This window comes from Bolinopsis microptera, chromosome 10 (genome assembly GCF_026151205.1).
Source record: "Bolinopsis microptera isolate Bmic1 chromosome 10, MBARI_Bmic_1.0, whole genome shotgun sequence".
Lineage (NCBI taxonomy): Eukaryota > Metazoa > Ctenophora > Tentaculata > Lobata > Bolinopsidae > Bolinopsis > Bolinopsis microptera.
In genome coordinates, this window is record NC_087081.1 from 4,285,987 (window position 1) to 4,358,075 (window position 72,089).

General features: G+C 39.6%; 5 protein-coding genes and 2 long non-coding RNA genes across 7 annotated transcripts in view; 3 read left to right on the top strand and 4 right to left on the bottom strand.

The window, feature by feature from the left end:
- The first annotated feature begins 8,383 nt into the window (after positions 1-8,383).
- Positions 8,384-8,857, top strand: LOC134822241 (uncharacterized). Its single transcript, XM_063833148.1, has one exon. It carries the CDS (start codon positions 8,384-8,386, stop codon positions 8,855-8,857), a length of 474 nt encoding a protein of 157 aa, XP_063689218.1.
- Positions 8,858-15,346: 6,489 nt separating this feature from the next.
- On the bottom strand, positions 15,347-16,072 carry LOC134822243 (uncharacterized). Its single transcript, XM_063833151.1, has one exon. It carries the CDS (start codon positions 16,070-16,072, stop codon positions 15,347-15,349), a length of 726 nt encoding a protein of 241 aa, XP_063689221.1.
- A 16,325-nt stretch (positions 16,073-32,397) lies between these two features.
- Positions 32,398-33,315, top strand: LOC134822244 (uncharacterized). Its single transcript, XM_063833152.1, has one exon. It carries the CDS (start codon positions 32,398-32,400, stop codon positions 33,313-33,315), a length of 918 nt encoding a protein of 305 aa, XP_063689222.1.
- A 1,927-nt stretch (positions 33,316-35,242) lies between these two features.
- On the bottom strand, positions 35,243-43,073 carry LOC134822245 (ZP domain-containing protein-like). The gene is made up of 15 exons (XM_063833153.1): positions 43,040-43,073; positions 42,701-42,824; positions 42,563-42,604; positions 40,160-40,229; positions 39,922-40,033; positions 39,681-39,792; positions 39,385-39,527; positions 38,798-38,920; positions 37,932-38,032; positions 37,324-37,420; positions 36,867-37,039; positions 36,340-36,452; positions 36,005-36,151; positions 35,730-35,857; positions 35,243-35,502 (listed from the first exon to the last, which is right to left on the bottom strand). The coding sequence occupies exons 1-15, from the start codon at positions 43,071-43,073 to the stop codon at positions 35,435-35,437; spliced, it is 1,587 nt and encodes a 528-aa protein (XP_063689223.1). The 3' UTR covers positions 35,243-35,434.
- A 1,511-nt stretch (positions 43,074-44,584) lies between these two features.
- On the bottom strand, positions 44,585-48,162 carry LOC134821808 (uncharacterized). The gene is made up of 3 exons (XM_063832590.1): positions 47,969-48,162; positions 47,414-47,646; positions 44,585-44,893 (listed from the first exon to the last, which is right to left on the bottom strand). Exons 1-3 carry the CDS (start codon positions 48,027-48,029, stop codon positions 44,768-44,770), a joined length of 420 nt encoding a protein of 139 aa, XP_063688660.1. The 5' UTR covers positions 48,030-48,162; the 3' UTR covers positions 44,585-44,767.
- A 19,012-nt stretch (positions 48,163-67,174) lies between these two features.
- Positions 67,175-67,998, top strand: LOC134822043 (uncharacterized). The gene is made up of 3 exons (XR_010161109.1): positions 67,175-67,206; positions 67,618-67,699; positions 67,908-67,998. It is a non-coding gene; the product is annotated as an uncharacterized LOC134822043 (long non-coding RNA).
- Positions 67,999-70,579: 2,581 nt separating this feature from the next.
- Positions 70,580-72,089, bottom strand: part of LOC134822159 (uncharacterized) — a 1,766-nt gene continuing 256 nt past the window's right edge. Inside the window, exons 2-4 of the long non-coding RNA XR_010161141.1 lie at positions 71,925-72,008; positions 71,576-71,689; positions 70,580-70,861 (exon numbers count right to left, since the gene is read on the bottom strand). This is a non-coding gene — a long non-coding RNA (uncharacterized LOC134822159). The remainder of the gene's footprint in view (positions 70,862-71,575; positions 71,690-71,924; positions 72,009-72,089) is intronic.

Genomic DNA, 72,089 nt, shown 5'->3' on the forward strand with positions numbered 1-72,089 from the left:
TTTCTTGTTTGTTGAATATCTTTAGTTGTGAACATCGTAAAAGGTTGCGGATCAATCGAGTGTGTTTATATTACCATGAAGAAAAACTTTTATTCTAACAATTTTTACGTCAGATAATCAGTTAATTGGATAATTATCAATTAGCTAATTAGCAAAATTCTAAAAAAATTTTATTGGCTCAAAATGATCGGAATAGCCTAAAACACGGAGAAAAGTAGTTTTTAGAAAAACTTTGAAAATTTTTCACTCACATTTTTTTTCGAGACTTGAAAAATTTCGAAAATTCAAAATATTTTTTTCCGCCAAAAGTGATCAAATTGCATGAAACGCGGAGAAAAATGCTTTTCGAAAAAACTTAGTGAATTTTTCGTTTCAAGAAAACTTAAATCACCAATATTTGTAGTTGGAGTTCAGTAAATCGCGGCAGATTTTAGTAATCAGGAATTACTAAGTGGAAAGGTCTGAAACTGAAAAACGTTAACCATACGGGATAAGAGTTTCATAACTAATTACAATACAGCCTTATCGATTTTCACAGAAACTGCACCAATGGCACAGTCAAGATCGAAAGACGAAACGATAGCCTGCTGTACTATCATTTTATTGATTTCAATGATGAATCAGTGGGGTTAAGATAATCACATTTGTAATAAATAAAACCTCTCTGTACCGTCAATTGTGCTAATCTAAACCGGCCTACCTGGATTACCAGACCTCTTCTTTTCCACAACAATCAAACCAAGTAGTTCATATCGCATTTGGTGGGCGATGTAAGTACATATCGAGCTGTATTCAATCACAATACGACACAATGCAATACGTGTATATTATATTATGGCACTTAATGAGGTATATGAAACGTTCTATACCGTACACTTCTCGTTTCTCCTGTGAGAGGCCCGGTATGGAGAGGTTTTACAGTTTATCACGAAAAAGTCTACTTGGCCTCATGACTCTTTGACAGCTCAAAGAAGGCAAAAAAATACCAGAAAGCTTAAAATGTCAGCTCGCTCTTTTCAATGCTCTTCGATCTGTCCCACATTAATCCCGAGCTGATCATAATGGGCCCCGAATATCCTGCGGGAAGAACCTGTATTTTTACTTCACAACGTCCGGATTTCAAATCAACATCCTCAATAAAATACACATAACCCCGGCATGCGCAGGGATTATATTTCAATTTTTCCCGCGACGCGCGGGAAAAATTTATAATAATTTCGAGTGCGAAGCACGAGGGATTATTATGAAAATAACCCCGACGTGCTTTAGCACGAGGGGTTATTTTAATATAACTTAAGCGTGCCGGTGTTATGTGTTATAAACCCCTCCGGGTTAGTGCTAGGACCAACAAATTTGACATTTTACTCTTAATTCTAGCTACATGAGATCATCTTAAATTTGATCCTTCGAACAGCTGTTGAGCAATGAAACGCAAACATAATCTTAGCAAAATGAATATATTTCTTTTATCTTCAGCATTTAATCAGTCGCATAATCTGAGAATATCAATGGTTAGTATGAAAATGTCAAAAATTCTCATCAAAAATGTAGTAAAGTCTCAAAAAATTAAATTAATATGAGATCATTATGGAAAATATGAAATGGAATTGGTGACTACCAAATAAATACAACTAAGGTACTATGACTTTTGAAATTGGCGTTATATCTAAACATTATTCCTCAGTCAGAACGTTGAATGAATATGAATATCGATAAGGGGCGTCGAGTTAAGCCTGGCAAGCGATAAAAGCTAATAATGATATCGTGTCATGAAGTTCATCAAAGTAGACGACTATAATACATGGCTTATATCAAACACGACAAAATTAATGAATATGAATATCGATAAGGGGCGTCGAGTTAAGCCTGGCAAGCGATAAAAGCTAATAATGATATCGTGTCATGAAGTTCATCAAAGTAGACGACTATAATACATGGCTTATATCAAACACGACAAAATTAACCGAACAGTGGCGTAACGTTACTTTTTGGCGCCCCCCCGCTCAACTCAAAAAGCGCCCCCCTTTCTGGAGCGCGCTCGCTTCGCTCGCTAGATTTGTCCGAGGGCCGTTGCCATCACAATTTTTTAATTTTAAAACGGAATATAAATGTGTGCCAATAAAATTTAAATTTGGAAAGTAAGAAGCCGCGCGCAAATAATTTTACATGTAAGCCGCGCGATTTAGTAATTAAATCGCCAGTAATTTGCGCATGATTGTTTTCGCGTTGGATAAAATATTATCTCGTGATACATGTTAACGGTTGTGATTGGACTATGCAGAGGGACGACGCGTTAGGGTAATAATAAATGTATCATGTACTGTAAACCGAACCGGACAAAATCAAATGTAACCGTCGAGACAAGTTTTGGAACTGGTCCAATTAATGTAAGAGTTTAAGTAATGTAAGCAGTGTGCTGGAGTTTTGCCAGCGCCTGCAATTAGACCGATACGTAGATCGAGTGTATTTATAGTTCTTACGTTAAGCCATAGGTCACGTGACATTTTTTACCAATGCGCGTCGTAGTAGTTAGTCACGTGATACACGTCATCAAAACACGTGACAGTACGCGGTTGAAATTCTCATGGAATATCAAAACAAAACAAATCTTGTTGAGCCAAATTAGCGGGGCGGGATTATAAAAGCTGTGCCGGGGTTATTTATTCAGCGGGAAAAAACTAACAGCGGGAGCCGGGATTATCAAAATCTATTTAGCGGGAGCCGGGATTATCAGAATCTTATTCTATCCCGGAGGGGTTTATAATTAACAATCCTTCCTGATCAGGATCTGTCTCTATTAGCAATTTCCAAAATATCCTGACTCTCGTGGAACATTTCACTGTATGAATTATTACCGGTTCTTTACCAGTACCACCCCTTGCCCGACGCTCGTATCTACATCTTATCCTTGCCCATAAGTTATCCTTGTTGAATTTACTTTTAGCCAACCCTGACATATGGGGGTGATTTTATCCCGCATAGCAAATGAAGCGGTCGCGGTATGCAGTACAATACAAAACAAGTCACAGTAGATGTTGGAAGGTGTATTTACACTTGCTTCCTGGACCTGGCTGTTCCTTAGTTTCCCTGGTCTGTTCTTGCCTTCTTCGAACTGTAAATGAGCCATGAGGCCAAGTATACGTTTTCGTGATAAACTGTAAAACGTCTCTATACCGGGTTTCTCACGGTATTAAGCGTTTCATAAACCTCATTAAGAGCCATATAATATACACGTATTGTGTCGTATTGTGATTGAATACAGCTCGATATGTACTTACATCGCCCACCAAATGCGATATGAACTACTTGGTTTGATTGTTGAGGAAAAGAAGAGGTCTGGTAATCTAGGTAGGCCGGTTTAGATTAGCACAATTGACGGTACAGAGAGGTTTTAATTCATGATCACTAAAATCTGCCGCGATTTACTGAACTCCAACTACAAATATTGGTGATTTAAGTTTTCTTGAAACGAAAAATTCACTAAGTTTTTTTGAAAAGCATTTTTCTCCGCGTTTCATGCAATTTGATCACTTTTGGCGGAAAAAAATATTTTGAATTTTCGAAATTTTTCCAAGTCTCGAAAAAAAATGTAAGTGAAAAATTTTCAAAGTTTTTCTAAAAACTACTTTTCTCCGTGTTTTAGGCTATTCCGATCATTTTGAGCCAATAAAATTTTTTTAGAATTTTGCTAATTAGTTAATTGATAATTATCCAATTAACTGATTATCTGACGTAAAAATTGTTAGAATAAAAGTTTTTTTTCATGGTAATATAAACACACTCGATTGATCCGCAACCTTTTACGATGTTCACAACTAAAGATATTCGACAAACAAGAAAGGTGGTAAAAAGTGGTAAAGTGGCAAAAAGTGGCCTTAAGACAAGTGGAAAAGTTTGGAAAAGTTGGTCAGCTATAAAGGGCACCTAATGGGACTCAAAAACGTCAAAAATCCTCTGAAAGCTTTGAGTGTCAGCAGATCGATTTTTTCAGACGGATCTGTCAGTGTGCAATCAATCTTTTCGCTTGTGAGTTGATATCAGTTGTCTCTTATCAGTAAATAGGTAATTGCACTGCCTTTTACTGTGCAGCTTTGCTATACACGAAGTATACACAATATGGAATTTTCGGTCAGTACACTTCACGAACTGGAGAAACAGATTGAGGACTTATCAGACTCGGTTTTAGCGAATCTTAATTGCAGGAAACTAGAGGACCTCACTCATGACTTGTTCAAGCCAAAAGGCGTTACAAAGGATGTAATAACCGAAATAGTTTTGAAGATGGGGTCTATGATATGCAAATCGAGAAATGTTTTGAGATCAGCAGCAGAGACGCTTGACCAACAGAAATCAGAACAGATAAAAACTCAGAACGAGCTCATCCAATGCAAATCTGGTAAACTAGCTTCAGTGAAGGAGACAGTGAAAACAGAAATGAAACTGTTTACAGATGTTGTGAAGAATAACAGCGTAGCTTCTGATATCTCTCCAGCTAAAATCAAAATGGCTGTGAAATCGGCGATTACAGAAGATGATCGGTCGAAAAACTTTATCATCTTCGGGGCCCCAGAACAGCTCGAATGTGAAGAGCAAGAAATGAACGAACGGGATCTCGTGGGTGATATTTGGGGTTTTATGAAGTTCATTGGAAGGCCGACTATAACAAACATTGAGAGAGTGGGAGTAAAGATGTCTGACAGCCCTCGATCACGGCCGATAAAAGTTACTTTGCGAGATCCTGAAATTGTACGTGAATTTCTGAGCAGAGCAAAAGTCTTGAAATCGGTTGATGTGGCAGACTACAATTTCAACTACAACAAACTCTACTTATCTCCAGACAGGTCGCAGGATGAGCGAATCTCTCGCCAAAAGCTCGTACAGGAAATGAAAGAGGGAATCAAGAAGGACCCGAGCAAGAAATATTACATAAAAAACAATAAAGTTTGTGTCGCTGAGTGACTAATTATTTGAGAAAGTCAAGCATTTGTGTATGTGTGTGACGTTAATTTCATGGAGTTAAAACTTTTTGTATAACTGAGAACAGAGGTTAGAGGAACTACTGATAAGAGTATGATTAGACTGTGTTGCGTTATCAGTTGACTTTTTGCATCACTCTTCTAGATTATACGTAATAGGGTAACTTAGTTATAGAATAGGATTTTAGTTGTTGCAAGCATTGCACTAAGGTTTTAAGTTAGGTAAGTAGGCCACGAACTGTTGAGCAAACTGGGCTGGAAGCCCAAGCAATATGCAGTTCTGGTCTTGAGGCTATTTTACAATGTTTTATAACATGTGCTTGCAACTAGATCTTGAATGTCGCGTGCCCCACGGGGATTTGATTTATTCATACAATTTATTATATATTGGTTCCAAAGCCCTTATGGGTACCAGCAAAAACTGGTTTTCAAACAAAAAAACAAAACTGTACTATTAACCTCAAGTAGCTTATAAAACAGTGCGTGTGATCATCTGTCGTATCAAATCAAATTATTTGTCACTATATGTTAACAAATCATGATATAGTAGTAGTAGTAGTAGTAAATCTTTCAAAGTACGAAATATCTCTTTAAAAGAGCATCCTAGGCACCTTATAGATATCAAAACGCATAAAAAAGGAAACAAAAACATCAAACATCTTCTAACTTCTTCCACTCCTCCCTATCTAAAGCTAAAAATCTAAGGTTTTCGAAATCAATCAAATTCTTAAGTCTAATATCAAGATTTCTACTAGTCAAGTCTTTTCTAATAACATCTAATAAGTTTAAACATGGTCTACCCCGTCTCCCTTCCATAAAAATATCAGAATTTATAGCAAATAACATAGAGGTGTATGCTGGTGAGTCTTCCTGTCCTCTTAAGATATGTCCTAACATTCTCCATCGAAACTTAGAGACTCTCACAGACAAGGGAGTGACATAACAACGAGCATAGAGTGCCTCATTAGAAATAACCCCAGTAGGCCATCTGATGTTGAGGATTCTTCGGAGGTGTTTGCGATGAGCAATATCAAGTTCATTCAACGAAGCTAGTGGTGCAGCCCAGGAGTTGCAGTTGTAGAGTAGAATAGAGACTACTTGTGCCTCGTAGATTTTGATCTTCCTTTGGACTGAAATCTTGCTCTTCGTCCAAACTTTCTGAAATTTACTAAAGGCAACATTACCAAGGAATATTCGATTCTTGATATCCTTAACAGTGCACATCAACGAACCTAAAGTTTTGTTAGAGCGCCACTCTTCATCACCTCTATACACTTTTCCAACAATCACCTTGCGTTTAACAGTGGGTTTAGGATCTGCTAAATAAAAATGGACAAATTCAGTCTTGGAAGAATTGATATGAAGGTCCCACTGCTGGAATATATCTTTAGCGATAGGAAGCATTTCTTTGAGTGGAGCAAGTTCAGTGTTATTAAAGTCAATATCATCAGAGTATCCTGTTTCGAGTGGCATGAATTCTTTTGAGATAGGAGGATTAGGGATTGGATGATTCACTGGGTAAGGTGTTGATGATACTTGGGAGAGTACAGATCTGAGGTGAATAAGTGCAGCGGCTTCAACAACAGTAAATAGATTACCTGATAGTGCATCTCCTTGAAATGCTCCAGTTGTGCTTTGGAACTCAATTGATACAGTATTATTGACTTTTACTTTCAACACTGTGTTTGATAGTAGGAGCCGTACCATCCTAATTTCATCACTAGTACAGCCAGCATCTTCAAGAACATTGAGTACTGTTTCTCTGCTGATGGTGTCAAAGGCACTTGACATGTCTATATTCATTCTGTGGTAGCTCCAATGCTTTCTAAGTACCACTGAGGTTAGCATACGTTGAGACCAAATTATATCGCCACAACTTCTACCTCTCTTGTAAGCACTTTGTGTAGGACCGGTGTACTGATCTAGCTTGCCTTGGATACGTTTTAGGGTAATCATTGACAGTAATTTTCTGGAGCAGTTTGAGAGGGTGAGAGGTCTGATCATGATATACAAGTTTTAATTTTTAAAGTTTCTGTTTTTGTTTTTAATGAATAGACGTAATCAACATTTTCAATTTTCATATTCACGCATATTAAATAAAATTATATTGTTATGTATTATATTATTTTGTAAACATTGGCCGGGTACCAAAAACCAGTCCCCAAACCCTACTAATGGGACAGAGCAGGATCAACAACCTAACATCGTCCCTCCAGCTCGACGTGAGAGGAAGGCTCGCACAGAGACTTCCACTCGGCACACGTGGAGCAAGGAGGACAACATACAGCTCATGACGCTGTATTGCCAGAGCCAACCATCCCGCTCTGGTTACAGAAGGAGACTCCGGTCACTGTGGGATGATGCCGGACTCTTCACTTGTACAGATTGCAAGACCAAGCAAGGTCAATCAGAAATAATAATCTCCTCTCAGACATAGAACTACTTGAGATTCGAGGTACTCTTCCACCTAGCGTAGTGGAAGAGGCTCCAACATCGACAACTCAAGCTTTACCCACAGTCTCCCAAGCAATCAGGACGTTGAGGGATGCAACTATCCCAACTGTCGCCGCCGAAGAACTCACCCCCACCGCAACGGTACCTGATTTTGACAAGGAGGCAATCATTGAGCGGCTAAAAACCCTTTTAGAAGACCCTTGCAGTGATAGAAACCAAGCCCCTGAGACATGTGAACAGAAAGAAGCTTGTGGAGGAAACATCTCTCATCGACTCATGTATACTTATAGCAGAGATTCCTACTTCTTCAATCACGGAAACCAACACTCTATTGCTTGCAGGAGCAAATAAGAATGCAGAGAAGCGGAAAACTCCGCTATGGAAAAGAAGAATCGAAGATAAGATTACCCAGGTGAGGAAAGACATCTCTTATCTTGAGGAGAAGAAGAAAGGTACTACCCTTAAACAAAAAATACTAGAAGGGCTCAACAGACGTCACCCCCTGTTGAAGAAAAAGGGTATATCATGCATCATTGAGGAGCTCAAGCAACGTCTTCGTGCAAAAGCAGCTAAGATAAAGAGATTTAATAAAAGATGCGAACGATACCACCAGAACAAGTTGTTTGGAAACAACCAGAGGCAGTTCTACAGAAACCTTCAAACAAACCCTGAAAAACAGGATATCTCCCACCCTGAGGCTGACAAGGATTCTTGTTTGAAGTTCTGGAAGAACATATGGGAGCAGCCGGTTGAACATAACAGTGATGCTGAATGGTTACCGGATGTCAGAACAGCACTAGCCTCAGCAGATGAACAGCGACAGTTCGTTATAACTAACACCCTGGTTGCAGATAGAGTGAAGAAGATGACGGTCCTCTCCTGGTACAGACGGACTGCATGCTTATTGGATAAAGCACTTTAAAGAACTCCACAATAGGATTGCAGATCAACTTATGAATTGCCTAACCAACGCTGATATCCCAGACTGGATGACATTGGGACGCACGTACCTGCTCATAAAGGACTACTCCAAAGGACCCATTCCAGGCAATTTCAGACCTATTACATGCTTATCAGCTATGTGGAAACTGTTCACTGGTCTAATCTCAGATTCCATATACAACCATTTAGACCCGCAAAAACTCCTCCCCCCTGAGCAGAAAGGGTGCAAGAAGAAGAGCAGAGGATGTAACGAACAGTTAATGATAGACAAACTCATTCTGAAGAACTGTAAACGAAGGAAGCGGAACCTGAACATGACGTTTATAGACTACAAGAAGGCGTATGATAGCGTCCCACACTCCTGGATTCTGTCTTGTTTGACCATGTGTGGTATCTCTTCTTCCATCATAGACCTGTTTGAAGCCTCCTTCAAACAATCGTATGTTAACCTGATGCTTGGTAAAGTTTCCTTTGGGAGAATTTAAATTAATAGAGGTCTATTCAAGGAGACTCAGTATCAGCTATTCACTTTATCATTAGTCTTATACCCCTGTCCATTCTTTTGAATAAGCATGACATAGGATACTCTCTGGAGAGGGGAGGTCGACCGAAAGTGTCACATAGGCTATACATGGACGACCTCAAGTTGTATGCCGAGAGTGAAGACGAAATGCAAACACTGGTTAATACCACAGCAGAGTTCAGCAGTGACATAAAAATGGAATTCGGGCTAGAGAAATGTGCCGTGGTGAAGGCGAAGAAGGGAGCAAGAGCCGTATTCGAAGGCATCTCCCTACCCACAGGTGAACAGATCCATGGGTTGAAGGACGAGTATAAGTATCTGGGAATACTAGAAGCCAATGATATACTACACAAAGAGATGAAAGCACTGGTTACAAAAGAGTATATCAGAAGAGTTAAAAAGGTTTTAAAATCCCAGCTTCATGGCAGGAATAGTATACAAGCAATTAACACCTGGGCTGTACCTGTGATAAGATATGGAGCTGGAATTCTGTCATGGAATACTGGAGAGACCAAAGCCTTAGATGTCAACCCCCGGAAACTGATGAGGATAAATGGAGCTCACCACCCCCAAGGAGATGTTGATCGGTTATACGTCAGCCGTCAACTGGGTGGCCGTGGGCTACATAGTATAGAGGAAGTCTTAAAGAGAGAGGAGAATGCACTCACCACTTATGTGGTGAGAAGTAGAGACCCAGAACTGATTGCTCTGAAGGACTACTTTGTCAAAGACAAGATACTCTTGGGTGAAGAGATAGAGAAAGATATCGACCGAACACAACGCGAGGAAATCCGCAAGGAGAAGTGGACTGCTAAAGTGATGCACGGACAATTCCCAAGGCAGATGATGGGTATAGCGGACCCGTTAACCTCTTGGAACTGGCTCACTCAACAAGACTTGAAGAAGGAGACAGAAGGATTGTTGATAGCAGCCCAAGACCAAGCACTTAGGACTAAATATGTGTAGCACAGGATTGACAAAACACCTGGCTCTTCTCCCCTCGGCAGACTCTGCAGAAATCGGCAACTTGGTCGTTTAGCTCCGGACAGTCTATGCAACGTCTATGCAACGTCCATGCAACAACAAAAGAACCGTCTATGCAACGTCTATGCAACGTCCCTGCACAATGAACACTCTATGCACACTCCCTGCACGGTCAGTCTATGCAACGTCTATGCAACGTCTATGCAACGTCTATGCAACGTCCCTGCACAGTACCATATGAACACCGGCTACTAGCCGGCTACTAGCCGGCTAGTAGCCACTTTTGTAATAACAGCTCCTCAACTTCACATTACCAACCGGCTACTAACCGGCACTTGAAAAGTGGTCACTAGCCGGCTACTAACCGGCTACTAGCCGGCTAGTGACCACAAAGTGGCTACTAACCGGCTACTAAGCGGTCACTAGCCGGCTATTAGCCGAGCTCTAAAGCAGACCTACTAGTAGCCGGTTCCAAACCGGCTACTAGCCGGCACTTAGAAAGCGGTCACTAGCCGGCTACTAACCGGCTACTAACCGGCTAGTAACCACCAAGTGGCTACTAACCGGCTACTAACCGGTCACTAGCCGGCTCTTAAGCGGACCTACTAGCCGGCACTCGAAAAGCGGTCGCTAGCCACTTGGTGGTTACTAGCCGGTTAGTAGCCGGTTAGTAGCCGGCTAGTGACCGCTTTTCAAGTGCCGGCTAGTAGCCGGTTTAGAACCGGCTACTAATAGGTCTGCTTTAGAGCTCGGCTAATAGCCGGCTAGTGACCGCTTAGTAGCCGGTTAGTAGCCACTTTGTGGTCACTAGCCGGCTAGTAGCCGGTTAGTAGCCGGCTAGTGACCACTTTTCAAGTGCCGGTTAGTAGCCGGTTGTTAATGTGAAGTTGAGGAGCTGTTATTACAAAAGTGGCTACTAGCCGGCTAGTAGCCGGCTAGTAGCCGGTGTTCATATGGTACTGTGCAGGGACGTTGCATAGACGTTGCATAGACGTTGCATAGACTGACCGTGCAGGGAGTGTGCATAGAGTGTTCATTGTGCAGGGACGTTGCATAGACGTTGCATAGACGGTTCTTTTGTTGTTGCACGGACGTTGCATAGACTGTCCGGAGCTAAACGGCCAACTTCCCCAGAAATCATTACGAGACAATAGACCACATACTGAATGGGCGGGTGACCAAAACTTTCACAGACAGAATATAAGTGTCGGCATGACAAAGTAGCTGCCGCATTGCACTGGAGTCTGTGCAAGGAATACGGCTTCCCACGCAGTAAAAGGTGGTACGAACACCGGGCAGAGAAGGTGCTGGAGAACGAAAAAGTCAAGATATTGTGGGACTTCCATGTCCAGTCAGACCACGTTATCGAACACTGCAGACCGGATCTCCTCCTGGTAGACAAGGTAACCAACGCAGCAACCATCATTGACGTTGCAGTCCCAGGAGATACCCGGATCCTGGATAGAGAACAAGAAAAGATATTGAAATATCAAGACCTAAAAAGAGAAATTAAGAAGAACTGGAATTTACGAAAGGTCACAATCGTCCCTGTGGTGATAGGCGCATTAGGAACTATCACCATTAACTTTCGTAAACACCTCGACGCAGTCCACTGCAATCTGAGCATCTCTAATCTCCAGAAGTAAATACAGCTTTGCTTGGATCAGCCAGAATTCTCAGGATGGTCTTAGACATATAATATAATTGAGAGTATAATACACTGTAGATACTCTATATTTAGTTTATTCTTCACTGGATACTGTAATAAACACCTTTTACCTGGTCCTCTTATATCTCTTCCCTTGCTATGCAAGCCCTGTCTCTTGTTTATACAATTTTTAACTCGTATATTGGGTAGACTGTGTATTTGTTATGTATTTTATATTATACAGTTTTGTTACAAGTTATTATTGTTATTTGCTGGACTAAGGGGTATAAAATATACATGTGTTGGAGTTTTTCTCTTATTTTTCTTCTCTTGCTCTGCATGCCCTGATTCTTGTATAAACATGATGTTTGTTATATTGTATATTCTTGTATTGATTGTGGTATTTTGTGGGTCAGATTCAGCAATACCCAATGGGTACTTGCTGTAAATGCTGAATCACTGTTTTATACACTCTGTAGCCAGTTCCTGTGTTCCGTCCCTTGCCCTGCAAGCCCTGTTTCTTGATTATACAGCATTTATTTATCGTGTATTACATTGTAGTATGTAATAAACATTTGTAGTAGTGTAGGATTGTTTGAATTTCTTTTTGCTAGGTTTTATAATATTTCATTGTATAATTTGTGATTGTTTCTCACGGTTTTCTTCCCTTGCGTAGGAAGCCCTGTCTCTTGTAAAAACAACCTCGAAAGATTTGTAGATACACATAGTCTCTACACCTTTACCCTCTGGTCCCTAGGGTCAGCTGATCCCGGGCCAGAGGATGAGAGGAAAACTACCGACTGCCAAGGTTTGACGCCTAGGCAGTCGAGACCTCTTATTGAGACCCTTTATAATAATTGTATGGTTTGACGGACTAGTCTCCAATCAATTAATCGCTCAATCTAGCAGTTCCCACTTAGAAGACAAATTGAATAAATGTATTCAATATTATAACTCTATATAACGTCTTTACAATATAAAATACAGATAACACATTGTGCGTATAACTATATAGTATATAAGCTACTAGTACTACTAGTAATTTGTCTCATCAACACCAGCTTAACCTTATTTAAAAAAATTAAAAACACCAGCTTGACTAGCCCCGCCTGATTCAGGAAACTGATCAGCTTGAGACGTAAGAGAACTTGTAATTTTGTAAGTTAGTTGTCGTGTTAACAAGAACGATCGTGTAAGGCAACGTAATAAACTACGCTGTTGAATAGTCCAATCTGAGCCCTAAGTCAACTTAAAGGCTGCAAATTTGGCGAAGAGTTAATTGCAGTGCTTTTTGCCTCAACATTTTCCAAACATAAAAATATTTTGGGTAGGTACGGAATCAGGGACAAAAGTCCCTGTACGGAATCGCAATATTTACAAAATATAACCGCACTTACCTCTGTGCAGTTACTCAGTTAGTAACCATGGTAACCAGCTCAGTAACCTGTGCGGTATAAACCCGCCTTTGCGTGTGTAAGCCATATACATTACTATACTGTATAGTAATGTATACGGCGTACACACGCAAAGGATCATCGTATACAAGTACACTATGGCGGATGAACTGAATTTGACCCGATCCCACTGGGATCCGATTTTTTCCATCCACTATTTTGTAAAAATATAAAGTGGAAGGTTACGAATGGAGGTTTTTGCAGAAAAACGTGGATTTTGGAGATTGCAGTAGGTGGGTCAAATGTATGTCGTGTTCCTTGCTTACTTCCGTTCGTTACTATGCAACGAAAAAGCCGCGCGCGCGCGCAGAATTTAACCACAGATGCATTGTGCTTCCTACAGACGATGGGTCTACTTGAACTCGCGTGACGTCACGTTACTAGACTGTTGATAAATGATCGCGCGACGAAATTAAGTCTTTCCGTAAATTACACGCCACGTTACGTATCCATTCTGTTCAATTTAACTTAACAAACCTTTCATCTTTATTTAATGAAGTACAAGCTGTTAATCATTTTGTTTTTGATGGGATGTTCCACCGACTTGGCACCGGATAATTTGATTAAATATGACATATGTTTTGACGAGGTAAAAGTTGCTGTGACAGGGTTTTTGTTAGACTGTTTTGATATTTTTAGTATGGTATTATGTTACTATGGAAACCAAGTATTATTGCCTACAATAAATTTGATCTCGAGGAGTTTGGTTAATGTGCAATATTACTTTTGTCATAATGTACATATCTGGTTATTATTCAATCGACTGACGTTTGTTTACAAGCACTCTGATTACGGTGTCAGCTCATTCTACACCTTCACGAGAACATTCTTCGTGCGGGGAGCTTTAGCGGCTAGTTCTGTCCTGGTTGTGCTGATGTTTGCGTCGTCGATGAACACTGGAGTTCTCGTTGGTTATGGTGAGTTCGTTTACGGTTGAAATTGCACATCTGCTACCTGACGTTTCGTTTCCTTGAGCTTTTCTGTGCTCGATTAGATTGGTTGTTGAAGATATCATTGTATAATAAATAGCAATCCTATTTATAGGTCGTCTGCTCTCTACACCCAGTCTGTGGACGGTTCTAATGAACCCTCAACAGCTTTTCGTGGTCGCCCTTCAACCACAGAACACCTTGGTTTTGGCTTCAGGAGCTGTGTTGAGTGTTGAATTTTATTTGGAGTTTATTTTTCAAAGTTGTTGCAACCTTAACATCATGTCAACATTAAATTTGATTTATAATCTGGTTTTGGCTCAATTAATTTACTTGACATCAACAGTTGAAGCTGCTAGTGCTCAGTTGCAGTACCTCGAGGTTGCTGGCCTATTGCCATCTAGTCCTGCCATCCTGGTTCTTCAACTGGTCGTAAACGCTATAGCTGGTGATTCGTCTCCTTCTGCTGTTTGGTCCAGGATGTGCCTAATACTATCAGGCGATGTGGAAACTAACCCGGGACCCGTACAGTTTAAGTGCAACACCGCCAGCTTCTCTCCTGAGGAGTTCGTCTATACGGATAAGAACGTGAGTATTTAAATGTTATGATTTTACTAAAATATGTACACATTTTCTAGATTGTTGTACAGTAAACCCCAACAGATGTACAAGCATTACAAGTACAACTTACACTTCATTTATGTTTGTGGGAGCTTTACATTACACGATGATTGAGAAATATTTTCTTTTCAGGTTGTGGTTATAGGAGATTCGATGGTTAAATACATTAATTCCGAATGTCCCGAAGAACCTACACGTTTATATCCGCAATCATACCGTGGACTACATGTTTTCTCTTGCCGTGGTATGGACACTGAGCACGTGGCAGACGAGGTTACCAACATCAATCCTCGGAAACTGCCGCAGATAGATGCTGTCTACGTCATGGTGGGAACTAACAATATAAAAGGTAGGTGTTCGTGTGATAGTGTTACGTTTGCAGAAATGTTTACTGGCCTCATGAATTGTGTGCATCTTAAGTTTCCTAAGGCTATTGTTTTTGTGAATATTGTTTTGCCTCGTTTTGATTATCCTAAGTGTGAAAGATCACATTTTCTTTCTAAAATTAATGCTTTTAACGCTGAATTGGTTTCTTTACGTAATAAATTTAATTTTGTATTAGTTTCTAACCCTTTTCACATTACTCCTAATGATGCTTTCAATTACATCCAGCGTACGGATAATTTACATTTCAGCTACACAGGTAACATTTTGTTTAAAAAGATTGTTAAGGCTAACATTCACTGCTATTTTTTTGGTTTTGCTAGTATCCCCACTCATCTCCGTTATCTAGTAGACAGTTCACTGATCCCTGCATCCCCTTTACCCTCACAATTTCCTGATCGGTCTGATAGCTTGTGGGACTTAACTCCGGGTTATTCTCCATCTACTACTTCTCCTGCCTCTGCACCTCCTGCACCTGTTCCATCTGCTGCTCCTCCTGCACCTGTTCCATCTGCTGCTCCTCCTGCACCTGTTCCATCTGCTTCTACTCCTCCTGCACCTGTTCCATCTGCTGCTCCTCCTGCACCTTTTCCATCTGCTTCTACTCCTCCTGCTACTGCTCCTTCTGCACCTCCACCATCTCCTGCACCTGTTCCATCGGCTGCTCCTCCTGCACCTGTTCCATCTGCTGCTCCTCCTGCACCTGTTCCATCTGCTTCTACTCCTCCTGCTACTGCTCCTTCTGCACCTCCACCATCTCCTGCACCTGTTCCATCTGCTGCTCCTCCTGCACCTGTTCCATCTGCTTCTACTCCTCCTGCACCTGTTCCATCTGCTTCTACTCCTCCTGCACCTGTTCCATCTGCTGCTCCTCCTGCACCTGTTCCATCTGCTTCTACTCCTCCTGCACCTGTTCCATCTGCTGCTCCTCCTGCACCTGTTCCATCTGCTTCTACTCCTCCTGCTACTGCTCCTTCTGCACCTCCACCATCTCCTGCACCTGTTCCATCGGCTGCTCCTCCTGCACCTGTTCCATCTGCTGCTCCTCCTGCACTGTTCCATCTGCTTCTACTCCTCCTGCTACTGCTCCTTCTGCACCTCCACCATCTCCTGCACCTGTTCCATCTGCTGCTCCTCCTGCAACAAAACCAGATCATGCTGCACCCGCACCTGCACCTGATACGCCTGCATCTACTCCTGCTTCACCCGCACCTGTTCATGTTCCGGCTGCACCTGCTCCTGCTGCACCAACACCTGCACCTGCTCCTACCTCATATATTTCGTCGAGGTGTCCGGAATGGCTTCATACAAGGCTGGCCTATTACAAAGATCTACTCCCTGTGCATATTGCAAAACATGTTGAGGAACTTTTACTGTCTAAAGTGAAACAAGGTCTTTTTATTAGGCAGGGTATCAACTCATCGCAGGTCCTTCTTTTCGGCAAAGATAGATATGTTTACAACAGGGCTACTAAACATCTAAATCCTATCCCCATTCACTCAGAGCCTATACTACAAAAATTTTGTCCATTGTAAATGTTACATTGTCAGCTAACTTTAACAGCATATTGGTCAACTTTTATAAAGACTCCTCTACCATCTTACCATATCATAAGGACGATGAACGGCACTTGGACAAATCTGCCAAAATTGCGACACTATCAATCGGGGCTACACGTTACATGGACTTTGCCACGTGTAAAAGGAACCGCCCCTCGTTCAGTCAGCAGCTTCTGTCTAATTCGTTGTTTGTTATGGATCCTGAGTCACAGTTAGCGTACTTCCATCGTATAGCTAACGAAGTACCTCTGGTGTTTGCCAAGGCTACCGTTTCAGTCTTACTTTCAGAACGCTTAAGCCAAGATCTATTGAAGGGATGTCGTCATCCGACCCTGTTTCATTAAAGTCCAGCACCCTCGGAAAGACTGAAGGGGTCTCTTCATCCGGCCCTATTTCATTAAAGTCCAGCACCGTCGATAAGACTGAAGGGGTCTCTTTATCCGGCCATGTTTCATTAAAGTCCAGCGCCCTCGATAAGACTGAAGGGGTGTCTTCATCCGGCCCTGTTTCATTAAAGCCCAGCACCCTCGATAAGACTGACGGGGTGTCCTCATCCGGCCCTGTTTCATTAAAGCCCAGCACCCTCGATAAGACTGAAGGGGTGTCTTCATCCGGCCCTGTTTCATTAAAGCCCAGCACCCTCGATAAGAATGACGGGGTGTCCTCATCTGATCAGAATAACCGGATACATTTGTCATCATCATCCACCATTCTTCAAACACCTATTGTCCCTAGTGTGAGCCACAACTCTATTTCTACTGAGCTTTGTCATCTGCCATTTTTTCTTCGGATCCCTGCACCTTTTATAAGACTTACCGGCTGTCACCGTCTGCCACTGCTTCCCTGCAATGTATGGTGGAGGTCGAAATAACAATCCTTTCATCGACAATGAAGCTCAAGATGAAGAAGGTCATGTATCCCAAGAGTCTGACAACTCCCATGATTGTACAGCTTCGCCACATGATATGGGACAATTTCATTGATGACACTGAATTGCACGAATCACAGGAGTATAGACCATATTATGACTGTCACAATGGTAACTATGTAGAAAGTTCCACGCTTTTTGACCCCATCTACCGAAAATGACTCTTATGCTTCAACTGTTAACAAGAAAAAGGAAACGGATTCCTCTAAGAAATATGACACTCTTTCTAATATGGCTGATAAAGAGCTTCAAAAAAGAGAAAGATCGATATTCTGCTCGTAATCGAATGCGGAAGCATCGTGCTTTTATGACAAGCCCACAGCGTTCACAACATCTTCAGTATGATTGTCATCGAAAGTCTCAAAAGCGAGCAACTATGACCACCATAGAGCTCACAAAACTCCAACAAAATGAACGATCTCGAATGTCTCAAAAGCGAGCAACTATGCCCACCACAGAGCTCACACAACTCCAACAAAAACAACGATCCCAAATGTCTCAAGCTCGGGCAACTATGCCCACCACTGAGCTCACAATACTCCAACAAACTGAAAGATCTCGAAAGTCGTCAACTATGGCATCTATGACAACCCCTGAACGCAATGCAAAAAAGAGCAAAAACGTTTAAGGAAAAGACCAGGCGCGCAGCAATGACAAATGAACAAAGAAAATTGCGAAAGAAAAGCGACGCACTCGTATTTCTCTCAATAAAGCTAGGAACAGTACATCTCAGAAAATGTGCTCTCCTGTTCTCCTTCGTCAACATAGCCTAACCAATATGAGCGGTTACAAAACTCCACCAACCTACTCTGCACTTTTTAATCACAATCATTCACGGTCTCCAGCTTCATCGATTAAAACTGCTTACTCACCCCACGACATTTCATTTCATACAGTTGCTGTTAATAGAAATAATAAAGTTACATCTCCTTTAAATGGATACGGAACTTCTTCTCAATCTCTACCAAAACTACACTCTACTCCACCGCATCACTCACCGTCATCTTATCGGGCACAGGTACCTACTGAGACTAATATTGATATAAAGTTTGCTGCTAAATCCTGTTTAGGTTCACCTTCATCTTCTAATACCTTTTCATGCCAAACACCTCCAAAATACACAGCTCAGAAATCAGAAACTGATTCGCATAAATCTCCAGTATCAACGAGCCTTATTTCTACTTTGGATTGGGACTTTGTTCGTTTTCCTCATGGCTCCAATTATTAGCTGCAATTGAACTTAACTGCGCTAATAAATGCACCTTCTGCCCAGGTTTTATGGAGAACTGCCCCTTTTCTCATCTCCAAAGTGTCTCCCTAATCAACATTTTACTACTTCATCGGAACGATCAGCCTGCCAATCACCCTCCATGGAATATTCTAGCCTGCATAACTTTTTTGTGGAGGATCAACCTGAGGTACCACAGAGGCCTATTTCAACTTTGGATTGGGACTTTGTTCGTTTTCCTCATGGCTCCAAAGTATTAGCTGAAATTGAACTTAACTGCGTCAATAAATGTACCTTCTGCCCAGGTTTTATGGACAACTGCCCCTTTTCTCATCTCCAAGCGTCTCACCAAATCAACAATTTTACTGCTTCATCTGAACCATCTGCCTGCCAGTCACCCGACATAGAATCGTCAAGCCTGCATAACTTTTCTGTTGAGGACCACCTCGAGGTGCCACCCAATGCTTCAAAGGCTTCTCCAGTGCCCCTTGAGCATCACTCTAAATCACCTCCAAAACTCTCATTTGATCCAAAGACTGACAACATTGTGAAGACTTTCCGTGCTAAAATGCGAGAGTACCCAGAATATGCGTGCATTAAATGTCACAAGCTTTTCTTCCGTGAAGGTGTTGTTAAGGCAAAGGATACTCTTAAGTTAAGCTTAATATTCCTTCGGTTACTAAAGCAGATAATAAATGGATTTGTAAACGTTGCAATAGTTATTTAAAGCGTGGCAAGTTCTCCCCTATAGATGTAAACGAAATGTTCCTGGCTTCAGGCGATCTCCCATCCTCCCTTCAGCCCAAACCCCACCGAATGCCGCTTAGTATCCCAAATCATTCCATTTATGAAAATTTTATCCCTTCCTGCTGGTGGTCAAAGTTGTATTAAAGGCCCTGTTGTTAATGTCCCCATCCAACCTGACAGAAATTGCATGCAGCTCCCTCGTAAACTTTCTGAGTCTGGTATTTTAGCTGTCCGTATAAAACGTAAGGTGAGTACAAGTCTGTTGTAATGTCTGATGTTGTTAATCCTGATAAATGTATAACATTATTAGTATGGCTTAAGAAAAACAATCCTTTTTATAAGAATGTTGTACTTTCCCATGATTTCATTAAACAAAATTACGATGGTGATAAGCAGTTCTTTGACTCGTACATGAATGATGACCCTGTTGTTGTTTCTATGTCAATATTAGATCTTATTTTATCAAATGTCACTAACGAGGGTACGTACTGTGATATGCCTTTTGAGTCTTGCATCCAAAAATCTGATCCAGCTGAGAACATTGATGACGGTAAAATACCTTTCATGGACTTTGCACCTGGCCAGGGTAGTAAACCTGTTCCTTTCCTTGGTAATGCCGACTACGAAGCCTTGTCATTTCCTGATCTATTTCCTCTCGGTAAGGGTCACTTCAACTGCAGCAAAAGAAATGATCTCATTCAGAAAAACTTCTCCCTAAACTCTCCTTAAAAGATTACGCTGAAAGCAAATTATACTCTAAGCATAGAAAGTACGCTCAAAACCCCGAGTATATATTTTACATGCAGAACTGGATTGAACGTGATCAGCTACTTAGTTGCATTGCTACTCCCATGCGCAAAGGTTCTAGAACTATGGACGGTCAAATCATTACCGCAGGGCTCCTAGATCTTACCAGTGCAACATGGATCAGCTTCAAAGTAACATGATGCTTATAAATTTATGAAAAATATGAAGGGTACTCCAGCTTACTTACAGAAGATCAAGAACGATGGTATAGCTATGGTGAATCAGCTAGGTAATTTTACTTGGTTCTTAACATTCTCCTTTAACGACTTGGTCTACTCAGTTCCGGCTATTCTGAAATTAATGGGTCAGGAACCTACGATGAATTATTAAGTGACATAAGCTGGTTTAGGAAGCACGGCTAATTAAAATGGACCCTGTCATTGCTGTGCGCATGTTCGACCGCTACGTCCGCAAAATTCTATCTTATCTGATTGAGGATCAGGGTGTCATGGGGGAGGCTTTGGCTCATTTTGGTAGAAATGAGTTTGGGGGCCGTGGATCCCCTCACCTTCACATGCTTCTCAAATAGTAGGTGCCCCTATACCAGGTGAGAGTCCCATCGAGGAAGTAATAGAATTTATTGATAAGTATGTTACAACTCATTATCCAACCCTTGAAGAAGATCCCGAGGTCACAAACTTATCAAGCTTCAGCTGCACTCCATACAAAAACATGTCAGAAAGGTGGTAAAGCATATGCCGTTTCGGATTTCCCAAAACACTTTCTGAGGTTACAAAAATTGTCTTAAAGGAAATCAAGAAAATGATGACAAAAAGTCAAAAAACAACCAAAAGTCTGCTGACAGTGAACCCAAAGTTGAGGCTCCTAAACTGCGATCTAGAGATGTCATCTACAACGTAAACCTGCAGCGAAAATGTAAATACATACAATCGTCTTCTACTCCTTGCATATACAAGGGAACATGGATGTTCAAATTTGTATGAGTCCGTGGGATGTTGGTTAATTACGTTATTTCGTATGCCACCAAAAATGAAAAAGAGGTTTGTGACGCCTGAAAGATGTTATTAAAAATATTGATTCAGCCGAGCAATAAGAACTCTAAAGAAGCCCTTAGACAGCTTGGTAATACTTTTTTAAATTCTAGGTCCGTCTCCGTCCAAGAAGCTATTTTTCGATGTCTGCCCAGTTGAGTCTCTCCCATTTCAAACCTTCGGTTCTTTTCATTCCTTCTGACATGCCAGGGGATAGACATGGCATTGTCAAACCTCGTTCTACCCTACAACAGCTGCCAGATGATTCAGAAGATGTGTTCATAACTCGCTTCTTGACAATAATCTTAATCGTCCTGATGATTTAGAGTCGATCTGCTGGGCTGAATTTGCTTCCTTATACGTTCGGTTAGACAGAAACGTAACTTCTAAAAACAGACACAAGTAATTACTCTTAAATCTAATCTTGGCCAGATGATAAGGCGAGACTCGCCTCAAGTTATCAGAAGTAACAAAAAGACTCGCACAAAGGAGCCTGAAAAGTATTACTATTCGAAACTGTGTTTGTACTTTCCGTGAGAAAGGAAGCTGATCTTATTGGCTCCTTTGCCACTTATCAAGAGTCATTTGCTGAGAATGTTGATGCCCATGAAACCCAACATCAAAAGTTTGAACAATTTGACGACGACACTCTGCAAAAAATGGAAGCTGAAATAAGACAAGAGATCAAAGATTCACTTCTTGATGAAAATAAAAGGGAAAGTTCTTGATGGTAGGCCATCTTTTCAATCTCCCTTTGAAGGTATTGATATATCGAAGGAGGAAGAGAAGTCTGTGTTCAACGTCACTTATAAGGAGCCCATTGTCTCTGACGACAGTACCAGCAAATGGTCACCAGCCTCAATGACAAACAGCGCGAACTCTTCAACATTGTAGATCATCACTCTTCCCGTGTTGCACAGGGTCACAAGGTCAATCAGCTTCTTCATTTTGTTAGTGGTGCTGGCGGAGTAGGTAAAAGTTTCCTCATAAAATGTATGCGCTCCTGCATCTCAAGCCAAGTTCCCAGACAGTATCATTAAACCTAGGGTTGCTGTTGCAGCTAGCACTGGTGTTGCTGCAGCTCTCATTGACGGTCAAACTGTTCACCAACTCCTTCAGTTAGATTGTCAAGAGGGCGGAAGAATCCAACCTAAACCACTTAATCCAAAAAAGAAAATGCAAATGAGGAGATTCTTTCAGCATGTAAGGTATATCATTATAGATGAAGTGTCCATGGTGGGTAACACAAACCTCAACCAGATCAATTCACGGTTGAATGAAATATTTGGGGTTCCTCCTGAAACCACAATCTTTGGGGGAATCAACGTTATCTTCAGTGGTGACCTTCATCAGATTCCTGCGGTTCAACAAACTATGGTGTTTGAGACTAAAGGTATCGCTGCTCTTGGGCCTAACATTTGGAAGGATTCAATACATTTTCTGAGCTAACGGACATAGTTAGAGCGAAGGGTGACAGTCAGTTCACGGAACTCTGTCACAGGCTTAGGGTAGGAGAGCACACCCCTGAGGATATTGAGTTGCTGGGTTCAAGGGTTGTGGAAAAGCAGCCTAAACCTGCTGAAATCATGGACTCAATGGTCATTTATCCAACCAATAGTGCAACAGTCACAATCAGGAGTGCATTCAAGAATTGAGCAAAACCTCTTCAATAGTTAACGTTGTTGCTCAAGACAGATTCTCTAATGAAGTTTTCAACAAATCTTCTAATTTTGGCGACAAAGTTTACGACAAAATGAACAAGAAACCCCAAGATTACACGACTGATGATGTGAACAAAACTGCTGGGTTACCAACTTCATTAAATATTGGTCCAGGAGCTAGGGTCATGGTGCGTGTTAATATCGACACCCTGACAAAGTTGTAAACGGTGTGACTGGGACTGTCCACAGTTCCAACTCCAAAACGGTAAATCTGTCAAGGACGGTTCATGCAGTGCTAGAGACATTCGGCACGTTAATGTTATGTTCGATGATGTTAACGTCGGCAGAACCATAAAACATCATTGTGACAATTTCTGCGCTAAACAATTGCACTAAGGCAGGCACTGTTCCAATAAAGGCCCGTGGAAAAGAATTTATCTCCAAAAAGAATAGTAAAACATGGCTTAAACGCTATCAATTCCATTGGTTCTCTCTTGGGCCTGCACTGTTCACAAGTTCAGGGTTTGACTTTGAACAAAGCATATGTATTCCTCGCTTGGAGCATCAAAAGGTCACTCATGGCAGTCAGGCATGGCATACACTGCTATCTCTAGGTTGACATCTCTCCTTGGTCTGCACTTCATATCTTTTGACCCCAGGCAAATTCGCACATCTAAGAAAGTTGTAGATGAGTATGCTCGACTACGTGATGTTCCTAAATTTTGTGTTGTCCTCCAAGGTAATAATGTTCCTGCAGCTACTTGTGAAGAAGTTTTAATAATGAGTCCCATACCATCTGATCCCATCACTCTTCCCTGCAGTAAACCATTTAATGTTTCATCTTCTCCGCACAAGACCATCATCACCTCGCCTGCTGTATTAAACGCCACATACCTTTTTCTCCATTAGCGGATCTTACGAAGAAACATTTCAAGGCTACCTCATTATATTCTCCGCTCTCTATGATGTCTTCACAGTCTACTACTGGTCTCAAACGTCCTTTACCAAACTCTCCTCAAGTTCCAGCAAGTCCACTTCTAAGTAAACATCTCAAAACGACAAAGTCTCCTTCTCCTTCATGCAGTGCAGATGTGGTCAACAATCCGGTTATCCAAATTCCTATCAGTTATCCACAAGTTATCTCTGAAACTGTTGGCAGGGCACATGTCATTGATTTTTTTGGGTCATCCTCAATCGGCAGAAACTGCAACTTTATTACAATCTTTGGGATTCTCTGTCAATGCCTCCTTTGCTCATATCCAGGTTAATTCCAGTTGTGGTTACATCGCCTCTAGAGTCATTTCTAAACTGAAGTCCTTCCTTTCGACAGGCCAGTCATGGTTTAACGCATCACTATTCGACTGTAACTATTGGGGAGCCTCGGATTTTGAGACAGACATATGTGCACTAGGTAATCATGCTCTTAACATTTCCGGCACAAGTCCCGTATTCCTTTCAGAAACTAATTGCCTTGATCTTATTCCTATTTACTCGCTCCATTTTCATAATTTATTATTTATACATAGAAATGATTATCTCTCCAATGTAGAACCTCCCCATAGTAAGTCTACGTTCAAAGCCCGCATCATACACCTTTGGGATAAGTTTAAGTCTAACGCACAGGTCCTTCCCCCAACCTTATTTATAGTTAATACTGACGATGGTCATGGCGTTCATTGGTATACTGTAATTTTAGAAATTGGCTCTGCGCACTCCCCATCTCATGAATTGTAATTTCACCCTCGGCATTGTGAATGTTAGCCCTTGCACTTATGAGTAATCTTACACTCTAGCTCTCATTTACTATCACCAATAATTTCTAACAACGAACACCACTCACCCCATACCTATCCTAGAACTTTCACAACACCATACCAGTGCTGTTGTAACGTGACTTCTTGCGGTGTGAACAGTGTAGTCAGCCTTACATTCTTACACTCGAGGTTATGATTACACAGGTAATATTGCCGCTATTTTAAAGCCCTCGCCTTTTTTGTCGCTTACAATAATGTTTCACATTCATAATACTAATCAGTTTCAATTACTTATTCACCGTTACGGTTCAAATTGCCAAAAAAATTAGTACACAGTAATATTGCATTGCACCATAGTTTCTCCTAACATTATTCGTTTTTCAGGAAGTTAGACGTGCAACAGGACACTGAAGTTTAAGACACAGGCTACAACAATTATAACATTACATTTACTATTATTCTACAATTTACTCAACATTATCTTATATCTACTTTAATTTACATTTAATTTATCACAATTATACTTTCAATATTAATTTATTTTGCATAATAACATTAAATCCATAAATGTCACGCACATACTCCTTTTTCATTTCACTTGTACTCCAACTTTATAGTATTTCTTCAATCGAAATACACTTTTGTTATGTACTTTTGTTACCTTAAAGTTATACTTTTCAAAATGTCACATACATATGTCACGTTATTATCTCATAATATATCTTTAAACCCCTGTAAAACCTCAGTTATCAGATAAGATTGGATGCATTATCATATGTTAGCAAAGAGGTTCGTCCGAGCAATTTACCCGTGGGATTGTCACGTGCTAACGGAAACTGAGAAGAGTGGTTAACTTCGTGTGGTTATTGTACCTCATCATCAACTGTTCTCAGGCTAATTACCTCACCTTATTCTCCACATCTACATACAAGGGAAGGTGTTTTTATACTTTTTCATATAATAATACAATTATTATGTGCATTATGCTAAGTTTTCTCCAGTTTTCATTCCGGATTGCTTCAACACTTCTGATTTAATGTATCTGTAATATTACGCACGGCACAATCACAACTTATTTCCTTTTCAGATCAGTTACTTGCTCTTTTCCAGTTTTCACATTCACAACTGTCGACAGTTCCTTGCATGCCAAAGGCTCACTTATAGAAACAAATGCCGTCCTCGAATCAGCCCTCCTTGACAGTTAACTTTATCACATCACAATTCATGAAATGGTTCGTAAATTCAACATTACTCGACAAGACTGTCACCCTATGATTCCGAAGTAATATAATATACCTTTTTGAACCTACATTAGTGACATAATCTGTCGATCACATGACCAACTAATTGAATAATCAACTGATTTCAGAGCAGCTGTGAACACAATTTTGTCAGCACCAATTGGAGACATAACGCACACCATCGGCTGCTGATTGAGTGATATTACTTCCTTCTTCACAGATCTACAAATCTTCTACTTTACACTAACGCGAAGGGGCAGAAAAGGGCTAATTTTTGTTTAGGCTTCTAAAAATGTTTAGGGAAAAATTGTCAAATATTTTTTCGGTTTAATTTACCAAAAATTTTCCAAGTCAAAATTTTTCAAAGTTTTTTCTGGAAACTACTTTTGTTCATGTTTCATGATAGTGATACCCTGATTATTATGAGCCGATAATATTTTTTCGGTTTTTGAAGTCCGCACCTACCCTTGATATACGATTTTGGACTCGAGGGTTCGAGTTCCCCCCCCCCCCCCCCCCCCCCCTGAAGAAAATCATTCCTACACCCTAGCCTTGTTGTAGATACTGATACTAAATAGTTTATCCCATCGCACAACTTATCAGGCACAAAATTAATGTTTGAGTGACAGTCTAGTGCCGCGAAAGTGTCTCTTCAACAGCCGCGAAACTGTAAAAGAGAGCAAGTTTCATCCTTCCTCTGACTTTGAAATTGTTGGAACCAACTGCAACAAGCACATGAAGCACAACTATCAACCATATGAGTAACAGATGCTGTCGCATGTAAGTTATGAAGTCTGTGGCTTTATATTAGAACTAGAATTAACAAATTTTTTGATTTGACTGTTATTAACAGTCGAATCTAAAATATGCAGTTCTTATTATTATATAGAAGTAAGGGTTGCTTGACTTAATTGTACTGTTTCAGTTTAAAATTCTACTTCTGTTTGATGCAATGGGAGAAGTTAAAGTTGACCCGAGCAGTGATTCCATACCGAATTACCTGAGGACCCCAAATAAAGATTTGGCGGAATGACAGGCTGAGCGCGGCCCAGTAAATACCGAATCGTTCTGAGGCAGATACAAGATGATTGACATTTGACAAGGAAGTCTATCACTATAGCTGTCAAGCTTGTCAGTTGTCGACAACTATGTAAGTTATTTATACTTCCGAATTTACAATTACCACCAAACCTTCTTAGCGCCATATATTTAAGAGTTACAAAAAAAAGTAACTTTCTTTAACTAGTCGAATAAATTCTACAAAAAGCTGCACATTTAAACTCGGCACTAGAGGTTCGGGCTGTCCGGCTTTTATTCCTCCACTTCATTCACAATGCATTTTCAGAAATCGGCCGAAACTGAAACTGTAATCAGACACTAAAGAAAACTGAAACTGAAACTTTTATGATGACTAACTGGCCGCAACAAACCAAGATCGCTGTTTGCTGTTACTTTAATGTAATACTAAGTGGATTGGTCTATGAAAAGATGAAAGATAAAATATTTGAAAGAAGCTCTATCCTCTTAATTTTATTTTATGTTTTAGATTTAAAGTTAGTCTTAAAAGCTTACTCTGAATTTTTGTTTTGATTAGCTTTCGCTGCTTAGTGGAACACTTTAAAATAATTTCTCTCATAATTTGTCTGTAAATATAACCTAAAATAAAAGTGTGGTATGGGCCCGTATGTGTTAACTTTGTTGCAACGTTTTCATTTGTATGATTTATAGAAATTTTAAGCTTCACCAAGTGTTTTTAATGCGATCAATGGTTGTTACGTTACTGTTACGTTTCCATTACAACGTTGTCGTATAGTTTTTCTGATAACGTGGATACAACGTTGTACCAAAACGTTACATTAACCTTTAACAGCTAACTCATTTCCAACGTTGGTAATGTAACGTTTAATCAACTTGTAAACAACGTTACAAACCCAACGTTGCAAAGTGTAAATTACAACGTTTATCCAACGAACTTTTCAAGTACGTTATTAACACGTTTCAATTACAACGTTGTCGTATAGTTTTTCCGATAACGTGCATACAACGTTGTATCAAATACGTTACATTAACCTTTTACAGCTAACTCATTTCCAACGTTGGTAATATAACGTTTAATCAACTTGTATACAACGTTACAAACCCAAAGTGTAAATTACAACGTTTATCCAACGAACTTTTCAAGTACGTTATTAACACGTTTCAATAACAACGTTGTCGTATAGTTTTTCTGATAACGTACATACAACGTAGTAGCAAAAACGTTACATTAACCTTTTACAGCTAACTCATTTCCAACGTTGGTAATGCAACGTTTAATCAACTTTTACACAACGTTTCAAACCCAACGTTGGAAAGTGTAAATTCCAACCTTAAAACAACGTTAATCCAACCAACTTTGCCGGCTGGGACCTAGCAAGACAATGTTATTAACACTTCATCATAATTCATACTGAACTAATTAACATACTGAACAGTGAGATTTGAATTCCAATAGTTGGTATCATTGAAGTATGACATGACTATAAAACATTATTCAACCTTGTATAACCACTAATTTGAAAGTGGAAGAGAGGGACCAGTTCTAAGCACAACATGATAATAATATGTTCTCTTCCTTATTTATCCATTTCTATTTCACCGCAACCTAGATTATATCGTGTATTAATTTTCTCTGGCACAGAGTTGCGCGTTGTTATGGCAACTTTGATCTTAACGTTTGCGGAGGGACAACATTCAAATCTACACGCGATATTTCAGAATACAGCCGCGCGGCTTATCCGTAAAATTAATTAAATTACCTCCACGCGCGCTGTGACTGGACAACATTCACTTTATTTACTCATATTTTCTTCGATGCACAGATATTTTGATCCCCTAACATCGACAGACATCAGTAAACTAGCGGCAACTCCTAACTTGAGCTAATTAACAATTATATCAAGCTGGTCCAGTCAACTCTACTTCATACATCATACTTTCATTGTGATTGTCTTTTATTTGGGTTTCTGTAACCATACAGTTAGTCAATTAACTTTAAGCCAATTCACGTGACACCAGAAACAAAACAATTAATTGAAGGCCAAGGTATGATAAAATTTTGACATTTGGTACAAGTGGATGGAAATCTAGCGTCCGCCAACAGTCGAACAAACGGGCGCAATTCTTGTTATTATTAAATACTTTTAATAATAAAAAATAATAATAAAAAATAAAAGTGACGCTAAACGTTATCATTTAGATGTAGTGTGTCTCCAAGAGACAAAATGCCGAGACTTCGAGGAAACAATTATTGACAGTCACAAACTTGTAACACTAGCCCAATCAGACAATTGGTATCATTATGGTCTCGGTTTTCTAATCTGCCCAGTCCTTGTACCTTCTATTGTTGCATGGAGATCACTTAGTAACAGAGTGGCTTTCATTGATATAAGACTCACAGAACCCAACGGATCTCATCGTATGATCAGGATTGTTAACGTGTACGGACCAACCAAGAAGAATGTCGATGATGACATCAGTAAGGTCACAGGTAACTCCCCATTGTTACAATCATATTTCAATGATCTGAAAACTGCTATCAATATCCCAGCTAGATCCAAAAATCACAAAGACAATATGTCACGTGATCGCCTGCAGAATAATTAACAAAAGTCTATCAAGGAACACTTGAAAGCGCAATCAAGACGTTGTCCTGCGTTGAGATGGCTTCTATGTCGCCTGCATGTGATACACTGTAGTTTTTAGCTTGCACATAATTCTGGCCTTGTTAAGATTTCGTTGATAACTTTTATAATTCGTTGCTCCTCTGAAACGTGCCACAGTGTGATTTATAAAGATATAAGTACAACCTAAGTACATATACTTTAGTTGTTGTTATCTGACGGTTTATATTTCTCATTAACTGGGGGAAATTAAACAATCACGTAAAGCGGGTTCGCAGTAAATCGGGTTTTTGTTTTGTTACATTATACTTGTTACGCCGCTAAATTGCAAATTTAAAACAACTATTCAATTTCTAGGAGAAAAGAGGAGCGAATGGTCCATTATTAGCATTAATGCTAATAGTTGCCTTATCACTCGACAAAGCTGAAGCAGACTATGGGAAGAAATAGAGGTAGTAGACGGCACTCAGACATCGCCTTCCGTAGATTTTGAGGATGTAGTATCTATACAGATGAAGACCGATCTGAAATTGGGCGGGTATTAACACATGTGATAAAATTTCCTGACGAATTCGGCAAAGAGGTGAAATGATAGAAATTACGTTTAACGAAAGGCCATTTACGTATGGATAACTAGCCGTGCCATTCTACGAACCTGTGGCCATTTACCAATTTACCGAGTGAAAAGTTGAAATAGTGTGGACCCTTACCATAGTAGAAGGACCAAGGCTAACAGTGCTTTGCAATGATATCGAAAGTATCTGACTTCTATGTATCAGCTGAAAACGGTGTACAGCATAGTGCGTTCAAAACAGCATGGGAGGGTTTTGTAGCCACAAGGATAGAGATGTGAGTAGGTTACGGTGCAATTAACGACGTTTACAGGGAACGCAAAGAGGAGAAGTTATAGAAGACACTGATAACGAGGAGGGGGGAGATATGGGGCATTACTCTCACGCTTAAACTGCAAAGCCAGCGAATGTTCTCGCTAGTTTCCTGTGTGTGCTGAACTTGATTATCTAGAGTTCTGCGGAACAGTGGTTAATGTTTGGTAGACTCTTAGAATAGTTTTATGTTTAAAGACCTTACATAGAAATTTGTAGGTACATAACTGTATTGTAGAGTATGAAACACCTCTGTTACGAATTATAGTTGTACACTTTTTAGTAACGTAATCAATATTATAATTCGTATAACTGTCATTTTTAGTAGTGATGAATAGTTTTTCGTGAAGTTTTATTTATATTAGAAGAAATTTTCAAAACAAAAGACTTTGGTTCCAATATAATCACAGTGCTGGCACGCACGACCGTTGCATTTATGTGGGTATACTATGTACCTCATTATACTATTATACCCCCTTTACATTATACCCCCTTTGGTACACGTACAAGCCTCTTTCGGCACCCAAGCGTATGCACTCGGCCGGAGGCGGCGGCCGAAGCCGCCGCCTCCGCATGAGTTTTCAGGCAGTTAAGACTCATCGGAAGTCGTTTTTCGACAGATTTATTTTTAGTTCAAAACATTCAATTTGATGTCAAAGAATGACGGAAATAAAAAAATATATGTTGAGATTTTAAGAAATTTGCATAAAATCTCGCCAGCACTGTTATACGAAATTCGGTAAAAAACCCAAAACGCCAAATTCACGGTGCCTTAAAAACCATGTTAAAATTGAGTTAGAGATTGACATTTTTTAGACGTCTAACGTTACCAAACGATTGCAAAAAAAAGGTTTTTCAAGTTCAGAGCACGGAAATGGGTTTTTCTAGAACCTGTTTTTACGACAGATTGTCGGATACATACCAGCAGAAACAGTGCGGCAACACGACCGGTGCATTTTATTAGGGTTACAGGTACTCCCCCTTTAATATTATACCCTCCTTACTATATACCCCTTTTTGGTACACGTTCCCAAGCTCTTTTCGATGCACGGAAGCGTGCACTCCGGCCAGAGCGGCGGCCGAAAGGCCGCCGCCCTCCGGTCAGGAGTTTTTCAGGCATTAAGACTCAACGGAAGTCGTTCAGCAGATTTATTTTTATTCATAACATTCAAATTGATGTCAAAGATGACAGAGAATAAAAAATAGTTATGTTGAGATTATTGAGAAATTTGCCCTAAAATACTCGCCAGCACTGTTATAACGAAATTCGGTAAAAAACCCAAAATCGCCATATTCAGTGTCCTTACAAACCATGTTAAAAATTGAGTTAGAGATCTGAAATTTTTTATGACTTAGAACGTTTGACCAAAATCGTTTGCAAAAAAAGTTTCAAGTTTTCAGTCCTTCTTTCATCATCTCGATCAACTGTACAGGTTGGAATGAAGAGTGGCTGGTAACCATGACAACCACCCTCGGCCTGGTAACCATCATATAGGAATAGTATAGGAATTCTAATTCCTATAAGTTGTGAATGAGGTTCACAGATCACCCTCTAAACCTACAAGGAAATATTTCCTGTAGATTCTCGGTATATAATCAACATTCGACAGAGCATCTTGTGGAGTGAGCTATGTGCCAAGCCTTGGCGAACTCGGTGAATGTCCTTGCTGTACGGCAGTGTTAAACAAGGAACTGAAACCGAAGGGTTCCGTTCAGGCCCTTCACACTTTGTTTCTGTCTGGTTCTAATAAACCGTTACAATAATGACTTTAATATATTATACTTATATAGCATCGTGAATGACTAGTCTCCCAAATCCGCTTCTTTAACTTCATATGTATTGAAAAATATGTAAAAGTCCAACGGAAAAGAATCTACAGCTGTTTTGTAGACTTTCAGAAAGCGTTCGACACGGTATCAAGAGAAGCACTTTTGTACAAACTAAATAAGCTTGGTATGCAGGGGCGGTTTTTTGATTGCCTCCAATACATGTACAGAAACTCAAAAGCAAGGCTTAAAATGGTTAAAAAGCTCTCGGCTTGTTTTGACGTTAATGCAGGAACAGAACAGGGCCACCCCTTGAGCCCAGAACTCTTCAAATGCTATATCTACGAACTCTCCCTCCAGATTAACGCCCTACCCGGAGTGGAAAGTCCCCAACTCAACAACCAACAGATTACTCACCTGCTTTGGGCGGACGATCTGGTCTTGCTAGCCCTTAACAAGGTCAGTCTTCAGCTAATGATTGACCAACTCCACATATTTTGCACTAACTGGGGATTGATTGTTAACATTAAGAAAACTGCGGTCATCGTCTTCAATCCCTCAGGAAGGCAGTTACTCGAGAGTAAAACATTTACCTACGGCAGAAGTATTGTAATCCCCTCGGTCAAAAGCTACTGCTACCTAGGTACTCATTTCACAATATGTGGCAGTATGAAACTTAACCAAGAGCAGCTCAGGATCAAAGGACTTCGAGCATACTTCTCCCTGAAAAAGACGGTTGATCTCTCCTCTATTTCTAAAGAGGCTGTGTTCAAACTCTTCGATGCCCTTATACTTCCTGTCGTCTCATACGGTAGCCAGGTGTGGCTCCCCTATACCAACATTCTCAACAACATCTGCCAGAAGAAAACACAGTCTGACAAAGACACACTCAGTCAATTAGCGAATGACAGCATCGAGCGCCTGCATCTCTCGCTGCTAAAATGGACGACTGGGGTCAACAAGAGAACTTCAAATATCCCGATATGGGGAGACACAGGAAGATATCCCCTTGGAATACAACTGACTAAGCTCTTTCTTGACTTCCACAACAGGCTCGTCCTCCTTGACAGAAAAAACTCACCACAGATTGTTCGCCATGCTTTTGTAGAGCAAAGAAACCTAGAGCTGACCTTTGTTCCGAACATCGAGAGCGCTGACCGACGCATTTGACCCAGGAGCAATTAAACGAACAATTGTCTCGAAGAATGTTCCCATGCCGAACAGCCAACTCGTTCGGAGTAGAATGAGAAATTGGTTCCAAGAAAAGTGGGAAAAAGCTCGACTTGAAAACAAAAAGCTTACATTCTACAACGAAGTCAAAAGCAGCTTTGGATTAGAACCATACCTGTCTCTACCCAATCACAAGAAAACCCGATGTACCACATGGCTGAGGACAAGCTCCCACAAACTTAATATCGAGACGGGGCGATATGGCTGGAAAAACTCAAGCATCTTCTACAGAGCTTGCCACTTCTGCTGCAGCTCAGACAGAATCACCATAGACCTCCTGAACGAGCTCCCGTTAAGTGACATCATTAAAGAAGACGAAGTCCATTTGCTTAAAGAATGTCCTGTCTACAAGGAGATCAGACAAAGAAACAGCACAAACCTTCACAACATACTCACAAATAGTCAATTCAGTAAATTATTTAATGAGGATTACATTTTGGAGACCAGAAATTTTGTTTATAATCTATTTCGTGAAAGATTTCCTAAAAGTAAGCTATGACTTAGTATCCTTATTTCGTGCACACTTTGAATCCATTTAATTATTTATTTAAGATATTATGTTTTTTTTTGTTGTTTGGTTTCATTTAACTGATTGGGATCTGACACATGTAATTTTGTAATGATCTTTCTAATTTCTAATTTCTAATTTCTAATTTTCTAATTTCTAATTTTCTATAGATTTTTTGAATCGACGAATAAGAAATATGTTAACATTCAATATTGTGCAGAATTGTGTGTACTTAAGATTTGAAATCGATTGATATTTAAGATGTATACAATCAATATAGTGCTGGATTACTAAGAGAATTGTTAATTGGACTTCAACGTAAGCACGATACTGACGGAGGTTACTGTGTTTTCGTTAATTGTAGAGTTGTAATCCACAGGTAGCAAGCAATTGTAGTGCTATTAAAGTGTGGGATATGACGATAAACTGATAGTAATACTATAATATATAATATAATATAATAATATATAATATATAATAATATAGTAATACTAATATCAAATATGCTGCTTATAATGTGTGTTCTAGATTTAAATTTGTAATGCATATTTATCATGATCATTGATCACTCATTCAATAACACTTTAATGTAATATTCGAGATTTAGAATTTTAACGTTAAGTCAATTTTTATCAGGAATGCGAGAAGTATGAAAACAACTTGATTTATTTAAGTTATATAAAATCAAAATAATTAAAAATAATTTAACAATTATTGAATATAATAATAAACCGCCAATATAAAATAGAATTAAAACTCTCTATCTGATTCGTGGATTAACGATGGAATATAACAAATCAATAGATTACGTTAACCATGAAATAGAGGTGACATAACCTTTCTTTTCTAAAGGGGTCGTTCACATATTACGTAATCAGCCGAGGGGGGAGGGGGTTCCCAAAGTATTACGGTTGATTAGGGAGGGGGAGGGGGGTAAAAATTGCTAAAATATTGATTACGTAATATGTGAACGACCCCAAAGGGAAGGGCGAAAATTCGCAATTTTGATACATAAAGTATTGTAACGCATGCTCGGAAGTTATTATTTAGAAAGTTCTGTTCAGTCATTGAAGTGAAAAGCTAAGTCACCCTCCTAATTCATGGTTATCTAACCTATTGTCAATCATAAAGGTCACTTGAGATAATGAGATCGGGAAAACTTTCAGAAATAGTTTTTAGAGGTCGCCAGAATAAAAATTGTAGAGGCCTGTATAATGACAAATAATTGTTAGATTGTTGAACACTTTTCAGTCGACTTCGTATAGCTTTTTTATGGTGAACCAATGTTCTTTGTGTAGGATTTTATGAAACTGTTGCAGATAAACATAAAACAGAAAAACAGTTAAAATTGTTCGCATATTTCTCCCATACCAACAAGTGTCTGAAATCGTTCGTTCGCTCCGCATAGATTAAAATTACTTCGCCCTTCAGTTACACTACTAGTTACCATAGTTACCTTCAGCTATAGCTCCAACTCGTCGGGAATAACTTTTTGTAATTCAGTGCTTCAACCCCAGCAGGCATTAGATAAATCCATTGGATTACTATTGACTATGATGTTAGGATAAGTAGAAATAGGAATGGCAAGCTTAGAACTAATCTGCCGGCACCTGACACAACTGAAAAATGTGTAGATTGTTAAAGCATGCCTTCAAAACCCAGTGATATCCTGAATGAGCCTTATATTCAATATCTATTGCATACATAATCTTTTTATGTATAATATTATGTAATACATACATAATATAATACTGCCGTTATCACTTATTCAAAACATCTAAAAAATGAAAAAGAAACAGAGAAAATGATTTGTTCTTACCTGTCAATCGTAATGATTGGTTTTTACCTGTCAATCGTGACGAATCAAAAGTAACAAAGGGTCCTTGAAATATGTGGTACTCTTTAACTCCCTCTTCTGCAGCTTCATCCAGTGACCTTCTCTGTATTCTGTCTGTTATACAGATATCAGAACAGCTGTAAAGAGATTAGTGATTCTGTCTGTTATACAGATATCAGAACAGCTGTAAAGACATTAGGGATTGAATGACAACTAATAATATATCAGTAAAATTATTATAATCATTTTCGAGCCCTGATAGATTTGTTTGATATTTCGTGTACCTGTTGCTAGATTTGTTGCATATTTTGACGAAGGCGTGAAGATACACTACTGACTGACTACTCATAAAATGGAAGGCTTTCAACGTGAATCGTCTCTTCTTTAGGTTATTTGTTTCGATATACTTGAAGGTAGAATCTACTATACACCTGGGAAAGAAATGTACTTGAAAATACCATACACTGGTGACAGGAAAAATAATGAATTTTTGTACGATGAAACTTTTATGTTTTTGACGAACTTTTGCAAGTCTCCAAACAAATATTTAAATTTGTTTAAACAGCGATCTGTTTTCATGGTTACCAGGGTGGTTGTCATGGTTACCAGGGGTACTCACCCATTTTCTACAAGGCTGTAGGCGAAGGAACCTCCACTGCCACTCGGGCTATCACTAGCTCTAATATCTGCTATCTGCAGAGAAAGATTTTCGTCCGGAGATATCAATGCTACCTGGAAATGTCGAGTTCAATCAATAAATCAATTAATCATTTGTTATTGTTCCTACTCAAACGAAACGATGTATGAATTTAATGTCAGCTGACCTTTTAAAGCATTCTACTTCCAGGTATGAAAATTGCAAACTATCCAGCTTAAAAAGAAAGAGAAAGAGAAAGAGAAAGAGAAAGAGAAAGAGAAAGAGAAAGATAAAGAGAAAGAGAAAGAGAAAGAGAAAGAGAAAGAGAAAGAGAAAGAGAAAGAGAAAGAGAAAGAGAAAGAGAAAGAGAAAGAGAAAGAGAAAGAGAAAGAGAAAGAGAAAGAGAAAGATAAAGAGAAAGAGAAAGAGAAAGAGAAAGAGAAAGAGAAAGAGAAAGAGAAAGAGAAAGAGAAAGAGAAAGAGAAAGAGAAAATTTATCTGAACTGTACCTCTAAATATATGTCATCTTGAACTGACAATCTTACAGGATACTGACTACTGTCCCTCTTCATAGTAAAGTTAGAACTCTCGTACAGATCCAGAACGAATGTGAAGGAGCCAGCTCCTTTAATGTCTACAGTGATCTGACCCCTTGCTTCCCAAGCTACGTTGTCCGTGTTCCCTGTGCAGAAATTAGAAATTAGAAATTAGAAATTAGAAATTAGAAAACCTGTGTATAAAAGGTTCGTTTGGTTATCGTGCGTCTAAATTTTGACGACTAGACAATTTTTCGACTGTCAAGTGAATGTTTGGGTAAACGAGACACCTTACAAACATTGTGTTTGTAATTTCGATGACTAGACAATTTTATTCATTTAGATAAGCTAGGCAACTTACAAACATGGTGTATTCTTTTGTTCATAAAGAAAGAAAAAAGGAAGATTTTTTGCAAATTGGCTCCTATACCTGTCCTCTTATAAGCACACTCGAAGGTAATGTGAAAGTTATCTCCTCTGCTAATCAGACTACCACTTTCAACCCCACCGTTAGCCACCCCTGTTACCTGTTGAGTTGAGACACAGTTAATAAACTGCGGAGTAGCTGAAATGTAATACAGCAAAACAGAAGGCTCCAACCAAACACTCCACCTACTGATCCTAACCACCCATAACAACTCTCTATCTCTCTCTCTCCCTCTCTCTCTCTCTCTCTCTCTCTCTCTCTCTCTCTCTCTCTCTCTCTTTCTCTCTCTCTCTCTCTCTCTCTCTCTCTCTCTCTCTCTCTCTCTCTCTCTCTCTCTCTCTCTCTCTCTCTCTCTCACTCCTCGTGGTGCACAAAACCATTCCAACCTATGTATGTCCCCTCTACGGGTTAAGTGTAAAGTATGTTTAGGGTAATATTACTGATATCACTAATATTACTAATATCTTGGATCGTATCGTTAGATCGTTAGGTGGGCAGACTTTGTAGAACAACTTTTCAATCTGAATTCGGCCCACTCTTATTCACGTCTCAATGGTTATTTCATGGGCAGTGAAACTTGACAACAGATTAAATTTAAAAGCTTTACAAACCTGGTTTTTATAAATAATGTGAGAGTCGTTGTAGTAAGCTTTTGTTCCACACCTTTCTAAAGGTGTTACGATTTCTTGGGACTCCCCCAGAAACTCGCACTCTGAAATTTAATTTTTGAAATATCTTTATTTTTATTGGTTTATCGTTCATCATTCAAAAATTGTGCTTTTTGGAGGTAATGAGTTAGATTCGCACTAATACTTTAGCAATGTATTCTATGTGTATCAGTGGCGTAACGAAGGGCTCCGCTGACCCAAGGTTGTTAAATACGTATTAGGAGGGAATACGTATTGGAATACAAATACGTATTGATCCTCGAAAATTGACGTATTACGAAAAGGTGTGGCTTGAAGTTGAAATTGATCGCGGACGGTCTTTAAATCCTGAACATCAAAATCATTAAATATGTATTAATATGTAATTGATAATTTCGCAAAAAATGTTAGCTTATCGGATTATCCATGAAATTTGATTACAAATTTAAGTTATCATGTATAACTGCAATCCTTTAATGCATGATCAATGATGAGGGTGGCGCGCAGCTGTAATGTTTAATTTTGACAAATCAGCGTATTACGGCGTATTATGGCGTATTCGTGGCGTATTTAACAATCCATAGAAATTACCGTATTACGGCGTATTACGACGTATTCTTTATCAGAACCGAATACGTCGTATTATTTCACGAAAATTTGACGTATTTTACAACCTTGCGCTGACCCCGCTATGCGGGGGCGCCATCTTAAAATCACCTAATTTGTTCAATTTTAGGGTGGGGCGCCAAAGGGGGGGGGGGGGGGGGGCAACAGGCAACGTTACACCACTGATGTGTACACTACAATTTTGGTCCCAAACTTTTACTTACCACTATCAAACAAGTGGAATATAGCAACGTTCCTCCTCTCAGTCAGAGACAGTACCATCCTATCTCCGTAACACTCCACCGTAGCTACCACTCCTTTTGTAGGATCCGTGGTGTCTTCGTCAGCTGAGAAATACATTGTGTTGGAAGCATTTGTGTTGTTTTAGGATATAGTGCGTTTATGTCATGCATCATATTGAATTTGTCGTCAGTTTTTTAAATCATTAATCAGTACGTGGTGACGTAAAATACATTTAATGCATTTTTGTAAGAAAACGATTTTAAACCGAGAATCATGCGAGTAGTTCCAAAATGCGGACCGCTGGTATGAATTTTTAACTCGTTGTATTGTAACAAATTGACTAAAAAAATAAGTACTTCACACTAACGTTAAACGTACCAACTACAGGTAAATAATAAGTACACTAACTTACCAACTACAGGTAAATAATAAGTATTTCACACGAACTTACCAAGTTGGGAAAATAATAAGTAATTCACACTATAAACTTACCAACTGCAGGTAAATGATAATAAGTACTTCACACTAACTTACCCACTACAGGTAAATAATAAGTACACTAACTTACCAACTACCGTAACCCTGGTGCTCTGCCTGACAGTCCCGTTCTTGTTCTCTACTACACACGTAGTTGACATGTTCTGTAACTCACTCAGGTCTATTTGTAGGATGGGGTCCGAGCTCAAGAGGGTGTTATCCTCTCCGTACCATCTGGGGGTTTTTCCAGGTGAAGTTATGATTTTATTTCTATATAATGGTGACTGTGGAGTGTGGAGTCGTTTGTTGAAAAATTCGAGCTGGAATGTGTAAAGAACTCGTAAGAATTCAAGTTTGCAATCATGTTTATTATTCTGTAGATGATACCTGATATCAAGCGGAGGAGTACCCTCCCCCTTGCAAATTATCTCTGTTGTTTTTCCCTTGCCCTGTGTAAAAACCATCTCCTCCACTAAATCTTCAGCAAATCCTAGCTCCTCTGAAATTTAATATAATTAGAAAATCTTTAAAAGCTATGAAACAATAATGTAAACTTAAGTAAGCAAGTAAACTTAAAGTTAATGAATATATGAGTTTTCAAAATGATACCAGTGATAGTATAACCCACCTGAGTAGTCCACAAAGAGGGTTATGTTGATGACACTAGATCCTGCTACGTTAGTTCCCTGACACAGAAACAAGCCGGCTAGGTCCCGGGTTACACTGTTCATCTGCAGCACCTGGAATATGGGGACCTTTAGTAATAATTATATCACCTGGAAGATCGTCCTTTAGCCATGATTATTCGTGATCATTTCCATCATAACATAGTGTAATAACTCTTCAAAACTGGATTTTGTGTTTACCTGTTTTTCGTACTGGTAAGAGAAAGTGGTGTTGACATCAGAGATCTCTGTTTTATTAGAAAAGTACCACCTGCAGAAACCCGAGGATAAAATTTGTGTTTTCTTAACAGTTTACATAAGGTTAGTCTGTATTATAAAACGTATAAAAACACCTTATATATGGACACGTTCATTTGAGTTTGAGGATATTGGTAAATATAAGTGACCCTATTAAAAGGCACAGTGTAGTTGACTTTGTCACAATATGAAATTACACAAACCCTTGATGGTTAGGATAATCGTCTCATCCTCTATGCTAACTTTGTCACTTAACGATATCTTAATCAGGTGATAAGATATCGCTTAAATACGGCAGGCACGGAAATGGTCACATTGTCACACTATAAACATGTGACGGAGTAAATATGGACCCCTTGCAGCCGTTTTTGACCAAATTTTTGATTGTCCAGTTGATTGGATGGGTACATATGACCATTACCTACATATTTGACGACTTTTTTCGTTAGATGGTGCACTCAGGTTTACTCTGTCACACATTTAAGAAAACATGTGAAGAATGTTTAGGGCACCCTGATAAGCAATGCTGAGTAGTGTAGGTTTATTTGATGGCCCGGAAGTGCTAGGAATTGTTATTATATCATATAGTCGTAAGGAATTAAAACACAGAAGGCACAAACAAGTTTACTTTGTCACATAATCTTGATGATATCTGAACATGTGTGAAATTAAACAAATATTGATATACCAGCTTAAACCCCTTATATTATGTACTATGGATCAAACAACACTGCTAGTACCACGCACCAGTCACATAAATCATTATCGGGTGGTAATATGTTAACAGTGTCACAATTAAACTACCGCAACATGGTCAAAAATAGGGTAATTTCGTCACAAACAAATTATTATAACTCTGTTAGCTCCTTGCTGGCAAAATAACTAGTTCATTGATGATAAAATTACATAGTATTCTAATAGAGGTATAGCTCTTCAAAATAGGGGCAAGACATGTTTACTTTGTCACATCAGTTATTATAAGAGTTAGGTAATCGTCATCAGATTAACAGATCTTTTTCGTAGTTTGGATCGATTAATATAGGCAATAAAGCATCCTATGCCAATTTTAACACACTATCTTGATATTGTTCGGGCAGGGAAAGTTAATTTTGTCACATTTCAGCGTCTTTGACAAATTAATCTAAAATTGTTAAACTTGAGCTCTGATGTTCTAGAGAATATTCTACCAATCGTTTCTGAAAGAATGCTGAATTCTAATAGAGTTATGGATCTTCAAAATAGGGGCAAGACATGTTTACTTTGTCACATCAGTTATTATTAGAGTTAGGTAATCGTCATCAGATTAACAGATCTTTTTCGTAGTTTGGATTGATTTATATAGGTAATAAAGCAGCCTATGCTAATTTTTACACACTATCTTGAAATTGTTCGGGCGGGAAAAGTTAATTTTGTCACATTTTTAGTGACTTCGACAAATTTAACCTAAAATTGTTAAACTTGAGCTCTGATGTTCTGGACAATATTCTACCGATTTTTTTCTGAAAGAATGTTGAATTCTAATAGAGTCATAGAATATATAGATCTTCAAAATAGGGGCAAGACATGTTTACTTTGTCACATCAGTTATTATAAGAGTTATTATAAGAGACTATTTTATTCTATAATCATTGTTTTTAACCTATTTACGATTTCGTATCATTTTTTGTGACAATGTTAACATCAACTGATCTTAACTTGCATCAACTACATTGTCATCATGTAAAGTTTTCCAGCCTTTCAAACCAAAATCAGATATAAATAATACGCCCAAAATTTAAAATTCCATATATTGTGACAGAATTAACCTCATTTCCAAATAACCAAGTGCCTGTATTAGCTAACTATTCAAAACAACATATTTTAGGGCTATGATTGGTAGATCAACCATCAAATAATAGAATAATGAGTTAAAAGGTTTTTGAGGACACCTCACAGTAGAATAGAGGTATTGTATTCTGAGTGTGACAAAGTTACCCAAATATTGCCTTGTAACCGTTCAATCCGTGCCCTTTAACCAATGTTGTATCATAATTGTTAGATTGACCTAATCTACTATATTTCAGACCAAGAAATGATAATTAGACAACTGCAGTTAACTAAGTCACACAAAATGTGACATTTGAACCATTATAGTGCCTAACAACAATAGATTTTCTTTCTGAGCAGTGCATATGGGAGTATGGGTTACGTGGCTAATGTTCAGAACTTCTGAACGTGCTAGGTTAATAGATGTCAAAATTAAGCCACTATCGTCGAAAACGCTATCATTTTTGTTTACCAATATCCTCAAACTCAAATGAACGTGTCCATATAGAAACTATGTAGAGTTTATAAACTGTCTCTAACCTGTAGGTGGGATAAGGGACCCCTTGGAAGGCACAAAGTAAACTATGTAGAGTTTATAAACTCTCTAACCTGTAGGTGGGATAAGGGACCCCTTGGAAGGCACAAAGTAAACTATGTAGAGTTTATAAACTCTCTAACCTGTAGGTGGGATAAGGGACCCCTTGGAAGGCACAAAGTAAACTAGCCGATTCTCCCTCTTTTACTGTTGTATAATATGAAGCTATTGAGGGCGAAGGCTTCTCTGAGTCATCGTCAACGTCACCTGAAGAAATACGTTATTTACTTATTTTGTCGGAATTAAAAGTTGGGATGTACAATATCTTATTCTTTAAAAATGTGAACAGGAGTAAAATGTTTGCCATATCACATTAAGTATTGAAAACTCACTGTCAATCCTTTGTGTAACATAAAGTTCTCCCTCTAGACTAGTCCTTGTTTCATTTGTGATAGAGTTGTCAGCAATACACTGGTAATTACCGCTATCTTCAGGCAGTGTTCCTGGGAAGGTCATGTCTGTTAGTCAGTGAAAAAGATTCAGCAAAAAGGTGAAATATTTGGCATTTATCACAGCCAAAACTAAATCATTAATCAAAAACAATTCAATATGATAATTATCTAATTGTTTTTGATAAGTTATTGTTAACGTACCTACTATTACTAGCGTATAGTTTGATCCCATGTACGATCGGGAGTTTGATATCTGAAAGAGAAAATTAGGTTAGACGCCCGTGGTTAAACCCGATTACTTATTTCCTACGATCTTTTTGCATTCGGCAAGAGTAGGGGGAAAAATTGAGTGAACAGTGGGAATTGCCTCAAAACTTATACTGTATACAGCTGTATACCTTTATACTATCAGACACCACTTTAATATCCCAACCAAATAATACACACTCACAGGTTTGGTGTCCTTATGCCAGGTAACATTGGCAGGTGGGTAGCTAGCAGGAGGTGTGCACTCAAACTCTACAGTGCTGCCCTCCACAGTGTACACTTGTCCTGGTACTTTCAGAAACCGATCCTTTAGATCTGGGGTAGAGATCAATCAATGACGAAATAAGTTTTATTTTACATTCCTTTAATCATATATATATTGGTTGATGTTAGTGAGACAGGGTCAGTTTTTTTTATGATCTTAAACATTTCTACTTTACAGTGGGCAATGCTGAGTGACAGGAGGGTGTTATGATACCTAAGGTGGACCTTTTTATTTTTTTAAGAGAGGCTGGATCGATAAGATAGCCCACGAAAGAATAACATGAGGCTCTGCCTGCCTCTGGGGTGTGGCAATCCTGAAGAAGGTTGCCAGAGTTATCTATGTGAAGATGATGGTTAGTGTCAAGTGAACTGAGGGAGGGGGTGAGTGGAGGCTTCAAGGAGAACTAGAAGGAGGAACTATGATGAGAGTGGTACTATGATGAGAGTGGTACTATAATGAGAGTGGTACTATAATGAGAGTGGTACTATAATGAGAGTGGTACTATGATGAGAGTGGTACTATGATGAGAGTGGTACTATGATGAGAGTGGTACTATGATGAGAGTGGTACTATGATGAAAGTGGTACTATGATGAGAGTGGTACTATGATGAGAGTGGTACTATGATGAGAGTGGTACTATGATGAGAGTGGTACTATGATGAGAGTGGTACTATGATGAGAGTGGTACTATGATGAGAGTGGTACTATGATGAGAGTGGTACTATGATGAGAGTGGTACTATGATGAGAGTGGTACTATGATGAGAGTGGTACTATAATGAGAGTGGTACTATAATGAGAGTGGTACTATAATGAGAGTGGTACTATGATGAGAGTGGTACTATGATGAGAGTGGTACTATGATGAGAGTGGTACTATGATGAGAGTGGTACTATGATGAGAGTGGTACTATGATGAGAGTGGTACTATGATGAGAGTGGTACTATGATGAGAGTGGTACTATGATGAGAGTGGTACTATGATGAGAGTGGTACTATGATGAGAGTGGTACTATGATGAGAGTGGTACTATGATGAGAGTGGTACTATGATGGAGACTTGTGAAATATAGCTGAGGTTCTCAGGCTCCGGCTCTTGTGTGATTTACAATCAGCGTTTGGATCCTATGACCTAGATTTTGACATGATACGCATCAATTCTGATAGTATATTACTTACTGTGGTAACTAGTAGTGTAACTATGGTAACTAGTAATTCTGATAGTATGTTACTTACATGCAATCTTAAGCCGAGTGACATTGCTTCTCACTAACTCCTCGTCGTTTAAAACAGCTTTGCAGAAGTAGAATCCCTCGTATGACGTCTGTACGCTCGAGTACTCCAGTACCTCCGACTGTAACATTAAACTAATTACAACACTACAAATATATTAGATTTATAGAGAATTATGTATAAACGTGATGGAAATATCTTAAACGGGCATATCCTGTCCTACCCAGGATGCACTACATGAAGAATTCGTTGTAACTTGTTTGAAAAGCATTAATTAAATAGGTTAACTCATGACTTGGTTATAACACATATGGAATATGGATGATCACTTTTATACAAATAAATACCAATAAATAATTGTTGTATGTATGTGCTATATCTACTGTTGTATGTGCTTATAGTTATCAGTCTTTTCTGCGAAAGTCTGAATACATGATATACAATTGTACTGTAATAATAAAACGATTTCGCCCGTTTAAAATTCTTCATGAAGAATTTTAAAATTGACACGCGGAAAATAAAAAACTAGACACGTGAGTCTGTGTGCAGAATCAACCATAACAATCTACTAATAAGCTAATACAGTTAAAGTTTGACAGAAACGTTTAATCTCCTCTGTGATCTCTGGCTATTGTGGGTCCTTCTGTTTGTAATAGCATGCTAATTGATCGTGTAGAATTGAGAAGTAACTTAAGAACTTAGCAGAAGTATGGTTAGCAATGGGTTCAGTTTGGTCATCATGGTCAGGGTTCAGTCCCGACTTTTAATAAAAGTCGGGACTTTTAATAAAAGTTTTATATACTTGGGTTTACATACTTGATGATATTGGTTTACTATGTGGGATGTGTAATCAGTGTAGCTTGTGTTGCAAATATCGAGCTCTCTTATCTTTTGTAAATTTGCAATAAGTTCAGTTTGCTGTTACCGCGTAGTTTACCTTTGCGTGTGTACTTGTACATTACTATACAAGTACACTATGGGGGATGACCCAACTTTGACCCGATCCCAGGAGTTGATTAAGGAGTTCAACTATGATCAACAGGAAGATGTGGAAGGCTGTGTTGCACGCTGGTCCGATCAGTTAGAAAAAGACCTGCATATGGACTACCGTGAAAATGAAATTGACTACGAAAGTCGTGAAAAGATCAAAACTAAGGATAAACAGACTCTGTCTAGCTGGATTGTGGATGCAGTGGACCTTGTTCGTCGGCAGAGTAGTCAGATGTATCTCTTGAAGGAGATCATCGAGTGCTTCAAGACGGAAGCACTAGCAGACAAAGAAAAGGTGATCAGACTGCAGGGCCAGCTGCTAATGCAGAAGGACGAACAACTACAGTTGCTTAAGACTTCTGTTGAGGAGACAGTCCAAACAACGGTGGAGTCAGGGATTCAGAACTATAGTGCAGCTGTTCAACAGAACAGTGCAAGTGGTACGGTCTGTAACAGTAAAATCCTGAAGAAGGTGATGAAGAGTGTGGCTGCAGAGGAGGACAGGAGCAAGAACCTGATCGTGTTTGGGCTGAAAGAAGAGGAGGAAGAACAGCTTCCAGCGCTAGTTACCGCAGTTTTGGAGGAGATCGGGGAGAAACCTCACTTCGAAGCGACTAGAGTCGGTTGGAAGAGGCTGCAGGTAGTACGGCTATCCGACCAGTCAAGATCACCGTCCCAAGCTCAACAGCGGTTCATCAGATTCTGATGAAAACAGGGAGACTGAGGGAGACGCACAAAGATGTATGGATATGTCCAGACAGATCCAGCGAAGAACGAGCAACAAGGAAGCATCTGGTCACTGACCTGAAGAAGAAGAGGGCGTAACAGACTCATCTCGACCACTACATCCGGTACGGGAAGGTATGTAGCCGTGATAAGAAGTCATCATGAGTTACACTCTCGGACACTGATCAGTATATGAAGGAGTGATGATTATTTTAAGAATTTTCAGACGTTATCTGTATTTAAGAGACAACTATATATTTTGAATATTTTATTATTTGATTGTTTCACACTTTTCATATTTCATAATTTTATTACTAGGTGGAGGTGATGTTATTGAGACTTTGGGCGGCCATAAAACTCCTGTTTTGAAAGTTGTCCTCTGTACTTGTTTCACTGACCCACGCTTTATAGCATTTATACATTTCGGCCCATTTTATATGTTTGTTCGACTTGCTGTACATTTGTATATTTGCTATTTTGTAAAAGTTTCAAATCAAATCATGCAATTATCTACTTGAAATGAAGATTATAGCAAAGGATATAATGATATTTGATATACAGCAACTGAACAAGAATCATTATCGGCGCCAAATTTCTGTTTCTATATTGAAAGAATATAGTTATATAAACTTATAAAGGTTGAAAAAAAGCCAAATGCACTAGAGGCCGGAAATCGTGCGATCATGTAATGGGCCTAAAGCAAATGCTCAAATGATTAAAGGCAAGGGATAGCAAAGACGCGGGTCTATAACGATTAGAAACTAATTATTTTATTATAATTATAGAATTGCTATGTTTTGGGCTGTGATTGGGCTGATGTGCTTTCTTTATTTTAGAAAATCTAAATAAGGTTAAAAATCAATTGAGATGAACCCACTTTTACTTTTTTTACAAAAAGTGGATGGAAAATTAAAAGAACCCAAACCTCAAATAGAAACCACTCCTGACCGTCTGCAGTCTGCTGATAAAACCACTGAATACCAACGGAACCAAGATCTAACTCTGATAGATTTGTAGCTGTGGAGTCTTGGAAGGTGGAGGAGGCGTCTGGGGCGGTGGAGGGGTTTGTAGAAGAGGCCTCTACTCGGCAGGTGAGAGTAAGTTCACTGTCTTGGGGGAGGATCAGAAACTCTGGAGGATACTCTGACAGTCGGATACCTGTGAAGTGGCGATCTCAAATTAAGTGATGAAAGGGGTTTAATCGGAGTACTGTTCGAATGGGAAGTTTGTATTACTATTTGCTTTCATCGGTGGATTGGAAGAGTGGCTCAATTCTTCAACTATAAGTTGAAAGGACAATTAAACAACTTATGAAAACTCCGACCTCTACAAATAAAAATTCTATCAAGTTTTCAAAACTAGATATGATTTATATTTGTGTTTCAGCACCAAAAAAACGCCATTGTGCCCTCAATACGATACATTTTTATCCGATATAAATATTGGTAGCAAATTCTCAACAACAAAGTAAATTACTCACCAACAACGAGTCGGAGACTAAGGTACGCGGTTGCTATGAAGAGAGTAGTAAACATCGACATTCTGCTTCATCTGTAACTAAAACAAATGAACATGAGTTAAAAAGCCTGGAATTCTGCCAAAACGTGACGCATCATCGTACATATTAAAACTCTTGCAAAAACAGCTCTGTGATGAAATGAGCTGATCGGATATCAAATGTGATCATCCACGCGTGACGGATATTAAACTATAAACCAAAACCCAACAATTAATCTAACACTATAACAACTGGCTAACGTCGCACTAAATACTGATAAACAGAGAGGATTAATAGTAGTAAAACTGGCGACTTGTTTTACACCAGTCCCGACAAGAGCTAGTCGTCTAGGCGGACTATACATCTGCTATCATATATTTATATTTCAACATATTATGATGCTTGTTGAAGTGACGTTAAGTCAAATATGCTAACTATTTGTCACGTGGGCGATACGTGTAGTCACGTGGGCGCTACGTTTAGTCACGTGGGGATTTGGGGCGTAGGTTGAGGCGTGCTGCGTCATTTTTAGTTGGGACGGTCCTTTTCTGGAATCAATTCCTGTCTGGTTGATGATTAAACGTATTTAATAAAAATAAAAAGACTGGTCATATTAAAGTTGCTTATTACTATTAGCTATCAAGTTATCAAGTTATCAAGTTATTAGTAATTGAACTAGCTCTTCTAAAGTCAACAAAGTTGAAGTTGATTCGTGCATGCTCATTTCCTTACTGCTTCCCCAGGATTCTGAAATTGCTTATTTAGACTCCAAATCCTTCATGGTTGTTTGGACGATGGTCTACATTTTTGATGGAGGTTTAAATTTTGGAATCGAGAAGTGTTCTCTTAACGTGTTCTCTTAACGTTATCTATCTATCTAGAGCACTAAGCAACGATATTGAAGTTTGAACATATTTGCACTTCCTGTACGATTAAAAAGCCAAAAAAAGAAAAGCATGCACAGAATAAAAACATTATGAATTGTTTATTGATCTGAAACTGGTCAGCTGACAGGTCCACCATGCAAGTTTTGGCACTGAATCAGTCGACTTTGGCTAATTTTCAAAACAATCGTGGGAAAAAACAAAACGATAACATATCCGTCGCCTAAACAGTCAGTTAACTTTAGCTCCCATGCGCGACTAGATTGACCAAAATATTCGCCAACAGTATTATAATGCAAGAAACGGAAGACCAAACAGCGATTATATAAGATGCCACAATATTAATAACAATCAAAGATAACAGTATGAAAAGTAAAAGTCAGGTGATATCCTAAAGAGGTGGAAGTAGAACATAGACCTAGAGCAGATGTGAGCATTACAGGTGACATGTTTATTTAATATATCCTGAATTGCCACGTACAGCTCTTTTTGGCCACTACAGTTTTCGACAGAATCCTAACCCAGTTGACCACCTCGGTACATGAACAATTTGTCTGCATCTCGTTGTCAAGTGGTAGTCACGTGGTTGTCATGTGGTTGTCACGTGTCTGTAAAGACTTGTTCTCATTGGTCTGACTAAGTCACACGTGGGCGCTCATCCGTACATTTGGTGCTGCTGCTTGAAAGTTGTGTAGAGAATGATATTCTGTGAAGGTCATGCCTTTCTAATGAAGGTTAGGAAAGTGAATCAATCATCAGTGTGATTATCACGTGGGCGCTAAGTTGGAATGTGAATAAACACTCCGCAAGCATTTGGAATGTGAATTGTGACTGGCATGCAGCACTCTGTCAGGAATAGTCCAGGAATTTATCAAACCGTTAGGTTACTTACTTATTGATAAAAGGGCTGCTGGGAAAGGTGCTATTTTGAAGAAGCAGTCAGTGACCTTAATAATCATAAATATTAAAAACCGGCGAAGGTGTTATAGGTCTATTATAGGTGAATGGTCGAGATCAATCGTATTAAAGGAATTAGAGTAATTTAATGGGCAAGGTGCTTCAGAATTATACGAAAACTATTTTCATAAGGAGTGCTCATTCTTAATCCATGATCTCTTATCATTCTTTACTCGGCGTTAACTTTCCTTCATTCCGTTGTTAAAACTTAAAGTTAAACCGTCTTCACCAAGTCATAATATGCCTTAAACCCGTTCTCGACTATCCGTAACTGTAGAATGTAAGGTAGAATGAAAGGTTGCTCCTTCATAAATAAATCGTAACCGTTCTCAAAATGAGGTTCGTCTACAGCTAACAGCTCAACTCGTTGTACTAATTAGTTTACCGTTTGTGTGAAAACAGTTGAATAACCATGTTTTACTAGTTACTACATCTGCACTTAAACCTTTCTGACGTCACTTGGAGGTTTTCTTTGACACAAATCCGATTAAACGACGCTTTCTTTGTAACCATGGTAACACATGACGACGCTTTCTTTAACTCATTACCAGTAGACCATCCTTCACCTTCGCTTGGCCAAACAAAAACTGCTACTGCTAGCACATATTTTAGCATTCCGGAAAACCTCGTTAACTGCCGTGAGCTTTTCCTTGCTCGGGCTTGTAAAGTCACGGCCAACCAATTCAGTTTAACTGCGAGTAAATTCTATTGTTTTCCTAATTGTTAATTTGGTGTGTCCTTATGAATATTTGGTATCATTTAAAATTAGTGAAGGTTAATTTTTGTGGGACAAATTTGTAGCTTTGGTATTTAACTTAACTTAAACTAGAATTTGTAATTTTATAGTTTATGTTATAGTTCAGTCGGACATTTCGGCCGGTTGATCGGGAGTTAATTTTAGGCGAACCATTTCGCTCTCTTGCGCGTCATTTCGCTCTCTTGCACGTCATTGAAGATTATTAAGGAAATATTTCCCATTATCACAATTACTAGAAATATGAAAATTGAGGGAAATCCGTCGGATCTTCACTTAAATTTTAATCTAAATGAAAATTTTAACATAAGTTAAGTCATTATATCGTTACAGTCTTACTCCCTCTCAACTCTTAGAGCTTTAAAAGAAAGTCGTACTCTCTCTCTACTCTTGGAGCTTTAGAGGAAAGTCTTACTCCCTCTCTACTTAGAGCTTTAGAGGAAAGTCTTACTCCCTCTCTACTTAGAGCTTTAGAGGAAAGTCTTACTCCCTCTCTACTTAGAGCTTTAGAGGAAAGTCGTACTCCCTCTCTACTCTTGGAGCTTTAGAAGAAAGTCTTACTCCCTCTCTACTCTTAGAGCTTTAGAGGAAAATCTTACTCCCTCTCTACTTAGAGCTTTGGAGGAAAGTCTGACTCTCTCTCTACTCTTAGAGCTTTAGAGGAAAGTCTTACTCCCTCTCTACTTAAAGCTTTAGAGGAAAGTCTTACTCCCTCTCTACTTAGAGCTTTGGAGGAAAGTCTGACTCTCTCTCTACTCTTAGAGCTTTAGAGGAAAGTCTTACTCCCTCTCTACTTAGAGCTTTAGAGGAAAGTCTTACTCCCTCTCTACTTAGAGCTTTAGAGGAAAGTCTTACTCCCTCTCTACTTAGAGCTTTGGAGGAAAGTCTGACTCTCCCTCTACTCTTAGAGCTTTAGAGGAAAGTCTTACTCCCTCTCTACTTAGAGCTTTAGAGGAAAGTATTACTCCCTTTCTACTTAAAGCTTTAGAGGAAAGTCTTACTCCCTCTCTACTTAGAGCTTTGGAGGAAAGTCTGACTCTCTCTCTACTCTTAGAGCTTTAGAGGAAAGTCTTACTCCCTCTCTACTCTTAGAGCTTTAGAGGAACGTCTTACTCCCTTTCTACTTAAAGCTTTAGAGGAAAGTCTTACTCCCTCTCTACTTAGAGCTTTGGAGGAAAGTTTGACTCTCTCTCTACTCTTAGAGCTTTAGAGGAAAGTCTTACTCCCTTTCTACTCTTAGAGCTTTAGGGGAAAGTCTGTAATTCATTATTTCAATTGTAGTTCTTAAATTGCTTTTATAACAAACCCTTTCCTTTAAGTGCCTGGTTATGATAAACTACAAGTTACCATAGTTACACTACTAGTTACCATAGTTACACTACTAGTTACCATAGTTACACTATTAGTTACCATAGTGAGGTTATAATGATGAACCTAAAGTTCTTCACACTTCTACTCATCTGCATGAAAGTAAAACGAATTAATTCAGATACGATTATCAGTAAGTATATGTAAAAACATATTTAAAACATAACTTCTTCTCTCTTATATTTTAGTCATCCCTAATTATTCATGACATATTTCTTTGTATTCTATTTGTTACAGATCGTGCCCTTGAAGTTCGCTTACAACTATCGGAAATCGGAATTGAATTCTAATAAGTTCTGTTTAACTACAAATATAAGGTATTATTTGCATTTCATTTGTTACGAATTAACATTAAAAATAAATCCTTGTGTTTCAGTTCCCATCCGAGAAAGTGAGGACGTGTGGGAGGTAACAACGTACGGCACACACGTGGTAAACACGTGGCGTAGTAATTACGACATGTGCAGGTCACGTGGTGCTCTACTTCTGGAGGTGTACGACAAATACATGACCGAGCAGGTTCGTCACTTTAAATAATTACCTCCCCCTTCCCCTCCCCCTCCCCCTCAAATATATGACCGAGCAGGTTCGTCACTTTAAATAATTACCTCCCCCTCCCCCTCCCCCTCAAATACATGACCGAGCAGGTTCGTCACTTTACATAATTACTTACCTCCCCCCTGTATGGAAAATGCTTTGTGGTGTTACAAAGTTACAATCAGTGCACTTGTCTGAATCTTAAACAGATGAACTCTTGACACACGCTGCAACCCTTTTGCAACGTGTAGCAATTGAACTCCCATCTAATAATTTTGCTAAAACATCGAGAAAAAAGAAGCCTATTCCAGAATGTTGAGCTTGCTCACACACGTTCCACAGGTTAAGAAGCTGGCTGGAGATAAGGGACTATGGCTAGGCTTACTGTACAGCAGTGATAGAGAATACTCCTGGGCTAGTGGAACTCAGCTCGCCTTCACTGATTGGGCTCATGGTTTGTTTATTATAGTCTTACTGTTGACTAATGCTCTAATTTTAAAATTGGATAGAACGTTAATTGATTATTCATTCAGTCTATTCGTAGAGATTATGTTTGCAGCAAAAAGAGCACATAGACTTTAAAATATCTCCATTTAAAAAAGAATCATGAACGAAAGACCATCTTACTTGACAAAACATTGAACCCGATTATAATTCCCACATTTCAGGTTACCCTCTCACTGGTTCCAGTTCGTTTTATGCTGTCCTGTCTTCGGATGGCCGCTGGAGAACAACACGAGGGACTGCTGATTTGGGAGCTGCTTGTATGAAGAGAGTGACGAGACAGCCGATTAAAGAGGAGAAAGAGGAGGAGCCGAGGAGACTGATAGCTAGTAGAGATGAGGAGGAGACGGAGGAGGATGTGCAGTACAAACCCAGGAGTGAGTTTTATTTATGAATTTTAGTTAACCTCCGATTGCTATAATGGCCTATGCAATATTGCAGCCCATAGCCTATTATTATTAGGTTTGATCTTCCGATTTGTGTCTAAATGATTGCTCCTCAGCCACTTGAACCTACTATCATCTCCCTTATCAGTTTATCTGGACGGTATGATCCTGCACGTGGGGGAGAAGCCAACTGATTGGCTGTCAGCGTATTATTACTGCAAGAAGAAGACGTTAACCCTTTCTGTCATACTGACTCCAGGTAAAATTATATTTCAACTGCTGGGTGGGTTTAAGTTACCGTACAATATGCATTAAAGTATTAAGCTAAATAATAAATAAGTAATCAATAATTAGTAACGAAATAGCAATTGACCGCTTAGACAACGGGTGGAGGTGCGATTGTATTTTCACCGAGGTTTCGAAATAATTTCTAGATTCATAATAAACTGTAGATAGATTGCAATAATATGATAAATAATAAATTTGTAGTAGTGTACAGCAATACTAAGCAATACTAAGGTAATGGGACTACTGCTACCTGATCCAGAGGATGTCACCATTTTACCTTCACACAGACATCGAACGCTGTAAGAAGATGACGATCAGACCTAGTTATAATTAATAAATATTGATAAGTAAGCACAGCAGATGGCCTGTTTGACAGGCAACCAATTAAACACGTAATTATGATTCTGGCGGTGATGAACACATCTCTCGAACACATGTTTACATGTTAAACAAATCGTCTGTTTCGAGAGAGAGTGAAACACACTTGGAGAGTGAGCAGCACTTTGTGTGCTCCTCCAGCGGATTGACCTTCCAACTTCAGTGCAGAATTTGAGTATACGATTTAAAAGTGGAGTTTAAAAAAGGTCTGATAAAGACAGGGATTAAGAGCTAGAGTGGGTGATGCTGGAGATAAAGAGGGTGGAATGGAATATGCTTGCCATTACACCGCAACACAGCGTCAAACTTGACACGTCAATCGTAATCTGCTTATCTATCATCAAGCATCAATCGAGATTTAATATCGGCCTTATCTATCGTTAATTGGTATCGATCAAATCATATTCCCATTCATTATATTATAGAGGACGAGATTATGTTTTTATCATCTGATAATCGAGCATAATACGCATAATTCTAACACTTAAACTGTATTTGAATCATTGATTTTAACAAGTACAGTTTCATTGATTTCGTTTAAAACTCGATTTAAAATCTCGATCATACTCACATATTATTTTATAATGTTGCTATGTAACACTATAACAGAACATCTCGATCAATATCGATCTCAATGATTATTGATCTCAACAATTATCGCAGAGTTTAACGCGAAGTTGACAAAGGTTGCAAGGCAACTGAAACAGCCGTTATGGTTATCCCTGGTAGGGGCTGGAGGAAGGTTTTGGTGGATGAACGGGGTCCAGTTCCAATTCAACCAGATCTCCCCTGACTACGATCTGACTGGCAGGGACAGGTAAATGTAACTTGAATAGTGAGCCGTTTATTAGCCAGTTTTGATGGTTTTTAGCCAATATATACACTGTGTTACACGAACTAGGGCTATAAAGTAGATTAAAAGATTTGAAAACTAGATGACATAGTTAAACGTGACCATACAGATAAAGGTAGTCTGAATTGTGGTAACCATGGTAATGAAGGTAGTCTGAAGGTAGTCTGTATTAAAACTTTTGGTAGCCGTGGTAACCGTCATTACCACAAAACCAACACTTTGGAGCTTGGCAATATTTTAGATCACACCAAACATGTTAAACTTTGTGGTTTAGAGAATTCTAAATGGAATTGAGCGAAGAGACGAGCTCGGCCATGTTGAATCAAACACACGCTTAGCAGCCACAGTTCATGTTACGCCGCTGGGTGAAAACGTTGTTTTTGGTGCAATTTGAGTGGAATAATAAATAAGTGCCAAAACTCATTGGAAATGAGAATTGTGTCATCACGCTCGTTTTTAGCATGTAGCTTAGGATTTCTAAGCTTAGGATGGCTTGCGACTGCTAATGAACCAAAGAGGATTTTAAAATAATTTTAATACAGCTGGTGCCCCAAAAACGCGACCAAATTATTTTTGTTACATCGACTCTGCAACAAAGTTTTATTTTGCTCATAACTTGAAATTTAAAAAAAAGCTGGTATCCAAATTCCAGGGCCAGGGCCAGATTTTGTAACAATATAAATAAAATCAAATAAATAGTACCAACTAACGATTAATAGAATTAAAAACTTTTGTTTTATTAAAGTACTTAGTAAAGTAATTAACGAATACCCACTGCTCCCGCAGCACTTACACCTTGCTAAAAGAGGACGGTAAATGGCACGACAGTTGCCCTGGTGGACGTGAACCTTGTCTACTAGGTCTACCTCTGTGTGTAGAGATAGCTCCAGAGGCTACTGCTCACCCTGGTTACAATAGTGATGTGGGAAAACAGGAAACTACTACCTACTACACTGGTAAGGAGATATTTGCTTTTAATTTATTGTAATATTTCCTGCCTGATGAGAGATTGACGTATCGTTGAAAATTCATGCGCGTTGACCAAATGAAATATAAACAAATTAAAAGCTAAAACCACCAGGCGCCAATAATCACATAGCGGCTGTGCTGACCAAATGCCAATAGAAATGCGGTGTTTCTTTTTTACTTTTATTCGCTTTCCTCCCCCGTCACATCTGACGTGGAATGATGCAGCTAATAATGCAGCTGTCAGGCACAGTTTAATTTTTATTGTTGGCGTGGCAGACGTCTACTCCCTTACGTTTTATTAAGCATGAAGCGTTTCTCTAAGTGAGAAAGATTAATGATTTCTTTCAAATAATTGCTCAATGGTTTAGAGAAACAAAAGAATGTTTTAACGGGAGAATACGCAAAGATATCTGGCGAATACCAAGGTTCGAGGGATTTTCAACTTACACTGCCCTCATCTTCCCCTCCTATAAAGATTACGTATCCAAACAGCGTAGCTAACACTGAAAATATTGTGACAACTGAACAGATCGCAAAAATGGAATACATTGAAAAAGCGCCAAACGTATCAACACCTAAAATCACTGAACCAAAACACTATGGTGAAACTATCAATGAACTTGCTGAGGAAGAAGACTCTGCAACCGAAGACATTGATAGTGCAAAAGAAAATGTAGTTACCGAGGAAACTGTTGTTACCATGAAAACTGTCGAATACATTGACACAATCGAAAACAAAGGTATCCCTAAACCCACTATATCTGAAAATATATCAGCAACTACAGAAGAAATTTCTGAAGTGGAAGATACGGCAAGAAAAGACAATTCTAGACTTAGAGGTACTACTCATGTAACCGACAAATTCTTTCAGCAGAAAAACAAGCAGGCTTTAATATTACCAACAACAATTTAGCACTATTCATGGGTTCAAATATCCCCTCAGCACGTTTATTTATTACTTTTAATTGTCTTCCTCTTCTGACCGTCTGACGACAAATAACTGTCGAGTTACATTGCTCCTTTATAAAACTTTACATTTATTATTCGTTCCTTACGTATTAGATAAGTAAGCTGGGTTTTATATATTTTAGAAATTTTACAACTTTTATCGATCCACAAACAATTAACTCGTGTATACATACGCAATATTATACAGTCATACAGACTATATAGCACTGATTTCCGTTTTTGTTGTCGCCATCTAGCGCTAGTTGTCGCGTTTTCACTATTGCAAAAGAACCTGCAATCTTATACAGACCATATAGCACTGATTTCCGTTTTTGTATTTATATTAGCACTCAGTTTAGCAAAGCAATATTCATCACGTTTTTAAAATCCCTCTTCCATGCAACATTTAGTCAACAACTAGGAATTTAAAAGATATGGTAATTAAATTATCATTGCTCCTTTATAAATTGATTCGTTATGAATGTTCTAATTAATCCTCAGCTCCCACTACTATTATGTATGTTTACATTGCTCCTTTATAAAAGTTATGAATGTTCTAATTGATCACCATCCTCAGCTCCCACCACTATAGTGTATGTTTACATTGCTCCTTTATAAAAGTTATGAATGTTCTAATTAATCACCATCCTCAGCTCCCACAACTATTGTGTATGAAACTGTTCAAACTACATTACCCACCAAGGATATGATGACCTATGAAGCTTCAGATGAGTACGGTTAGTTAGTGTTTAAATGAAACTTTTTTGAAGGTTAACAACTTTGTTTCTCAAATTATCCTGTTTTAAGGCACTATCCGTCGCGGAGTCGAGTCCGCGGCGGAGCCGCCGGACTTCGAGCGGACTCTGAGCGGACTCCGGCGGAGCCGCCGGACTCCGAGCGGACTCCGGCGGTGCTCCGCCAAAATGTATTTACAGTGGACTCGAGTACATTTTGGCGGACTCCGAGCGGAGCCGAGCGGACTCCGAGCGGACTTTAAAGTCCGCCGCGGACTCCGAGCGGCGGCTCGGCGGATTGTCCGCCGCGGACTAAGCCACTAGGCGGACTCCGGTCCGCCGCGGACTCCGGCGGAGTGCTTGGCGGACTCCGCCGGACCTCTCCGCCAGACTTGAATCCGGCGGAGTCCGGCGGAGCTTGGCGGAGTCCGCCAGCTCGGCGGACTCCGCTCGGAGTCCGCCGGACTCCAACAGAGTCCACTGACTTCCGACCTCCGTCTTCCGACCCTCGGCTAAATTTGTCACGTGACATACAACATAGCATTTTGCAATATTGTGGTCAGATGAAAAGGTCGCTAGTGATAAACTTTAACCATTACCCTCACAATGTCAATAGTGTACAACTCTAGTCCTAACTTTGACCCTATAATGTATAAACGTTGACCCTAACCCTCCACCAAACCGTCCGCAGCGAAATATCAATGTCATTGACTGGTCACGTGACCAAAACAATTTTTGTCATATTATCTCATATTGGGAAGCGTTTTTAGTTTTACCCTACACGTTGCATGTGGCGTCATTTGGCCGGATCCCAGCAAGCAAAAATACGTCGACCATCACAGGACGACGCCAGCCAGCACTCTCTACGCTCTTCGAGCTCCGATCGTCCTGTGACGAAGTAAGGACGAAGCCTGAGGTCCTCAGGTAACATCGACCACCGATTGAAAATTCAAAGATTTTTTGACATAAAGGTCAAATGTAAAACTAAAATCTTGATGCTGATTGATTGACTACGTCAATTTTTGAGCACAGCGCGAGCGCATGCGGAAAATGACCGCGTAGCTAGTCAAGATGTTGATAAATATTTGGCTTGTGGCGCGATGTGTTGCTCTAACTATAGCCCTCTCGCTTGCAGTAGCGCGCGACCGCCGGAAATGACTTGTGGAACAAGCGCGCCCGCAGCGGCGCGAAAGCACCTGGTTAGCTAAATGAACGCGATGTGCCTTGCATTGTAGGATGAAATCCTACTAGCTGACGCCACTCGCAGCTGTGATGTTCGCTGTACGTCAGCGATCGAAATTTATACGCGTATCACCCGTTAAGATGTGCCACCCGACGCGCCACGCAATTTTTCTCGTTGCTCGTCGCACGTCGACGCCCTCATTAAATTTTTGGAGAAAATCGCTCGTCAAAATTTGCTGGACCAGGACGATGTCCTAGCCTGGCAGCTCATTGCGCGGCGCGTCGCAACGAGCTTCGTTGTTCGTCGACGTGCGACGAGCAACGAAAAAAATTGTGTGGCGCGTCGAGTGGCACATCTTAACGGGGGATACGCGTATAATTTTTGATCGCTGACGTACAGCGAGCAGCACAGCTGCGAATGGCGTCAGCTAGTAGGATTTCATCCTACAAGGCACATCGCGTTTACCTAGCTAACCAGGTCATTTCCGCCTCCGGCGGTCGCGCGCTACTGCAAGCGAGAGGGCTATTATAGTTAGAGCAACACATCGCGCCACAAGCCAAATATTTATCAACATCTTGACTAGCTACGCGGTCCTTTTCCGCAATATGCGCTCGCGCTGTGCTCAAAAATTGACGTCGTCAATCAATCAACATCAAGATTTTAGTTTTACATTTGACCTTTATGTCAAAAAATCTTTGAATTTTCAATCGGTGGTCGATGTTACCTGAGGACCTCAGGCTTCGTCTTTACTTCGTCACAGGACGATCGGAGCTCGAAGAGCGTAGAGAGTGCTGGCTGGCGTCGTCCTGTGATGGTCGACGTATTTTTGCTTGCTAAAAACGCTTCCCCATATGAGATAATATGACAAAAATTGTTTTGGTCACGTGACCAGTCAATGACATTGATATTTCGCTGCGGACGGTTTGGTGGAGGGTTAGGGTCAACGTTTATACATTATAGGGTCAAAGTTAGGACTAGAGTTGTACACTATTGACATTGTGAGGGTAATGGTTAAGGTTTATCACTAGCGACCTTTTCATCTGACCACAATATTGCAAAATGCTATGTTGTATGTCACGTGACAAATTTAGCCGAGGGTCGGAAGACGGAGGTCGGAAGTCAGTGGACTCTGTTGGAGTCCGGCGGACTCCGAGCGGAGTCCGCCGAGCTGGCGGAGTCCGCCAAGCTCCGCCGGACTCCGCCGGATTCAAGTCTGGCGGAGAGGTCCGGCGGAGTCCGCCAAGCACTCCGCCGGAGTCCGCGGCGGACCGGAGTCCGCCTAGTGGCTTAGTCCGTGGCGGACACTCCGCCGAGCCGCCGCGGAGCCGCTCGGAGTCCGCGGCGGACTTTAAAGTCCGCTCGGAGTCCGCTCGGCTCCGCTCGGAGTCCGCCAAAATGTACTCGAGTCCACTGTAAATACATTTTGGCGGAGCACCGCCGGAGTCCGCTCGGAGTCCGGCGGCTCCGCCGGAGTCCGCTCGGAGTCCGCCCGGAGTCCGGCGGCTCCGCCGCGGACTCGACTCCGCGACGGATAGTGCCTGTTTTAAATTATCAATAAACTTTGTTACTGGATTCACGATCATTATTGATAACTTTACATGTAAGCAAACCTACCACTTCTAACCATCATTACTTTTTTGGAAAAAGGTGGATGGAAAACAATAATGCCTATCCCAGGATCCTCAGCTGAAGAAGGGCTGTGTTTTATGGCAGTAAAGGCAGCTCAGATAAGAAAGCAGTACAGTGGTCTGATGATCGTGTATATTCCTACCTGCAGTCAGGACGGGAGCTTTACTGCTCTGCAATGTGGTATGTGCACATGTATACACTATGTAGTATGTAACCATGGTTATATATTGTAACCATGGTTACATCGTAGTAATTATTATCTTTAAATTGGTGATCATTTGGATTGCTAAATTGTTGGACGGATAAAAATATGAATGTTTTAAGGCCTTCGAAATGATTTTTTCTATCAAGAGATACCATTGCTTTGCGAGTCGAGTGTGTGCCGCGTGTATTTGATTAAATGAGCTATGCTCCGTATTATTGCTTATATTTTATATTTTACCCGGCGGTCATTAAACTTCCTCGATAACTATAACTAAATAAGACTCATGTTTTTACAATAATGTCACAGCAGTGAACTACAGCACACTAGCTAACATGTTAAAACAGAATACAGAGCTCACTGCAAACAAGTTCCACCCCTCACTAAAACAGAATAGAGCGCCCACTGCAAACACGTTCCACCCCTCACTAAAACAGAATACAGCGCTCACTGCAAACACGTTCCACCCCTCACTAAAACAGAATACAGCGCTCACTGCAAACAAGCTCCACCCCTTTACCCTCCTTCTTCTTGCATTCACAAAACTTATTGCAACCTCCTTCCTCGTCGTCAAAAAACGCTGTCACATATTCCTCCTTCTTTGCGAACCCAGTAATATTGTCCTTGTTAACGTAAGAACACCTGTTCCTACAGGATTTCCTTTCGGTTCCATCTCCACAATCATGGGTAACTTCCCCCTCTCCGTTCTCCGTGCAGCTGCAACGCTCACACCCGTTATGGAAGTTATATCCGAGGAAGGCTGGGGTTGTTTCACCCTTCTTGACGTAGAGACAGCATTTGGTGTTTTCAGTGCACTCTATATGACCTGTTAATTACAATGTGTGTTTTACATTGTATAAACTACTTTCACAACTACAATTAAATACATTAATTGAGGATGACTGTAAAGGTACTAAGGTATATTTTACCGATATTTGAAGTCAAGACGTTGTTTTACTGACAGTTGTGGCTGCACAACAATATATATATATATATATTATATATTGTTGTGCAATGAAAGTGATCCTGCAGATTCATCTGCATTGATATATAACGGCAGCTAATTAATTAACTAATTAATTAACGGGAGCTAAACGTTTATGGTGAAAACAAAATGACACAAGGCTAATTGTAACAGTTCAATAGAACCTACTAAACTCACCCTCTGCCCTACACGTGCAAGTTTCGCAACCATCATAGAAGGTATCATAAAGATAGTAAACCCTCCTGTTAGCGTAGCACTCTGGGAGAAGCACTTGTGTAGAGGTGAGTTCCAAACAAGTGAGGGTGAACAGCAGGACTCGGAACATGGTACTTTCCTGTCTGGTTGTGCTTAGTTTGTAGCGGACTTAGTAACTTAAGTAGTTGAGTAAAATAGTCATGGTCTGTATCAGTATATTATATCAGTATATATACGAACATTAAGAGATTAAGTAAAGTTGATCTTCTAATTGGATCGAACTTCCTAAGTAGGTAGTAACGTAGTAACGTACGCCACGTACGAGCAAGGCAATCATGTGGTTAATTTGTACAACTATATTTAAAACAACCCGTTAAGGGGTATGTACTACAATCCGGGAGGGGGCTTATATATACAGACTTATTAATCTTATAACAGAAAGAGGGGGGGGGTAAAAACAGGAAGGGGGGGGGGGGGTAAAAACAGAAAGAGGGGGGGTAAAAACAGGAAGAGGGGGGGGTAAAAACAGAAAGGGGTGGGGCGGTAAAAACAGAAAGAGGGGGGGTAAAAACAGAAAGAGGGGGGGGGGGGGGTAAAAACAGAAAGAGGGGGGGGGGGTAAAAACAGAAAGAGGGGGGGGTAAAAACAGAAAGAGGTGGGGGGTAAAAACAGAAAGAGGGGGGTAAAAACAGAAAGAGGGGGGGGGGGGGGGGGTAAAAACGGAAAGACTTTTAGTTAGCGTCAAATCATCGGCTGCTGAAACATTTCTGAAAACTGATATTCACCGATATCAATCAATCAAAGATCAAATTGAATCTCGACTACTTTTCATGATGGGATGATCAAATTGAGCCGGCAAAGTTTCCCTTTGTACTTTCACCCTTAGTACAAACATTTCAATAATTTCATTTTTGTTAAGCTAGTGCACTCATTTTCATGATGCCAGTTAGCGCTGCACCACATAGCTTTAAGAATTTGTGAAGCAAAACGGATCGATTCCAGTAAATATCATCAAAACTGAGATTTAGCTTACAAATTTGTGGGTTGCCAAAGGACTAAAAGCGTTCAACTATTCCCTCACCACATCTTTACTGTCTAGAGTTTCTGATATCACCTTTTTTCAAACTTTCATCTCGACTCAAATCATTACTGTCACGGGGTCCGGACTCTACTGTCACATATAACCCACTTCCTCTACCTTGACACTACTACTATACTATACTATAATATCTTGTTACCAGGACATGTTACCAGGACACCATAATCTCTTGTTACCAGGACAACAGACACATATTACCAGGACACTATAATCTCTTGTAACCAGGACACAGACCCATGTTACCAGGACACCATAATCTCTTGTTACCAGGACAACAGACCCATGTTACCAGGACACTATAATCTCTTGTTACCAGGACACTATAATCTCTTGTTACCAGGACAACAGTCCCATGTTACCAGGGCACTATAATCTCTTGTTACCAGGACAACAGACCCATGTTACCAGGACACTATAATCTCTTGTTACCAGGACAACAGTCCCATGTTACCAGGACACAATAATCTCTTGATAGCAGGACAACAGACCCATGTTACCAGGGCACTATAATCTCTTGTTACCAGGACAACAGACCCATGTTACCAGGACACTATAATCTCTTGTTACCAGGACAACAGTCCCATGTTACCAGGGCACTATAATCTCTTGTTACCAGGACAACAGACCCATGTTACCAGGACACTATAATCTCTTGTTACCAGGACACTATAATCTCTTGTTACCAGGACAACAGACCCATGATTTGATTTGAAACTTTTACAAAATAGCAAATATACAAATGTACAGCAAATCGAACAAACATATAAAATGGGCCGAAATGTATAAATGCTATAAAGCGTGGGTCAGTGAAACAAGTACAGAGGACAACTTTTAAAACACGAGGTTTATGGCCGCCCAAAGTCTCAATAACGTCACCTCCACCTAGTAATAAAATTATGAAATATGAAGTGTGAAACAAATTATGAAATATGAAGTGTGAAACAATCAAGAAATAGCTCGTATATAAATTATAAAATTGTCTCTCAAATACAGATAACGTCCCTAAACTATTAAGATACACAATACTCATTCAAATACTGACCAGTGTCCGAGAGACATGAATTGCTTCATGGTGGTTTCTTATCACGGCTACAGACTTTCCCGTACCGGATATAGTGGTCGAGATGAGTCTGTTCAGCCCTCTTCTTCTTCAGGTCGGTAACCAGATGTTTCCTCGGCCTCGTTGCTCGTTCTTCGCTAGATCTATCTGGACAGATCCATACATTTTTGTGGGTCTCAACTAGCCTCAGTCTTCCTGTTTTCATCAAAATCTGTTGAACCGCTGTTGAGCTTGGGACAGTGATCTTTACTGGTCGGATAGTCGTACTACCTGGCCTCTTCCTGCCGACTCTAGTCGCTTCGAAGTGAGGTTTGTCCCCAATCTCCTCCAGAACTGCGGTTACTAGCGCTGGAAGCTGTTCTCCCTCTTCTTCTTTCAACCCAAACACAATCAGGTTCTTGCTCCTGTCCTCCTCTGCAGCCACACTCTTCATCACCTTCTTCAGGATGTTACTGTTGCAGACCGTACCACTTGCACTGTTCTGTTGTACAGCTGCACTGTAGCTCTTAATCCCTGACTCCACCGTTGTTTGCACTGTCTCCTTAACCGACGTCTTAAACAACTGTAGTTCTTTGTCCTTCTTCATATTACCCGGACACTATAATCACTTGTTACCAGGACAACAGACGTGCTGGTGTGTAAAAGAAGAAGGGGAGCTGATCACAGAGAGTATAGACCCGACCAGGGAACTAACTACGGAACAGTGCCTTCTCTACAGAGGAGCTATGTTAGAGGACGATAATGAAATTGAAGGTTCATTTGTTTTTACTTGTAAAGGGGTACTCCGTACTCTCCTAGTCGTGGCGTGCACTGCATAGTAATTCCTTGTTCCGACGTATTAATAAGACCCCTCCCCTTTTTATAATCAACATTATTTTAGGAACATATGTTAGCATGAAAATAAAGGTATACTAAAACATAAACCCATGACTCCCTCCAGGGGAAGCATTGTGCGTGGTAAAAGCACGTGTTTACGACCTGGGAGAGCAGTTTAGAGAGGGCTGCAATATCTGCACGTGCAGGGGACGGAACAAGATTAACTGTAGTCCTACCACCGAGTGTCAGCAGGGTAAGAAGTGTTAGTAACACTGTAAGAAGTGTTAGTAACAGTGTCCGTAACACTTTAAGAAGTGTTAGTAACAGTGTCAGTAACACTGTAAGAAGTGTTAGTAACAGTGTCAGTAACACTGTAAGAAGTGTTAGTAACAGTGTCAGTAACACTGTAAGAAGTGTTAGTAACAGTGTCAGTAACACTGTAAGAAGTGTTAGTAACAGTGTCAGTAACACTGTAAGAAGTGTTAGTAACTGTGTCAGTAACACTGTAAGAAGTGTTAGTAACAGTGTCAGTAACACTGTAAGAAGTGTTAGTAACAGTGTCAGTAACATTGTAAGAAGTTTCAGTAAAACTGTAAGAAGTGTTAGTAACAGTGTCAGTAACACTGTAATAAGTGTTACTGAGCGAGATTAGATTAACATTTAGATATTTCACTACCAGCTGGTCTGTTCAACGAAGTGATATTACGACGAATTTATTTAAGGAATAATAATAAGAACGCATAATATTTAGCTAATAAACGATCACCCAATCACAAAAAAAAGAAAATTGTTTTTACCTCCATATCGTTCATCAATTTACACTTTGTATTTCAGAGGAGATATTCTGCGAGTACTGGGATAAGTTTGACTTCACCTGTTCTTCCTGCACGTGCGATGGCGTGCAGTCCTCTTCCTTCACGTGTCTTACTTACGACAGGCACTGTGGAAAAGAGATGTCCCCTGAAGATAATAAAATATGGTGGGTAGAAATCTTAGTGGTGTTGAGCTAGGGGCTTTGAAAACTGTTGATTATTACTGTTTTGGGATGATAATGATGAGCTATTTTGAGGCTTAAACAGTAGTTAACACTTTAACAGTATAAGTTAGAAATAGTTCTGAAAAAAAGTTTCTTTCCATTTATAATTTTGCGTGATCCAGCATGATTGTTGACCACTTTATCTCCACATGGTAATGTTGACCACTTTGTCTCCACATGATTGTTGACCACTTTGTCTCCACATGATTGTTGACCTCTTTGTCTCCACATGATTGTTGACCTCTTTGTCTCCACATGATTGTTGATCACTCTGTCTCCACATGATTGTTGACCACTTTGTCTCCACATGATTATGTTGACCACTTTGTCTCCACATGATTATGTTGACCACTTTATCTCCACATGATTATGTTGACCACTTTGTCTCCTCATAATTGTTGACCTCTTTGTCTCCACATGATTATGTTGACCACTTTGTCTCCACATGATTATGTTGACCACTTTGTCTCCACATGGTTATGTTGACCACTTTGTTACCACATAATTGTTGACCTCTTTGTCTCCACATGGTTATGTTGACCACTTTGTCTCCACATGATTATGTTGACCACTTTATCTCCACATGGTAATGTTGACCACTTTGTCTCCACATAATTGTTGACCTCTTTGTCTCCACATGATTATGTTGACTACTTTGTCTCCACATGGTTATGTTGACCACTTTCTTTCCACATAATTGTTGACCTCTTTGTCTCCACATGATTATGTTGACCTCTTTGTCTCCACATGATTGTTGATCACTCTGTCTCCACATGATTGTTCACCACTTTGTCTCCACATGATTGTTGACCACTTTGTCTCCACATAATTGTTGACCACTTTGTCTCCACATGGTTATGTTGACCACTTTGTCTCCTCATGATTGTTGATCACTCTGTCTCCACATGATTGTTGACCACTTTGTCTCCACATATGATTGTTGACCACTTTGTCTCCACATGATTGTTGACCACTTCGTCTCCACAGGTTTGCATACACTCAGTCCAACGAGCTGTCCACTGAAACCCCACAAATGGCCGATTTAGAGAACAGAATAGTAGAGGAATATGAGATTATATCTGGAGTTACCTTACCTCCAACTTTAACAGAAACTATAACCATGACAGAAACTATAACCATGACAGAAACTCTTCCTATCACAGGTATTACATTATTCCCTTCAACTTTCATATTCCTGAACTTTATATTTATATTTATATGCTATTGGTTATTTTTATTTAAACAATACTGTTATTCATAATTTATAATTTGCAAATAATTGTCAAGAAGCAGTAAAAAAAGTAACAAAGAAAACTGATGCCACTGAAAAATTAGCTGTCACTGAGAAAACTGACATCACCTTAAACGTAACTGAGCAAGTAGAAGCAGTTTCAGAGAAAATAGTGGTTGTTCCAGAGAAGACAGATAAAACGGTGAAGACGACAGTTACCCCAGGTAATCACAGTGCTGGCAAGCTGCCAGTTACCCCAGGTAATCACAGTGCTGGCAAGCGTGCCAGGTAATTCAAGAATTCAGAATTGTAGCTTTAAAGCTAGTTTAAACTAAAACTGCCCCAGCCCATTTTTAATACTTCTCTTCGGTAACACGACATCTGTCCGACAGCAACATCTGTCAAAATAGTGACAGCACTATTTTCTTGTGTTTGAAGTGATATCTCAAATTTGGCAGATAGAAAATCGCTCAAACTTACACAGATTATTTGTTCCTATAACCACCATACTTTATGAGTTTATGGAAAGTTTCAAGAAAATCGTAGGGTAGGATCCGACATAAACTATTGTCCAAACAACCTATTTTCTGAGTCGGAATCTTCTCTTCTTGTTGTAATAATATTAATGTTTTTAGAAAACCTGGAGAAGCAGTATAAGATAACTTTATACATGGCAGAGAAGAAGTCCACTTGGATAGACGCGTACTATGACTGCCAGTAAGCAATAATCAGCATTTTTAGTTACAAGTAATTTCCAAATATTATATGTGAAGGTGGATATTTAATAATTCTATTCAGAGACTCTGTTCTGAAGCTAACAATGAATCTAACAGTTAGCTCGTGCAATATTTTGTAATATAAGTTGGTTAATGAGTTAATAGATAAGTTCATTACAGATCACTCAACATTAATTCTACATTTTCAGAGGAATGAGCATGACACTTCCAACTGATCTGAACGAGGTGCTGAACACTTACCTGCAAAATTATCTGAGACAGCACCAGATAGAGACCTGGCTCAATGCTGAACAGTCTAATGGTAGGTTAATAGAGACCTGGCTCAATGCTGAACAGTCTAATGGTAGGTTAATAGAGACCTGGCTCAATGCTGAACAGTCTAATGGTAGGTTAATAGAGACCTGGCTCAATGCTGAACAGTCTAATGGTAGGTTAATAGAGACCTGGCTCAATGCTGAACAGTCTAATGGTAGGTTAATAGAGACCTGGCTCAATGCTGAACAGTCTAATGGTAGGTTAATAGAGACCTGGCTCAATGCTGAACAGTCTAATGGTAGGTTAATAGAGACCTGGCTCAATGCTGAACAGTCTAATGGTAGGTTAATACTTTAATAGAGACCTGGCTCAATGCTGAACAGTCTAATGGTAGGTTAATAGAGACCTGGCTCAATGCTGAACAGTCTAATGGTAGGTTAATACTTTAATAGAGACCTGGCTCAATGCTGGACAGTCTAATGGTAGGTTAATAGAGACCTGGCTCAATGCTGAACAGTCTAATGGTAGGTTAATAGAGACCTGGCTCAATGCTGAACAGTCTAATGGTAGGTTAATAGAGACCTGGCTCAATGCTGAACAGTCTAATGGTAGGTTAATACTTTAATAGAGACCTGGCTCAATGCTGGACAGTCTAATGGTAGGTTAATAGAGACCTGGCTCAATGCTGAACAGTCTAATGGTAGGTTAATACTTTAATAGAGACCTGGCTCAATGCTGAACAGTCTAATGGTAGGTTAATAGAGACCTGGCTCAATGCTGGACAGTCTAATGGTAGGTTAATAGAGACCTGGCTCAATGCTGAACAGTCTAATGGTAGGTTAATAGAGACCTGGCTCAATGCTGAACAGTCTAATGGTAGGTTAATACTTTAATAGAGACCTGGCTCAATGCTGAACAGTCTAATGGTAGGTTAATAGAGACCTGGCTCAATGCTGAACAGTCTAATGGTAGGTTAATACTTTAATAGAGACCTGGCTCAATGCTGAACAGTCTAATGGTAGGTTAATAGAGACCTGGCTCAATGCTGAACAGTCTAATGGTAGGTTAATACTTTAATAGAGACCTGGCTCAATGCTGAACAGTCTAATGGTAGGTTAATAGAGACCTGGCTCAATGCTGAACAGTCTAATGGTAGGTTAATACTTTAATAGAGACCTGGCTCAATGCTGAACAGTCTAATGGTAGGTTAATAGAGACCTGGCTCAATGCTGAACAGTCTAATGGTAGGTTAATACTCTAATAGAGACCTGGCTCAATGCTGAACAGTCTAATGGTAGGTTAATACTCTAATAGAGACCTGGCTCAATGCTGAACAGTCTAATGGTAGGTTAATAGAGACCTGGCTCAATGCTGAACAGTCTAATGGTAGGTTAATAGAGACCTGGCTCAATGCTGAACAGTCTAATGGTAGGTTAATAGAGACCTGGCTCAATGCTGAACAGTCTAATGGTAGGTTAATACTTTAATAGAGACCTGGCTCAATGCTGAACAGTCTAATGGTAGGTTAATAGAGACCTGGCTCAATGCTGAACAGTCTAATGGTAGGTTAATACTTTAATAGAGACCTGGCTCAATGCTGAACAGTCTAATGGTAGGTTTAATTCTTTTTTCTTCGCAGGCATGGGATTCAGTCAAGGTTTAATCCAGATTCATTCACTCAGAATAAAGTCTATCAATAAATCATTAAGTCTAATGGCAAGAGTCCTTCATGGTAGCAATCAAGTTTTAGTTTCTTTTTCCCTTGACCAAAAACTGTTATAAAAAGTTAAATGACCACAGCCGCAAAAGGCTGGCCTCAAAAGTTCGAGCTTATAGTGTATAAATACTATTTAAGTAATACTATAAAAGTAATTTCTATCGCAATTTCAAGGTTATTTTAGTGGCCGTAGTGTAGTTCACTACTTTTTTACTCAAGGTTTGAACTCTAGTTTCGTCTTCACAGGGTTTGCATACTGGTTTACTGGTAACCCTATGGACTACTACAACTGGGCTGCTTACAGTGATCCCCAGTACAACTATGGGAGAGCCTACGTGACTCTTAGCTACGATGGTAATATCTTGTTTTCGTTAGAATTGTGTTCTGATATACAAATTGTTCAAATTAGTCAATGATGTAAGTAGTGGCGTAACGTTTTTTCTAGTACCGTAGTTAAATTGTTCCACATTGTCCCCCCCCCCCCCCCCCCCCCCCCCCCAGTGGCGCCCTCTCCCCTTGTTGGCGCCACTCCCTAAAATTGGCGCCCCCTTAAGATGGCGGTGGGGCCCTTCGTTACGCCACTGGATGAAACAGTGGATACCGTCGAGAGACGTTTCTCTTCACGTTTTGTTTCTTCCCAGGCATGTGGTACACAAAGAGCGAGTATGAGACAAGTCAGTACTACTGTATCAAGATGGAGGAAGTGTCTCCTAAGGCTCTCAAGTTAGGTTATAGAGGTATTGTTTGGTCAAGTATGCCAAATTTGTAAGATTACTTTTATCTAAACTAAATTGTACAAGCGTCCAATGTAGCGTATTATACTTACCATTCAAATAATTAATCGACATAACTTTTTTTTTCGCAAACTTTATAAATCAGAATTTAAAATCATCAAGTATACAATAGTATCTGACAGTGACAAAAGCTTTCCCTAAAAATATAATCAAAACAAACAAATTTACAAATAGTTTCTGCCTTTTCAACAACATTGCAACTTAATCCATCAAAAGTCCCAAATTCTATCCGCCCTTTGGGTTGTGAGTTCTGGTATAGTAACTGGTGCTCGAGAACTCACACTTAGAAACATCACAGTAGGACCATCTCTTCCAGAAGTAGGTGGTGAAGCACCAGGGACGATTATCATCACCAGGGGAGGGGTTTCTACAGAATCTGAAAACAATTTTGACATCAAAAATTAATAGTTCTATATACATTACTCGGGAATATTATAGCGGGTTAATTTATGACTGGGAAAATTAATGACCTGGAAAAATATCGCGGACTTTCCCAAACCCCGCCAAATTATCCCGGTCATAATATTCCCGAGTAAGGTAGTTTAAAAGTTTAAACGTTTAAAGAATTTTTCATATTTCTTGACACTTGGAAGATCACGCAGTTTATTCAAGTTACATAGTTGCTGACTACAAAACATGGGGGTAGTAATTAATTGTGTAACTATGGTAACTAATTGTGTAACTATGGGAACTAATTGTGTAACTTTGGTAACTAATTGTGTAACTATAGTAACTAATTGTGTAACTATAGTAACTAATTGTGTAACTATAGTAACTAATTGTGTAACTATAGTAACTAATTGTGTAACTATAGTAACTAATTGTGTAACTATGGTAACTAATTGTGTAACTAAAGTAACTTATTGTGTAACTAAAGTAACTTATTGTGTAACTATGGTAACTAATTGTATAATTATGGTAACTAATTGTGTAACTATGGTAACTAATTGTGTAACTATGGTAACTAATTGTGTAACTATAGTAACTAATTGTGTAACTATGGTAACTAATTGTGTAACTATGGTAACTGATTGTGTAACTATAGTAAAGTAGTAACTAATTGTGTAATTATGTATTAGAAAGTACTTACCTGTGGTGTCCAACACCGTATCGCTTTATATTAGAATCATCATCATAACCATGGGGGTGGGGCCAGTTGCTGTACCAGTCGTTACAGTTGTAGCTGTTACCTGCCGTCTTCGTCCTGAATTAATTTAATATAACAAGCTTAGTTAAGTAGACATTTCTTCAAATTTAAAATAAACATCTCAAAAATATGATTTGTCAAACATGGGCACCTTTAACCAATGACCGCAATATACTTCTTATATTAGATTAGCTGAAAGTTAAGGGGGTGACCCCCCCCCCCCCCCCCCCCCCAATATACTTCTTATATTAGATTAGCTGAAAGTTAAGGGGGTGACCCCCCCCCCCCTTACCTGTCACCCCGGTAAAGCTCCCCTCTCTCCGTATAGCAGTCTACGTTCCATTTACATTTAGGAACTCCACAATAGTCCCACTTCCTGGTTAAAGGTGTTTTATAGGTTAGTTACCATAGTTACACAATTAGTAACCATAGTTATAATGTTCCAACTTACTAGTGA

Excerpts from the sequence above, each read along its gene's own strand:
- LOC134822241 (XM_063833148.1), top strand. The coding sequence starts at position 8,384 with ATGAATTGCCTAACCAACGCTGATATCCCAGACTGGATGACATTGGGA.
- LOC134822243 (XM_063833151.1), bottom strand. The coding sequence starts at position 16,072 with ATGATCTGGTTTTGTTGCAGGAGGAGCAGCAGATGGAACAGGTGCAGG.
- LOC134822244 (XM_063833152.1), top strand. The coding sequence starts at position 32,398 with ATGGTTAAAAAGCTCTCGGCTTGTTTTGACGTTAATGCAGGAACAGAA.
- LOC134822245 (XM_063833153.1), bottom strand. The coding sequence starts at position 43,073 with ATGACCTTCCCAGGAACACTGCCTGAAGATAGCG. Across the intron at positions 40,230-42,562 it reads GTCCCTTATCCCACCTACAG|GTGGTACTTTTCTAATAAAA; the intron begins GTTAGAGACAGT and ends GGGTTTCTGCAG. Across the intron at positions 35,503-35,729 it reads TGATTCGTCACGATTGACAG|TTGTGTCAGGTGCCGGCAGA; the intron begins GTAAAAACCAAT and ends CACATTTTTCAG.
- LOC134821808 (XM_063832590.1), bottom strand. The coding sequence starts at position 48,029 with ATGTCGATGTTTACTACTCTCTTCATAGCAACCGCGTACCTTAGTCTC. Across the intron at positions 47,647-47,968 it reads TAGTCTCCGACTCGTTGTTG|GTATCCGACTGTCAGAGTAT; the intron begins GTGAGTAATTTA and ends GCCACTTCACAG. Across the intron at positions 44,894-47,413 it reads AGGAGTGGTTTCTATTTGAG|TCGGAGGTACTGGAGTACTC; the intron begins GTTTGGGTTCTT and ends TTAATGTTACAG.